The following is a 72,089-nucleotide window of genomic DNA, read 5'->3' on the forward strand; positions in this document are numbered from 1 at the left end:
CGAATTCAAGCCAGAAAACAACGAAAATCGGCGAAAAATAATCGTTTTGCATCGAAATATGCGGTTTTCTGTAAGAATTTTGATGATTTCGTGCAGAATTCTGCTGTTTTCTTGCAATTCAGCCGTTGAATCTTAATAAAAAGTCATGATTTTGTAGATTTCGTGCTCTTCTTTGCGAACTCAAGCCAGAAAACCACGAAAATCGGCGAGAAATCGTCGTTTTGCATCGAAATATGCGGTTTTCTCTAAGAATTTTGAAGATTTCGTGCAGAATTCTGCTGTTTTCTTGCAATTCAGCCGTTGAATCTTGGTAAAAAGTGATGATTTTGTTGATTTCGTGCTCATCTTTGCGAATTCAAGCCAGAAAACAACGAAAATCGGCGAGAAATCGTTGTTTTGCATCGAAATATTTGGTTTTCTGTAAGAATTTTGATGATTTCGTGCAGAATTCTGCTGTTTTCTTGCAATTCTGCCGTAGAATCTTGGTAAAAAGTGATGATTTTGTAGATTTCGTGCTCTTCTTTGCGAATTCAAGCCAGAAAACAACGAAAATCGGCGAGAAATCGTTGTTTTGCATCGAAATATGCGGTTTTCTGTAAGAATTTTTATAATTTCGTGCAGAATTCTGCGGTTTTCTTGCAATTCAGCCGTTGAATCTTGGTAAAAAGTCATGATTTTGTAGATTTCGTGCTCTTCTTTGCGAATACAAGCCAGAAGACAACGAAAATCGGCGAGAAATAATCGTTTTGCATCGAAATATGCGGTTTTCTGTAAGAATTTTGATGATTTCGTGCAGAATTCTGCTGTTTTCTTGCAATTCAGCCGTTGAATCTTAATAAAAAGTCATGATTTTGTAGATTTCGTGCTCTTCTTTGCGAACTCAAGCCAGAAAACCACGAAAATCGGCGAGAAATCGTCGTTTTGCATCGAAATATGCGGTTTTCTCTAAGAATTTTGATGATTTCGTGCAGAATTCTGCTGTTTTCTTGCAATTCAGCCGTTGAATCTTGGTAAAAAGTGATGATTTTGTTGATTTCGTGCTCTTCTTTGCGAATTCAAGCCAGAAAACAACGAAAATCGGCGAGAAATCGTCGTTTTGCATCGAAATATGCGGTTTTCTCTAAGAATTTTGACAATTTCGTACAGAATTCTGCTGTTTTCTTGCAATTCAGCCGTTGAATCTTGGTAAAAAGTCATGATTTTGTAGATTTCGTGCTCTTCTTGGCGAATTCAAGATAGAAAACAACGAAAATCGGCGAGAAATCGTTGTTTTGCATCGAAATATGCAGTTTTCTCTAAGAATTTTGATGATTTTGTGCAGAATTCTGCTGTTTTCTTGCAATTCAGCCGTTGAATCTTGGTAAAAAGTCATGATTTTGTAGATTTCGTGCTCTTCTTTGCGAATTCAAGCCAGAAAACTACAAGAATCGGCGAGAAATCGTCGTTCTGCATCGAAATATGCGGTTTTCTGTAAGAATTTTGATGATTTCGTGCAGAATTCTGCTGTTTTCTTGCAATTCAGCCGTAGAATCTTGGTAAAAAGTGATGATTTTGTAGATTTCGTGCTCTTCTTTGCGAATTCAAGCCAGAAAACAACGAAAGTCGGCGAGAAATCGTTGTTTTGCATCGAAATATGCGGTTTTCTGTAAGAATTTTGATGATTTCGTGCAGAATTCTGCTGTTTTCTTGCAATTCAGCCGTTGAATCTTGGTAAAAAGTGATAATTTTGTAGATTTCGTGCTCTTCTTTGCAAATTCATGCCAGAAAACAACGAAAATCGGCGAGAAATCGTCGTTTTGCATCGAAATATGCGGTTTTCTGTTAGAATTTTGATGATTTCGTGCAGAGTTCTGCTGTTTTCTTGCAATTCAGCCGTTGAATCTTGGTAAAAAGTCATGATTTTGTAGATTTCGTGCTCTTCTTTGCGAATTCAAGCCAGAAAACAACGAAAATCGGCGAGAAATCGTCGTTTTGCATCGAAATATGCGGTTTTCTGTAAGAATTTTGATGATTTCGTGCAGAATTCTGCTGTTTTCTTGCAATTCTGCCGTTGAATCTATGTAAAAAGTCATGATTTTGTAGATTTCGTGCTCTTCTTGGCGAATTCAAGATAGAAAACAACGAAAATCAGCGAGAAATCGTCGTTTTGCATCGAAATATGCGGTTTTCTCTAAGAATTTTGATGATTTCGTGCAGAATTCTGCTGTTTTCTTACAATTCAGCCGTTGAATCTAGGTAAAAAGTCATGATTTTGTAGATTTCGTGCTCTTCTTGGCAAATTCAAGATAGAAAACAACGAAAATCGGCAAGAAATCGTTGTTTTGCATCGAAATATGCAGTTTTCTCTAAGAATTTTGATGATTTCGTGCAGAATTCTGCTGTTTTCTTGCAATTCAGCCGTTGAATCTAGGTAAAAAGTCATGATTTTGTAGATTTCGTGCTCTTCTTTGCGAATTCAAGCCAGAAAACAACGAAAATCGGCGAGAAATCGTCGTTTTGCATCGAAATATGCGGTTTTCTGTAAGAATTTTGATGATTTCGTGCAGAATTCTGCTGTTTTCTTGCAATTCAGCCGTAGAATCTTGGTAAAAAGTGATGATTTTGTAGATTTCGTGCTCTTCTTTGCGAATTCAAGCCAGAAAACACGAAAATCGGCGAGAAATCGTTGTTTTGCATCGAAATATGCTGTTTTCTGTAAGAATTTTGATGATTTCGTGCAGAATTCTGCTGTTTTCTTGCAATTCAGCCGTTGAATCTTGGTATAAAGTCATGATTTTGTAGATTTCGTGCTCTTCTTTGCGAATTCAAGCCAGAAAACAACGAAAATCGGCGAGAAATCGTAGTTTTGCATCGAAAAATGCGGTTTTCTGTAAGAATTTTGATGATTTCGTGCGAGAATTCTGCTCTTTTCTTGCAATTCAGCCGTTGAATCTTGGTAAAAAGTCATGATTTTGTAGATTTCGTGCTCTTCTTTGCGAATTCAAGCCAGAAAACAACGAAAATCGGCGAGAAATCGTCGTTTTGCATCGAAAAATGCGGTTTTCTGTAAGAATTTTGATGATTTCGTGCAGAATTCTGCTGTTTTCTTGCAATTCAGCCGTTGAATCTTGGTAAAAAGTCATGATTTTGTAGATTTCGTGCTCTTCTTTGCGAATTCAAGCCAGAAAACAACGAAAATCGGCGAGAAATCGTCGTTTTGCATCGAAAAATGCGGTTTTCTGTAAGAATTTTGATGATTTCGTGCAGAATTCTGCTGTTTTCTTGCAATTCAGCCGTTGAATCTTGGTAAAAAATCATGATTTTGTAGATTTCGTGCTCTTCTTTGCGAATTCAAGCCACAAAACAACGAAAATCGGCGAGAAATCGTTGTTTTGCATCGAAATATGCTGTTTTCTGTGAGAATTTTGATGATTTCGTGCAGAATTCTGCTGTTTTCTTGCAATTCAGCCGTTGAATCTTGGTAAAAAGTCATGATTTTGTAGATTTCGTGCTCTTCTTTGCGAATTCAAGCCAGAAAACAACGAAAATCGGCGAGAAATCGTCGTTTTGCATCGAAAAATGCGGTTTTCTGTAAGAATTTTGATGATTTCGTGCAGAATTCTGCTGTTTTCTTGCAATTCAGCCGTTGAATCTTGGTAAAAAGTCATGATTTTGTAGATTCCGTGCTCTTCTTTGCGAATTCAAGATAGAAAACAACGAAAATCAGCGAGAAATCGTCGTTTTCCATCGAAATATGCGGTTTTCTCTAAGAATTTTGATGATTTCGTGCAGAATTCTGCTGTTTTCTTGCAATTCAGCCGTTGAATCTTGGTAAAAAGTGATGATTTTGTAGATTTCGTGCTCTTCTTTGCGAATTCAAGCCAGAAAACAACGAAAATCGGCGAGAAATCGTCGTTTTGCATCGAAATATGCGGTTTTCTCTAAGAATTTTGACGATTTCGTGCAGAATTCTGCTGTTTTCTTGCAATTCAGCCGTTGAATCTTGGTAAAAAGTCATGATTTTGTAGATTTCGTGCTCTTCTTTGCGAATTCAAGATAGAAAACAACGAAAATCAGCGAGAAATCGTCGTTTTGCATCGAAATATGCGGTTTTCTCTAAGAATTTTGATGATTTCGTGCAGAATTCTGCTGTTTTCTTACAATTCAGCCGTTGAATCTAGGTAAAAAGTCATGATTTTGTAGATTTCGTGCTCTTCTTGGCAAATTCAAGATAGAAAACAACGAAAATCGGCAAGAAATCGTTGTTTTGCATCGAAATATGCAGTTTTCTCTAAGAATTTTGATGATTTCGTGCAGAATTCTGCTGTTTTCTTGCAATTCAGCCGTTGAATCTTGGTAAAAAGTCATGATTTTGTAGATTTCGTGCTCTTCTTTGCGAATTCAAGCCAGAAAACAACGAAAATCGGCGAGAAATCGTCGTTTTGCATCGAAAAATGCGGTTTTCTGTAAGAATTTTGATGATTTCGTGCAGAATTCTGCTGTTTTCTTGCAATTCAGCCGTTGAATCTTGGTAAAAAATCATGATTTTGTAGATTTCGTGCTCTTCTTTGCGAATTCAAGCCACAAAACAACGAAAATCGGCGAGAAATCGTTGTTTTGCATCGAAATATGCTGTTTTCTGTGAGAATTTTGATGATTTCGTGCAGAATTCTGCTGTTTTCTTGCAATTCAGCCGTTGAATCTTGGTAAAAAGTCATGATTTTGTAGATTTCGTGTTCTTCTTTGCGAATTCAAGCCAGAAAACAACGAAAATCGGCGAGAAATCGTCGTTTTGCATCGAAAAATTCGGTTTTCTGTAAAAATTTTGATGATTTCGTGCAGAATTCTGCTGTTTTCTTGCAATTCAGCCGTTGAATCTTGGTAAAAAGTCATGATTTTGTAGATTCCGTGCTCTTCTTTGCGAATTCAAGATAGAAAACAACGAAAATCAGCGAGAAATCGTCGTTTTCCATCGAAATATGCGGTTTTCTCTAAGAATTTTGATGATTTCGTGCAGAATTCTGCTGTTTTCTTGCAATTCAGCCGTTGAATCTTGGTAAAAAGTGATGATTTTGTAGATTTCGTGCTCTTCTTTGCGAATTCAAGCCAGAAAACAACGAAAATCGGCGAGAAATCGTCGTTTTGCATCGAAATATGCGGTTTTCTCTAAGAATTTTGACGATTTCGTGCAGAATTCTGCTGTTTTCTTGAAATTCAGCCGTTGAATCTTGGTAAAAAGTCATGATTTTGTAGATTTCGTGCTCTTCTTTGCGAATTCAAGATAGAAAACAACGAAAATCAGCGAGAAATCGTCGTTTTGCATCGAAATATGCGGTTTTCTCTAAGAATTTTGATGATTTCGTGCAGAATTCTGCTGTTTTCTTACAATTCAGCCGTTGAATCTAGGTAAAAAGTCATGATTTTGTAGATTTCGTGCTCTTCTTGGCAAATTCAAGATAGAAAACAACGAAAATCGGCAAGAAATCGTTGTTTTGCATCGAAATATGCAGTTTTCTCTAAGAATTTTGATGATTTCGTGCAGAATTCTGCTGTTTTCTTGCAATTCAGCCGTTGAATCTAGGTAAAAAGTCATAATTTTGTAGATTTCGTGCTCTTCTTTGCGAATTCAAGCCAGAAAACAACGAAAATCGGCGAGAAATCGTCGTTTTGCATCGAAATATGCGGTTTTCTGTAAGAATTTTGATGATTTCGTGCAGAATTCTGCTGTTTTCTTGCAATTCAGCCGTAGAATCTTGGTAAAAAGTGATGATTTTGTAGATTTCGTGCTCTTCTTTGCGAATTCAAGCCAGAAAACACGAAAATCGGCGAGAAATCGTTGTTTTGCATCGAAATATGCTGTTTTCTGTAAGAATTTTGATGATTTCGTGCAGAATTCTGCTGTTTTCTTGCAATTCAGCCGTTGAATCTTGGTAAAAAGTCATGATTTTGTAGATTTCGTGCTCTTCTTTGCGAATTCAAGCCAGAAAACAACGAAAATCGGCGAGAAATCGTAGTTTTGCATCGAAAAATGCGGTTTTCTGTAAGAATTTTGATGATTTCGTGCAGAATTCTGCTGTTTTCTTGCAATTCAGCCGTTGAATCTTGGTAAAAAGTCATGATTTTGTAGATTTCATGCTCTTCTTTGCGAATTCAAGCCAGAAAACAACGAAAATCGGCGAGAAATCGTCGTTTTGCATCGAAAAATGCGGTTTTCTGTAAGAATTTTGATGATTTCGTGCAGAATTCTGCTGTTTTCTTGCAATTCAGCCGTTGAATCTTGGTAAAAAGTCATGATTTTGTAGATTTCGTGCTCTTCTTTGCGAATTCAAGCCAGAAAACAACGAAAATCGGCGAGAAATCGTCGTTTTGCATCGAAAAATGCGGTTTTCTGTAAGAATTTTGATGATTTCGTGCAGAATTCTGCTGTTTTCTTGCAATTCAGCCGTTGAATCTTGGTAAAAAATCATGATTTTGTAGATTTCGTGCTCTTCTTTGCGAATTCAAGCCAGAAAACAACGAAAATCGGCGAGAAATCGTTGTTTTGCATCGAAATATGCTGTTTTCTGTAAGAATTTTGATGATTTCGTGCAGAATTCTGCTGTTTTCTTGCAATTCAGCAGTTGAATCTTGGTAAAAAGTCATGATTTTGTAGATTTCGTGCTCTTCTTTGCGAATTCAAGCCAGAAAACAACGAAAATCGGCGAGAAATCGTCGTTTTGCATCGAAAAATGCGGTTTTCTGTAAGAATTTTGATGATTTCGTGCAGAATTCTGCTGTTTTCTTGCAATTCAGCCGTTGAATCTTGGTAAAAAGTCATGATTTTGTAGATTTCGTGCTCTTCTTTGCGAATTCAAGATAGAAAACAACGAAAATCACGGAGAAATCGTCGATTTGCATCGAAATATGCGGTTTTCTCTAAGAATTTTGATGATTTCGTGTAGAATTCTGCTGTTTTCTTGCAATTCAGCCGTTGAATCTTGGTAAAAAGTGATGATTTTGTAGATTTCGTGCTCTTCTTTGCAAATTCATGCCAGAAAACAACGAAAATCGGCGAGAAATCGTCGTTTTGCATAGAAATATGCGGTTTTCTGTAAGAATTTTGATGATTTCGTGCAGAATTCTGCTGTTTTCTTGCAATTCAGCCGTTGAATCTTGGTAAAAAGTCATGATTTTGTAGATTTCGTGCTTTTCTTTGCGAATTCAAGCCAGAAAACAACGAAAATCGGCGAGAAATCGTCGTTTTGCATCGAAATATACGGTTTTCTCTAAGAATTTTGATGATTTCGTGCAGAATTCTGCTGTTTTCTTGCAATTCAGCCGTTGAATCTTGGTAAAAAGTGATGATCTTGTAGATTTCGTGCTCTTCTTTGCGAATTCAAGCCAGAAAACAACGAAAATCGGCGAGAAATCGTCGTTTTGCATCGAAATATGCGGTTTTCTCTAAGAATTTTGACGATTTCGTGCAGAATTCTGCTGTTTTCTTGCAATTCAGCCGTTGAATCTTGGTAAAAAGTCATGATTTTGTAGATTTCGTGCTTTTCTAGGCGAATTCAAGATAGAAAACAACGAAAATCGGCGAGAAATCGTTGTCTTGCATCGAAATATGCAGTTTTCTCTAAGAATTTTGATGATTTCGTGCAGAATTCTGCTGTTTTCTTGCAATTCAGCCGTTGAATCTAGGTAAAAAGTCATGATTTTGTAGATTTCGTGCTCTTCTTTGCGAATTCAAGCCAGAAAACAACGAAAATCGGCGAGAAATCGTCGTTTTGCATCGAAATATGCGGTTTTCTGTAAAAATTTTGATGATTTCGTGCAGAATTCTGCTGTTTTCTTGCAATTCAGCCGTAGAATCTTGGTAAAAAGTGATGATTTTGTAGATTTCGTGCTCTTCTTTGCGAATTCAAGCCAGAAAACACGAAAATCGGCGAGAAATCGTTGTTTTGCTTCGAAATATGCTGTTTTCTGTAAGAATTTTGATGATTTCGTGCAGAATTCTGCTGTTTTCTTGCAATTCAGCCGTTGAATCTTGGTAAAAAGTCATGATTTTGTAGATTTCGTGCTCTTCTTTGCGAATTCAAGCCAGAAAACAACGAAAATCGGCGAGAAATCGTCGTTTTGCATCGAAAAATGCGGTTTTCTGTAAGAATTTTGATGATTTCGTGCAGAATTCTGCTGTTCTCTTGCAATTCAGCCGTTGAATCTTGGTAAAAAGTCATGATTTTGTAGATTTCGTGCTCTTCTTTGCGAATTCAAGCCAGAAAACAACGAAAATCGGCGAGAAATCGTCGCTTTGCATCGAAATATGCGGTTTTCTGTAAGAATTTTGATGATTTCGTGCAGAATTCTGCTGTTTTATTGCAATTCAGCCGTTGAATCTAGGTAAAAAGACATGATTTTGTAGATTTCGTGCTCTTCTTGGCGAATTCAAGATAGAAAACAAAGAAAATCGGCGAGAAATCGTCGTTTTGCATCGAAATATGCGGTTTTCTCTAAGAATTTTGATGATTTCGTGCAGAATTCTGCTGTTTTCTTGCAATTCAGCCGTTGAATCTTGGTAAAAAGTCATGATTTTGTAGATTTCGTGCTCTTCTTTGCAAATTCAAGCCAGAAAACAACGAAAATCGGCGAGAAATCGTCGTTTTGCATCGAAATATGCGGTTTTCTGTAAGAATTTTGATGATTTCGTGCAGAATTCTGCTGTTTTCTTGCAATTCAGCCGTTGAATCTTGGTAAAATGTCATGATTTTGTAGATTTCGTGCTCTTCTTTGCGAATTCAAAATAGAAAACAACGAAAATCACCGAGAAAACGTCGTTTTGCATCGAAATATACGGTTTTCTCTAAGAAATTTGATGATTTCGTGCAGAATTCTGCTGTTTTCTTGCAATTCAGCTGTTGAATCTTGGTAAAAAGTCATGATTTTGTAGATTTCGTGCTCTTCTTTGCGAATTCAAGCCAGAAAACAACGAAAATCGGCGAGAAATCGTCGTTTTGCATCGAAATATGCGGTTTTCTGTAAGAATTTTGATGATTTCGTGCAGAATTCTGCTGTTTTCTTGCAATTCAGCCGTTGAATCTTGGTAAAAAGTCATGATTTTGTAGATTTCGTGCTCTTCTTTGCGAATTCAAGCCAGAAAACAACGAAAATCGGCGAGAAATCGTCGTTTTGCATCGAAATATGCGGTTTTCTCTAAGAATTTTGATGATTTCGTGCAGAATTCTGCTGTTTTCTTGCAATTCAGCCGTTGAATCTTGGTAAAAAGTGATGATTTTGTAGATTTCCTGCTCTTCTTTGCGAATTCAAGCCAGAAAACAACGAAAATCGGCGAAAAATCGTCGTTTTGCATCAAAATATGCGGTTTTCTCTAAGAATTTTGACGATTTCGTGCAGAATTCTGTTGTTTACTTGCAATTCAGCCGTTGAATCTTGGTAAAAAGTCATGATTTTGTAGATTTCGTGCTCTTCTTTGCAAATTCAAGATAGAAAACAACGAAAATCAGCGAGAAATCGTCGTTCTGCATCGAAATATGCGGTTTTCTCTAAGAATTTTAACGATTTCGTGCAGAATTCTGCTGTTTTCTTGCAATTCAGCAGTTGAATCTTGGTAAAAAGTCATGATTTTGTATATTTCGTGCTCTTCTTTGCAAATTCATGCCAGAAAACAACGAAAATCGCCGAGAAATCGTCGTTTTGCATCGAAATATGCGGTTTTCTGTAAGAATTTTGATGATTTCGTGCAGAATTCTGCTGTTTTCTTGCAATTCAGCCGTTGAATCTTGGTAAAAAGTCATGATTTTGTAGATTTCGTGCTCTTCTTTGCGAATTCAAGCCAGAAAACAACGAAAATCGGCGAGAAATAATCGTTTTGCATCGAAATATGCGGTTTTCTGTAAGAATTTTGATGATTTTGTGCAGAATTCTGCTGTTTTCTTGCAATTCAGCCGTTGAATCTTGGTAAAAAGTCATGATTTTGTAGATTTCGTGCTCTTCTTTGCAAATTCAAGATAGAAAACAACGAAAATCACCGAGAAAACGTCGTTTTGCATCGAAATATGCGGTTTTCTGTAAGAATTTTGATGATTTCGTGCAGAATTCTGCTGTTTTCTTGCAATTCAGCCGTTGAATCTTGGTAAAAAGTCATGATTTTGTAGATTTCGTGCTCTTCTTTGCGAATTCAAAATAGAAAACAACGAAAAGCACCGAGAAAACGTCGTTTTGCATCGAAATATGCGGTTTTCTCTAAGAAATTTGATGATTTCGTGCAGAATTCTGCTGTTTTCTTGCAATTCAGCCGTTGAATCTTGGTAAAAAGTCATGATTTTGTAGATTTCGTGCTCTTCTTTGCGAATTCAAGCCAGAAAACAACGAAAATCGGCGAGAAATCGTCGTTTTGCATCGAAATATGCGGTTTTCTGTTAGAATTTTGATGATTTAGTGCAGAATTCTGCTGTTTTCTTGCAATTCAGCCGTTGAATCTTGGTAAAAAGTCATGATTTTGTAGATTTCGTGCTCTTCTTTGCGAATTCAAGCCAGAAAACAACGAAAATCGGCGAGAAATCGTCGTTTTGCATCGAAATATGCGGTTTTCTCTAAGAATTTTGATGATTTCGTGCAGAATTCTGCTGTTTTCTTGCAATTCAGCCGTTGAATCTTGGTAAAAAGTGATGATTTTGTAGATTTCCTGCTCATCTTTGCGAATTCAAGCCAGAAGACAACGAAAATCGGCGAGAAATCGTCGTTTTGCATCGAAATATGCGGTTTTCTCTAAGAATTTTGACGATTTCGTGCAGAATTCTGCTGTTTACTTGCAATTCAGCCGTTGAATCTTGGTAAAAAGTCATGATTTTGTAGATTTCGTGCTCTTCTTTGCAAATTCAAGATAGAAAACAACGAAAATCAGCGAGAAATCGTCGTTTTGCATCGAAATATGCGGTTTTCTCTAAGAATTTTGATGATTTCGTGCAGAATTCTGCTGTTTTCTTGCAATTCAGCAGTTGAATCTTGGTAAAAAGTCATGATTTTGTATATTTCGTGCTCTTCTTTGCAAATTCATGCCAGAAAACAACGAAAATCGCCGAGAAATCGTCGTTTTGCATCGAAATATGCCGTTTTCTGTAAGAATTTTGATGATTTAGTGCAGAATTCTGCTGTTTTCTTGCAATTCAGCCGTTGAATCTTGGTAAAAAGTCATGATTTTGTAGATTTTGTGCTCTTCTTGGCGAATTCAAGATAGAAAACAACGAAAATCGGCGAGAAATCGTCGTTTTGCATCGAAATATGCGATTTTCTGTAAGAATTTTGATGATTTCGTGCAGAATTCTGCTGTTTTCTTGCAATTCAGCCGTTGAATCTAGGTAAAAAGTCATGATTTTATAGATTTCGTGCTCTTCTTGGCGAATTCAAGATAGAAAACAACGAAAATCGGCGAGAAATCGTTGTTTTGCATCGAAATATACGGTTTTCTCTAAGAAATTTGATGATTTCGTGCAGAATTCTGCTGTTTTCTTGCAATTCAGCTGTTGAATCTTGGTAAAAAGTCATGATTTTGTAGATTTCGTGCTCTTCTTTGCGAATTCAAGCCAGAAAACAACGAAAATCGGCGAGAAATCGTCGTTTTGCATCGAAATATGCGGTTTTCTCTAAGAATTTTGATGATTTCGTGCAGAATTCTGCTGTTTTCTTGCAATTCAGCCGTTGAATCTTGGTAAAAAGTCATGATTTTGTAGATTTCGTGCTCTTCTTTGCAAATTCAAGCCAGAAAACAACGAAAATCGGCGAGAAATCGTCGTTTTGCATCGAAATATGCGGTTTTCTGTAAGAATTTTGATGATTTCGTGCAGAATTCTGCTGTTTTCTTGCAATTCAGCCGTTGAATCTTGGTAAAATGTCATGATTTTGTAGATTTCGTGCTCTTCTTTGCGAATTCAAAATAGAAAACAACGAAAATCACCGAGAAAACGTCGTTTTGCATCGAAATATACGGTTTTCTCTAAGAAATTTGATGATTTCGTGCAGAATTCTGCTGTTTTCTTGCAATTCAGCTGTTGAATCTTGGTAAAAAGTCATGATTTTGTAGATTTCGTGCTCTTCTTTGCGAATTCAAGCCAGAAAACAACGAAAATCGGCGAGAAATCGTCGTTTTGCATCGAAATATGCGGTTTTCTGTAAGAATTTTGATGATTTCGTGCAGAATTCTGCTGTTTTCTTGCAATTCAGCCGTTGAATCTTGGTAAAAAGTCATGATTTTGTAGATTTCGTGCTCTTCTTTGCGAATTCAAGCCAGAAAACAACGAAAATCGGCGAGAAATCGTCGTTTTGCATCGAAATATGCGGTTTTCTCTAAGAATTTTGATGATTTCGTGCAGAATTCTGCTGTTTTCTTGCAATTCAGCCGTTGAATCTTGGTAAAAAGTGATGATTTTGTAGATTTCCTGCTCTTCTTTGCGAATTCAAGCCAGAAAACAACGAAAATCGGCGAAAAATCGTCGTTTTGCATCAAAATATGCGGTTTTCTCTAAGAATTTTGACGATTTCGTGCAGAATTCTGTTGTTTACTTGCAATTCAGCCGTTGAATCTTGGTAAAAAGTCATGATTTTGTAGATTTCGTGCTCTTCTTTGCAAATTCAAGATAGAAAACAACGAAAATCAGCGAGAAATCGTCGTTCTGCATCGAAATATGCGGTTTTCTCTAAGAATTTTAACGATTTCGTGCAGAATTCTGCTGTTTTCTTGCAATTCAGCAGTTGAATCTTGGTAAAAAGTCATGATTTTGTATATTTCGTGCTCTTCTTTGCAAATTCATGCCAGAAAACAACGAAAATCGCCGAGAAATCGTCGTTTTGCATCGAAATATGCGGTTTTCTGTAAGAATTTTGATGATTTCGTGCAGAATTCTGCTGTTTTCTTGCAATTCAGCCGTTGAATCTTGGTAAAAAGTCATGATTTTGTAGATTTCGTGCTCTTCTTTGCGAATTCAAGCCAGAAAACAACGAAAATCGGCGAGAAATAATCGTTTTGCATCGAAATATGCGGTTTTCTGTAAGAATTTTGATGATTTTGTGCAGAATTCTGCTGTTTTCTTGCAATTCAGCCGTTGAATCTTGGTAAAAAGTCATGATTTTGTAGATTTCGTGCTCTTCTTTGCAAATTCAAGATAGAAAACAACGAAAATCACCGAGAAAACGTCGTTTTGCATCGAAATATGCGGTTTTCTGTAAGAATTTTGATGATTTCGTGCAGAATTCTGCTGTTTTCTTGCAATTCAGCCGTTGAATCTTGGTAAAAAGTCATGATTTTGTAGATTTCGTGCTCTTCTTTGCGAATTCAAAATAGAAAACAACGAAAAGCACCGAGAAAACGTCGTTTTGCATCGAAATATGCGGTTTTCTCTAAGAAATTTGATGATTTCGTGCAGAATTCTGCTGTTTTCTTGCAATTCAGCCGTTGAATCTTGGTAAAAAGTCATGATTTTGTAGATTTCGTGCTCTTCTTTGCGAATTCAAGCCAGAAAACAACGAAAATCGGCGAGAAATCGTCGTTTTGCATCGAAATATGCGGTTTTCTGTTAGAATTTTGATGATTTAGTGCAGAATTCTGCTGTTTTCTTGCAATTCAGCCGTTGAATCTTGGTAAAAAGTCATGATTTTGTAGATTTCGTGCTCTTCTTTGCGAATTCAAGCCAGAAAACAACGAAAATCGGCGAGAAATCGTCGTTTTGCATCGAAATATGCGGTTTTCTCTAAGAATTTTGATGATTTCGTGCAGAATTCTGCTGTTTTCTTGCAATTCAGCCGTTGAATCTTGGTAAAAAGTGATGATTTTGTAGATTTCCTGCTCATCTTTGCGAATTCAAGCCAGAAGACAACGAAAATCGGCGAGAAATCGTCGTTTTGCATCGAAATATGCGGTTTTCTCTAAGAATTTTGACGATTTCGTGCAGAATTCTGCTGTTTACTTGCAATTCAGCCGTTGAATCTTGGTAAAAAGTCATGATTTTGTAGATTTCGTGCTCTTCTTTGCAAATTCAAGATAGAAAACAACGAAAATCAGCGAGAAATCGTCGTTTTGCATCGAAATATGCGGTTTTCTCTAAGAATTTTGATGATTTCGTGCAGAATTCTGCTGTTTTCTTGCAATTCAGCAGTTGAATCTTGGTAAAAAGTCATGATTTTGTATATTTCGTGCTCTTCTTTGCAAATTCATGCCAGAAAACAACGAAAATCGCCGAGAAATCGTCGTTTTGCATCGAAATATGCCGTTTTCTGTAAGAATTTTGATGATTTAGTGCAGAATTCTGCTGTTTTCTTGCAATTCAGCCGTTGAATCTTGGTAAAAAGTCATGATTTTGTAGATTTTGTGCTCTTCTTGGCGAATTCAAGATAGAAAACAACGAAAATCGGCGAGAAATCGTCGTTTTGCATCGAAATATGCGATTTTCTGTAAGAATTTTGATGATTTCGTGCAGAATTCTGCTGTTTTCTTGCAATTCAGCCGTTGAATCTAGGTAAAAAGTCATGATTTTATAGATTTCGTGCTCTTCTTGGCGAATTCAAGATAGAAAACAACGAAAATCGGCGAGAAATCGTTGTTTTGCATCGAAATATGCGGTTTTCTGTAAGAATTTTGATGATTTCGTGCAGAATTCTGCTGTTTTCTTGCAACTCAGCCGTTGAATCTAGGTAAAAAGTCATGATTTTGTAGATTTCGTGCTCTTCTTGGCGAATTCAAGATAGAAAACAACGAAAATCGGCGAGAAATCGTTGTTTTGCATCGAAATATGCAGTTTTCTCTAAGAATTTTGATGATTTCGTGCAGAATTTTGCTGTTTTCTTGCAATTCAGCCGTTGAATCTTGGTAAAAAGTCATGATTTTGTAGATTTCGTGCTCTTCTTTGCGAATTCAAGCCAGAAAACAACGAAAATCGGCGAGAAATCGTCGTTTTGCATCGAAATATGCGGTTTTCTGTAAGAATTTTGATGATTTCGTGCAGAATTCTGCTGTTTTCTTGCAATTCAGCCGTAGAATCTTGGTAAAAAGTGATGATTTTGTAGATTTCGTGCTCTTCTTTGCGAATTCAAGCCAGAAAACAACGAAAATCGGCGAGAAATCGTTGTTTTGCATCGAAATATGCGGTTTTCTGTAAGAATTTTGATGATTTCGTGCAGAATTCTGCTGTTATCTTGCAATTCAACCGTTGAATCTTGGTAAAAAGTCATGATTTTGTAGATTTCGTGCTCTTCTTTGCGAATTCAAACCAGAAAACAACGAAAATCGGCGAGAAATAATCGTTTTGCATCGAAATATGCGGTTTTCTGTAAGAATTTTGATGATTTCGTGCAGTATTCTGCTGTTTTCTTGCAATTCAGCCGTTGAATCTTGGGAAAAAGTCATGATTTTGTAGATTTCGTGCTCTTCTTTGCGAATTCAAGCCAGAAAACAACGAAAATCGGCGAGAAATCGTCGTTTTGCATCGAAATATGCGGTTTTCTGTAAGAATTTTGATGATTTCGTGCAGAATTCTGCTGTTATCTTGCAATTCAGCCGTTGAATCTTGGTAAAAAGTCATGATTTTGTAGATTTCGTGCTCTTTTTTGCGAATTCAAGCCAGAAAACCACAAAAATCGGCGAGAAATCGTCGTTTTGCATCGAAATATGCGGTTTTCTCTATGAATTTTGACGATTTCGTGCAGAATTCTGCTGTTTTCTTGCAATTCAGCCGTTGAATCTTGGTAAAAAGTCATGATTTTGTAGATTTCGTGCTCTTCTTGGCGAATTCAAAATAGAAAACAACGAAAATTGGCGAGAAATCGTTGTTTTGCATCGAAATATGTAGTTTTCTCTAAGAATTTTGACGATTTCGTGCAGAATTCTGCTGTTTTCTTGCAATTCAGCCGTTGAATCTTGGTAAAAAGTCATGATTTTGTAGATTTTGTGCTCTTCTTTGCGAATTCAAGCCAGAAAACAACGAAAATCGGCGAGAAATCGTCGTTTTGCATCGAAATATGCGGTTTTCTGTAAGAATTTTGATGATTTCGTGCAGAATTCTGCTGTTTTCTTGCAATTCAGCAATAGAATCTTGGTAAAAAGTGATGATTTTGTAGATTTCGTGCTCTTCTTTGCGAATTCAGGGCAGAAAACAACGAAAATCGGCAAGAAATCGTTGTTTTGCATCGAAATATGCGGTTTTCTGTAAGAATTTTGATGATTTCGTGCAGAATTTTGCTGTTTTCTTGCAATTCAGCCGTTGAATCTTGGTAAAAAGTCATGATTTTGTAGATTTCGTGCTCTTCTTTGCGAATTCAAGCCAGAAAACAACGAAAATCGGCGAGAAATCGTCGTTTTGTATCGAAATATGCGGTTTTCTGTAAGAATTTTGATGATTTCGTGCAGAATTCTGCTGTTTTCTTGCAATTCAGCCGTTGAATCTTGGTAAAAATCATGATTTTGTAGATTCCGTGCTCTTCTTTGCGAATTCAAGATAGAAAACAACGAAAATCAGCGAGAAATCGTCGTTTTGCATCGAAATATGCGGTTTTCTCTAAGAATTTTGATGATTTCGTGCAGAATTCTGCTGTTTTCTTGCAATTCAGCCGTTGAATCTTGGTAAAAAGTGATGATTTTGTAGATTTCGTGCTCTTCTTTGCGAATTCAAGCCAGAAAACAACGAAAATCGGCGAGAAATCGTCGTTTTGCATCGAAATATGCGGTTTTCTCTAAGAATTTTGACGATTTCGTGCAGAATTCTGCTGTTTACTTGCAATTCAGCCGTTGAATCTTGGTAAAAAGTCATGATTTTGTAGATTTCGTGCCCTTCTTTGCGAATTCAAGATAGAAAACAACGAAAATCAGCGAGAAATCGTCGTTTTGCATCGAAATATGCGGTTTTCTCTAAGAATTTTGATGATTTCGTGCAGAATTCTGCTGTTTTCTTGCAATTCAGCCGTTGAATCTTGGTAAAAAGTCATGATTTTGTAGATTTCGTGCTCTTCTTTGCGAATTCAAGCCAGAAAACAACGAAAATCGGCGAGAAATCGTCGTTTTGCATCGAAATATGCGGTTTTCTGTAAGAATTTTGATGATTTCGTGCAGAATTCTGCTGTTTTCTTGCAATTCAGCCGTTGAATCTTGGTAAAAAGTCATGATTTTGTAGATTTCGTGCTCTTCTTTGCGAATTCAAGCCAGAAATCAACGAAAATCGGCGAGAAATCGTCGTTTTGCATCGAAATATGCGGTTTTCTGTAAGAATTTTGATGATTTCGTGCAGAATTCTGCTGTTTTCTTGCAATTCAGCTGTTGAATCTTGGTAAAAAGTCATGATTTTGTAGATTTCGTGCTCTTCTTTGCGAATTCAAGCCAGAAAACAACGAAAATCGGCGAGAAATCGTCGTTTTGCATCGAAATATGCGGTTTTCTCTAAGAATTTTGACGATTTCGTGCAGAATTCTGCTGTTTACTTGCAATTCAGCTGTTGAATCTTGGTAAAAAGTCATGATTTTGTAGATTTCGTGCTCTTCTTTGCGAATTCAAGCCAGAAAACAACGAAAATCGGCGAGAAATCGTCGTTTTGCATCGAAATATGCGGTTTTCTGTAAGAATTTTGATGATTTCGTGCAGAATTCTGCTGTTTTCTTGCAATTCAGCCGTTGAATCTTGGTAAAAAGTCATGATTTTGTAGATTTCGTGCTCTTCTTTGCGAATTCAAGCCAGAAAACAACGAAAATCGGCGAGAAATAATCGTTTTGCATCGAAATATGCGGTTTTCTGTAAGAATTTTGATGATTTCGTGCAAAATTCTGCTGTTTTCTTGCAATTCAGCCGTTGAATCTTGGAAAAAAGTCATGATTTTGTAGATTTCGTGCTCTTCTTTGCGAATTCAAGCCAGAAAACCACGAAAATCGGCGAGAAATCGTCGTTTTGCATCGAAATTTGCGGTTTTCTCTAAGAATTTTGATGATTTCGTGCAGAATTCTGCTGTTTTCTTGCAATCCAGCCGTTGAATCTTGGTAAAAAGTCATGATTTTGTAGATTTTGTGCTCTTCTTTGCGAATTCAAGCCAGAAAACAACGAAAATCGGCGAGAAATCGTCGTTTTGCATCGAAATATGCGGTTTTCTGTAAGAATTTTGATGATTTCGTGCAGAATTCTGCTGTTTTCTTGCAATTCAGCAATAGAATCTTGGTAAAAAGTGATGATTTTGTAGATTTCGTGCTCTTCTTTGCGAATTCAAGGCAGAAAACAACGAAAATCGGCAAGAAATCGTTGTTTTGCATCGAAATATGCGGTTTTCTGTAAGAATTTTGATGATTTCGTGCAGAATTTTGCTGTTTTCTTGCAATTCAGCCGTTGAATCTTGGTAAAAAGTCATGATTTTGTAGATTTCGTACTCTTCTTTGCGAATTCAAGCCAGAAAACAACGAAAATCGGCGAGAAATCGTCGTTTTGTATCGAAATATGCGGTTTTCTGTAAGAATTTTGATGATTTCGTGCAGAATTCTGCTGTTTTCTTGCAATTCAGCCGTTGAATCTTGGTAAAAATCATGATTTTGTAGATTCCGTGCTCTTCTTTGCGAATTCAAGATAGAAAACAACGAAAATCAGCGAGAAATCGTCGTTTTGCATCGAAATATGCGGTTTTCTCTAAGAATTTTGATGATTTCGTGCAGAATTCTGCTGTTTTCTTGCAATTCAGCCGTTGAATCTTGGTAAAAAGTGATGATTTTGTAGATTTCGTGCTCTTCTTTGCGAATTCAAGCCAGAAAACAACGAAAATCGGCGAGAAATCGTCGTTTTGCATCGAAATATGCGGTTTTCTCTAAGAATTTTGACGATTTCGTGCAGAATTCTGCTGTTTACTTGCAATTCAGCCGTTGAATCTTGGTAAAAAGTCATGATTTTGTAGATTTCGTGCCCTTCTTTGCGAATTCAAGATAGAAAACAACGAAAATCAGCGAGAAATCGTCGTTTTGCATCGAAATATGCGGTTTTCTCTAAGAATTTTGATGATTTCGTGCAGAATTCTGCTGTTTTCTTGCAATTCAGCCGTTGAATCTTGGTAAAAAGTCATGATTTTGTAGATTTCGTGCTCTTCTTTGCGAATTCAAGCCAGAAAACAACGAAAATCGGCGAGAAATCGTCGTTTTGCATCGAAATATGCGGTTTTCTGTAAGAATTTTGATGATTTCGTGCAGAATTCTGCTGTTTTCTTGCAATTCAGCCGTTGAATCTTGGTAAAAAGTCATGATTTTGTAGATTTCGTGCTCTTCTTTGCGAATTCAAACCAGAAATCAACGAAAATCGGCGAGAAATCGTCGTTTTGCATCGAAATATGCGGTTTTCTGTAAGAATTTTGATGATTTCGTGCAGAATTCTGCTGTTTTCTTGCAATTCAGCTGTTGAATCTTGGTAAAAAGTCATGATTTTGTAGATTTCGTGCTCTTCTTTGCGAATTCAAGCCAGAAAACAACGAAAATCGGCGAGAAATCGTCGTTTTGCATCGAAATATGCGGTTTTCTCTAAGAATTTTGACGATTTCGTGCAGAATTCTGCTGTTTACTTGCAATTCAGCTGTTGAATCTTGGTAAAAAGTCATGATTTTGTAGATTTCGTGCTCTTCTTTGCGAATTCAAGCCAGAAAACAACGAAAATCGGCGAGAAATCGTCGTTTTGCATCGAAATATGCGGTTTTCTGTAAGAATTTTGATGATTTCGTGCAGAATTCTGCTGTTTTCTTGCAATTCAGCCGTTGAATCTTGGTAAAAAGTCATGATTTTGTAGATTTCGTGCTCTTCTTTGCGAATTCAAGCCAGAAAACAACGAAAATCGGCGAGAAATAATCGTTTTGCATCGAAATATGCGGTTTTCTGTAAGAATTTTGATGATTTCGTGCAAAATTCTGCTGTTTTCTTGCAATTCAGCCGTTGAATCTTGGAAAAAAGTCATGATTTTGTAGATTTCGTGCTCTTCTTTGCGAATTCAAGCCAGAAAACCACGAAAATCGGCGAGAAATCGTCGTTTTGCATCGAAATTTGCGGTTTTCTCTAAGAATTTTGATGATTTCGTGCAGAATTCTGCTGTTTTCTTGCAATCCAGCCGTTGAATCTTGGTAAAAAGTGATGATTTTGTAGATTTCGTGCTCTTCTTTGCGAATTCAAGCCAGAAAACAACGAAAATCGGCGAGAAATCGTCGTTTTGCATCGAAATATGCGGTTTTCTCTAAGAATTTTGACGATTTCGTGCAGAATTCTGCTGTTTTCTTGCAATTCAGCCGTTGAATCTTGGTAAAAAGTCATGATTTTGTAGATTTCGTGCTCTTCTTGGCGAATTCAAGATAGAAAACAACGAAAATCGGCGAGAAATCGTTGTTTTGCATCGAAATATGCAGTTTTCTCTAAGAATTTTGACGATTTCGTGCAGAATTCTGCTGTTTTCTTGCAATTCAGCCGTTGAATCTTGGTAAAAAGTCATGATTTTGTAGATTTCGTGCTCTTCTTTGCGAATTCAAGCCAGAAAACAACGAAAATCGGCGAGAAATCGTCGTTTTGCATCGAAATATGCGGTTTTCTGTAAGAATTTTGATGATTTCGTGCAGAATTCTGCTGTTTTCTTGCAATTCAGCCGTTGAATCTTGGTAAAAATCATGATTTTGTAGATTCCGTGCTCTTCTTTGCAAATTCAAGATAGAAAACAACGAAAATCAGCGAGAAATCGTCGTTTTGCATCGAAATATGCGGTTTTCTGTAAGAATTTTGATGATTTCGTGCAGAATTCTGCTGTTTTCTTGCAATTCAGCCGTTGAATCTTGGTAAAAAGTCATGATTTTGTAGATTTCGTGCTCTTCTTTGCGAATTCAAGATAGAAAACAACGAAAATCAGCAAGAAATCGTCGTTTTGCATCGAAATATGCGGTTTTCTCTAAGAATTTTGATGATTTCGTGCAGAATTCTGCTGTTTTCTTGCAATTCAGCCGTTGAATCTTGGTAAAAAGTCATGATTTTGTAGATTTCGTGCTCTTCTTTGCGAATTCAAGCCAGAAAACAACGAAAATCGGCGAGAAATCGTCGTTTTGCATCGAAATATGCGGTTTTCTGTAAGAATTTTGATGATTTTGTGCAGAATTCTGCTGTTTTCTTGCAATTCAGCCGTTGAATCTTGGTAAAAAGTTATGATTTTGTAGATTTCGTGCTCTTCTATGCGAATCCAAGCCAGAAATCAACGAAAATCGGCGAGAAATCGTCGTTTTGCATCGAAATATGCGGTTTTCTGTAAGAATTTTGATGATTTCGTGCAGAATTCTCCTGTTTTCTTGCAATTCAGCCGTTGAATCTAGGTAAAAAGTCATGATTTTGTAGATTTCGTGCTCTTCTTTGCAAATTCAAGCCAGAAAACAACGAAAATCGGCGAGAAATCGTCGTTTTGCATCGAAATATGCGGTTTTCTCTAAGAATTTTGACGATTTCGTGCAGAATTCTGCTGTTTACTTGCAGTTCAGCTGTTGAATCTTGGTAAAAAGTCATGATTTTGTAGATTTCGTGCTCTTCTTTGCGAATTCAAGCCAGAAAACAACGAAAATCGGCGAGAAATCGTCGTTTTGCATCGAAATATGCGGTTTTCTGTAAGAATTTTGATGATTTCGTGCAGAATTCTGCTGTTTTCTTGCAATTCAGCCGTTGAATCTTGGTAAAAAGTCATGATTTTGTAGATTTCGTGCTCTTCTTTGCGAATTCAAGCCAGAAAACAACGAAAATCGGCGAGAAATAATCGTTTTGCATCGAAATATGCGGTTTTCTGTAAGAATTTTGATGATTTCGTGCAAAATTCTGCTGTTTTCTTGCAATTCAGCTGTTGAATCTTGGAAAAAAGTCATGATTTTGTAGATTTCGTGCTCTTCTTTGCGAATTCAAGCCAGAAAACAACGAAAATCGGCGAGAAATAATCGTTTTGCATCGAAATATGCGGTTTTCTGTAAGAATTTTGATGATTTCGTGCAAAATTCTGCTGTTTTCTTGCAATTCAGCCGTTGAATCTTGGAAAAAAGTCATGATTTTGTAGATTTCGTGCTCTTCTTTGCAAATTCAAGCCAGAAAACCACGAAAATCGGCGAGAAATCGTCGTTTTGCATCGAAATATGCGGTTTTCTCTAAGAATTTTGATGATTTCGTGCAGAATTCTGCTGTTTTCTTGCAATTCAGCCGTTGAATCTTGGTAAAAAGTGATGATTTTGTAGATTTCGTGCTCTTCTTTGCGAATTCAAGCCAGAAAACAACGAAAATCGGCGAGAAATCGTCGTTTTGCATCGAAATATGCGGTTTTCTGTAAGAATTTTGATGATTTCGTGCAGAATTCTGCTGTTTTCTTGCATTCAGCCGTTGAATCTTGGTAAAAAGTCATGATTTTGTAGATTTCGTGCTCTTCTTTGCGAATTCAAGCCAGAAAACAACGAAAATCGGCGAAAAATCGTTGTTTTGCATCGAAATATGCGGTTTTCTGTAAGAATTTTGATGATTTCGTGCAGAATTCTGCTGTTTTCTTGCAATTCAGCCGTTGAATCTTGGTAAAAAGTGATGATTTTGTAGATTTCGTGCTCTTCTTTGCGAATTCAAGCCAGAAAACAACGAAAATCGGCGAGAAATCGTCGTTTTGCATCGAAATATGCGGTTTTCTCTAAGAATTTTGACGATTTCGTGCAGAATTCTGCTGTTTTCTTGCAATTCAGCCGTTGAATCTTGGTAAAAAGTGATGATTTTGTAGATTTCGTGCTCTTCTTTGCGAATTCAAGCCGGAAAACAACGAATATCGGCGAGAAAACGTTGTTATGCGTCGAAATATGCGGTTTTCTGTAAGAATTTTGACGATTTCGTGCAGAATTCTGCTGTTTTCTTGCAATTCAGCCGTTGAATCTTGGTAAAAAGTCATGATTTTGTAGATTTCGTGCTCTTCTTTGCGAATTCAAGCCAGAAAACAACGAAAATCGGCGAGAAATCGTCGTTTTGCATCGAAATATGCGGTTTTCTGTAAGAATTTTGATGATTTCGTGCAGAATTCTGCTGTTTTCTTGCAATTCAGCCGTTGAATCTTGGTAAAAATCATGATTTTGTAGATTCCGTGCTCTTCTTTGCGAATTCAAGATAGAAAACAACGAAAATCAGCGAGAAATCGTCGTTTTGCATCGAAATATGCGGTTTTCTCTAAGAATTTTGATGATTTCGTGCAGAATTCTGCTGTTTTCTTGCAATTCAGCCGTTGAATCTTGGTAAAAAGTGATGATTTTGTAGATTTCGTGCTCTTCTTTGCGAATTCAAGCCAGAAAACAACGAAAATCGGCGAGAAATCGTCGTTTTGCATCGAAATATGCGGTTTTCTCTAAGAATTTTGACGATTTCGTGCAGAATTCTGCTGTTTACTTGCAATTCAGCCGTTGAATCTTGGTAAAAAGTCATGATTTTGTAGATTTCGTGCCCTTCTTTGCGAATTCAAGATAGAAAACAACGAAAATCAGCGAGAAATCGTCGTTTTGCATCGAAATATGCGGTTTTCTCTAAGAATTTTGATGATTTCGTGCAGAATTCTGCTGTTTTCTTGCAATTCAGCCGTTGAATCTTGGTAAAAAGTCATGATTTTGTAGATTTCGTGCTCTTCTTTGCGAATTCAAGCCAGAAAACAACGAAAATCGGCGAGAAATCGTCGTTTTGCATCGAAATATGCGGTTTTCTGTAAGAATTTTGATGATTTCGTGCAGAATTCTGCTGTTTTCTTGCAATTCAGCCGTTGAATCTTGGTAAAAAGTCATGATTTTGTAGATTTCGTGCTCTTCTTTGCGAATTCAAGCCAGAAATCAACGAAAATCGGCGAGAAATCGTCGTTTTGCATCGAAATATGCGGTTTTCTGTAAGAATTTTGATGATTTCGTGCAGAATTCTGCTGTTTTCTTGCAATTCAGCTGTTGAATCTTGGTAAAAAGTCATGATTTTGTAGATTTCGTGCTCTTCTTTGCGAATTCAAGCCAGAAAACAACGAAAATCGGCGAGAAATCGTCGTTTTGCATCGAAATATGCGGTTTTCTCTAAGAATTTTGACGATTTCGTGCAGAATTCTGCTGTTTACTTGCAATTCAGCTGTTGAATCTTGGTAAAAAGTCATGATTTTGTAGATTTCGTGCTCTTCTTTGCGAATTCAAGCCAGAAAACAACGAAAATCGGCGAGAAATCGTCGTTTTGCATCGAAATATGCGGTTTTCTGTAAGAATTTTGATGATTTCGTGCAGAATTCTGCTGTTTTCTTGCAATTCAGCCGTTGAATCTTGGTAAAAAGTCATGATTTTGTAGATTTCGTGCTCTTCTTTGCGAATTCAAGCCAGAAAACAACGAAAATCGGCGAGAAATAATCGTTTTGCATCGAAATATGCGGTTTTCTGTAAGAATTTTGATGATTTCGTGCAAAATTCTGCTGTTTTCTTGCAATTCAGCCGTTGAATCTTGGAAAAAAGTCATGATTTTGTAGATTTCGTGCTCTTCTTTGCGAATTCAAGCCAGAAAACCACGAAAATCGGCGAGAAATCGTCGTTTTGCATCGAAATTTGCGGTTTTCTCTAAGAATTTTGATGATTTCGTGCAGAATTCTGCTGTTTTCTTGCAATCCAGCCGTTGAATCTTGGTAAAAAGTGATGATTTTGTAGATTTCGTGCTCTTCTTTGCGAATTCAAGCCAGAAAACAACGAAAATCGGCGAGAAATCGTCGTTTTGCATCGAAATATTCGGTTTTCTCTAAGAATTTTGACGATTTCGTGCAGAATTCTGCTGTTTTCTTGCAATTCAGCCGTTGAATCTTGGTAAAAAGTCATGATTTTGTAGATTTCGTGCTCTTCTTGGCGAATTCAAGATAGAAAACAACGAAAATCGGCGAGAAATCGTTGTTTTGCATCGAAATATGCAGTTTTCTCTAAGAATTTTGACGATTTCGTGCAGAATTCTGCTGTTTTCTTGCAATTCAGCCGTTGAATCTTGGTAAAAAGTCATGATTTTGTAGATTTCGTGCTCTTCTTTGCGAATTCAAGCCAGAAAACAACGAAAATCGGCGAGAAATCGTCGTTTTGCATCGAAATATGCGGTTTTCTGTAAGAATTTTGATGATTTCGTGCAGAATTCTGCTGTTTTCTTGCAATTCAGCCGTTGAATCTTGGTAAAAATCATGATTTTGTAGATTCCGTGCTCTTCTTTGCAAATTCAAGATAGAAAACAACGAAAATCAGCGAGAAATCGTCGTTTTGCATCGAAATATGCGGTTTTCTGTAAGAATTTTGATGATTTCGTGCAGAATTCTGCTGTTTTCTTGCAATTCAGCCGTTGAATCTTGGTAAAAAGTCATGATTTTGTAGATTTCGTGCTCTTCTTTGCGAATTCAAGATAGAAAACAACGAAAATCAGCGAGAAATCGTCGTTTTGCATCGAAATATGCGGTTTTCTCTAAGAATTTTGATGATTTCGTGCAGAATTCTCCTGTTTTCTTGCAATTCAGCCGTTGAATCTAGGTAAAAAGTCATGATTTTGTAGATTTCGTGCTCTTCTTTGCAAATTCAAGCCAGAAAACAACGAAAATCGGCGAGAAATCGTCGTTTTGCATCGAAATATGCGGTTTTCTCTAAGAATTTTGACGATTTCGTGCAGAATTCTGCTGTTTACTTGCAGTTCAGCTGTTGAATCTTGGTAAAAAGTCATGATTTTGTAGATTTCGTGCTCTTCTTTGCGAATTCAAGCCAGAAAACAACGAAAATCGGCGAGAAATCGTCGTTTTGCATCGAAATATGCGGTTTTCTGTAAGAATTTTGATGATTTCGTGCAGAATTCTGCTGTTTTCTTGCAATTCAGCCGTTGAATCTTGGTAAAAAGTCATGATTTTGTAGATTTCGTGCTCTTCTTTGCGAATTCAAGCCAGAAAACAACGAAAATCGGCGAGAAATAATCGTTTTGCATCGAAATATGCGGTTTTCTGTAAGAATTTTGATGATTTCGTGCAAAATTCTGCTGTTTTCTTGCAATTCAGCCGTTGAATCTTGGAAAAAAGTCATGATTTTGTAGATTTCGTGCTCTTCTTTGCGAATTCAAGCCAGAAAACAACGAAAATCGGCGAGAAATAATCGTTTTGCATCGAAATATGCGGTTTTCTGTAAGAATTTTGATGATTTCGTGCAAAATTCTGCTGTTTTCTTGCAATTCAGCCGTTGAATCTTGGAAAAAAGTCATGATTTTGTAGATTTCGTGCTCTTCTTTGCAAATTCAAGCCAGAAAACAACGAAAATCGGCGAGAAATCGTCGTTTTGCATCGAAATATGCGGTTTTCTCTAAGAATTTTGACGATTTCGTGCAGAATTCTGCTGTTTACTTGCAGTTCAGCTGTTGAATCTTGGTAAAAAGTCATGATTTTGTAGATTTCGTGCTCTTCTTTGCGAATTCAAGCCAGAAAACAACGAAAATCGGCGAGAAATCGTCGTTTTGCATCGAAATATGCGGTTTTCTGTAAGAATTTTGATGATTTCGTGCAAAATTCTGCTGTTTTCTTGCAATTCAGCCGTTGAATCTCGGTAAAAAGTCATGATTTTGTAGATTTCGTGCTCTTCTTTGCGAATTCAAGCCAGAAAACAACGAAAATCGCCGAGAAATAATCGTTTTGCATCGAAATATGCGGTTTTCTGTAAGAATTTTGATGATTTCGTGCAAAATTCTGCTGTTTTCTTGCAATTCAGCCGTTGAATCTTGGAAAAAAGTCATGATTTTGTAGATTTCGTGCTCTTCTTTGCGAATTCAAGCCAGAAAACCACGAAAATCGGCGAGAAATCGTCGTTTTGCATCGAAATATGCGGTTTTCTCTAAGAATTTTGATGATTTCGTGCAGAATTCTGCTGTTTTCTTGCAATTCAGCCGTTGAATCTTGGTAAAAAGTGATGATTTTGTAGATTTCGTGCTCTTCTTTGCGAATTCAAGCCAGAAAACAACGAAAATCGGCGAGAAATCGTCGTTTTGCATCGAAATATGCGGTTTTCTGTAAGAATTTTGATGATTTCGTGCAGAATTCTGCTGTTTTCTTGCAATTCAGCCGTAGAATCTTGGTAAAAAGTGATGATTTTGTAGATTTCGTGCTCTTCTTTGCAAATTCAAGCCAGAAAACAACGAAAATCGGCGAAAAATCGTTGTTTTGCATCGAAATATGCGGTTTTCTGTAAGAATTTTGATGATTTTGTGCAGAATTCTGCTGTTTTCTTGCAATTCAGTTGTTGATTCTTGGTAAAAAGTTATGATTTTGTAGATTTCGTGCTCTTCTTTGCGAATTCAAGCCAGAAAACAACGAAAATCGGCGAGAAATCGTCGTTTTGCATCGAAATATGCGGTTTTCTGTAAGAATTTTGATGATTTCGTGCAGAATTCTGCTGTTTTCTTGCAATTCAGCCGTAGAATCTTGGTAAAAAGTGATGATTTTGTAGATTTCGTGCTCTTCTTTGCAAATTCAAGCCAGAAAACAACGAAAATCGGCGAAAAATCGTTGTTTTGCATCGAAATATGCGGTTTTCTGTAAGAATTTTGATGATTTTGTGCAGAATTCTGCTGTTTTCTTGCAATTCAGTTGTTGATTCTTGGTAAAAAGTTATGATTTTGTAGATTTCGTGCTCTTCTTTGCGAATTCAAGCCAGAAAACAACGAAAATCGGCGAGAAATCGTCGTTTTGCATCGAAAAATGCGGTTTTCTGTAAGAATTTTGATGATTTCGTGCAGAATTCTGCTGTTTTCTTGCATTCAGCCGTTGAATCTTGGTAAAAAGTCATGATTTTGTAGATTTCGTGCTCTTCTTTGCGAATTCAAGCCAGAAAACAACGAAAATCGGCGAGAAATCGTCGTTTTGCATCGAAATATGCGGTTTTCTCTAAGAATTTTGATGATTTCGTGCAGAATTCTGCTGTTTTCTTGCAATTCAGCCGTTGAATCTTGGTAAAAATTGATGATTTTGTAGATTTCGTGCTCTTCTTTGCGAATTCAAGCCGGAAAACAACGAAAATCGGCGAGAAATCGTTGTTTTGCATCGAAAGATGCAGTTTTCTCTAAGAATTTTGATGATTTCGTGCAGAATTCTGCTGTTTTCTTGCAATTCAGCCGTTGAATCTTGGTAAAAAGTGATGATTTTGTAGATTTCGTGCTCTTCTTTGCGAATTCAAGCCAGAAAACAACGAAAATCGGCGAGAAATCGTCGTTTTGCATCGAAATATGCGGTTTTCTCTAAGAATTTTGACGATTTCGTGCAGAATTCTGCTGTTTACTTGCAGTTCAGCTGTTGAATCTTGGTAAAAAGTCATGATTTTGTAGATTTCGTGCTCTTCTTTGCGAATTCAAGCCAGAAAACAACGAAAATCGGCGAGAAATCGTCGTTTTGCATCGAAATATGCGGTTTTCTGTAAGAATTTTGATGATTTCGTGCAAAATTCTGCTGTTTTCTTGCAATTCAGCCGTTGAATCTTGGTAAAAAGTCATGATTTTGTAGATTTCGTGCTCTTCTTTGCGAATTCAAGCCAGAAAACAACGAAAATCGCCGAGAAATAATCGTTTTGCATCGAAATATGCGGTTTTCTGTAAGAATTTTGATGATTTCGTGCAAAATTCTGCTGTTTTCTTGCAATTCAGCCGTTGAATCTTGGAAAAAAGTCATGATTTTGTAGATTTCGTGCTCTTCTTTGCGAATTCAAGCCAGAAAACCACGAAAATCGGCGAGAAATCGTCGTTTTGCATCGAAATATGCGGTTTTCTCTAAGAATTTTGATGATTTCGTGCAGAATTCTGCTGTTTTCTTGCAATTCAGCCGTTGAATCTTGGTAAAAAGTGATGATTTTGTAGATTTCGTGCTCTTCTTTGCGAATTCAAGCCAGAAAACAACGAAAATCGGCGAGAAATCGTCGTTTTGCATCGAAATATGCGGTTTTCTGTAAGAATTTTGATGATTTCGTGCAGAATTCTGCTGTTTTCTTGCAATTCAGCCGTAGAATCTTGGTAAAAAGTGATGATTTTGTAGATTTCGTGCTCTTCTTTGCAAATTCAAGCCAGAAAACAACGAAAATCGGCGAAAAATCGTTGTTTTGCATCGAAATATGCGGTTTTCTGTAAGAATTTTGATGATTTTGTGCAGAATTCTGCTGTTTTCTTGCAATTCAGTTGTTGATTCTTGGTAAAAAGTTATGATTTTGTAGATTTCGTGCTCTTCTTTGCGAATTCAAGCCAGAAAACAACGAAAATCGGCGAGAAATCGTCGTTTTGCATCGAAAAATGCGGTTTTCTGTAAGAATTTTGATGATTTCGTGCAGAATTCTGCTGTTTTCTTGCATTCAGCCGTTGAATCTTGGTAAAAAGTCATGATTTTGTAGATTTCGTGCTCTTCTTTGCGAATTCAAGCCAGAAAACAACGAAAATCGGCGAGAAATCGTCGTTTTGCATCGAAATATGCGGTTTTCTCTAAGAATTTTGATGATTTCGTGCAGAATTCTGCTGTTTTCTTGCAATTCAGCCGTTGAATCTTGGTAAAAATTGATGATTTTGTAGATTTCGTGCTCTTCTTTGCGAATTCAAGTCGGAAAACAACGAAAATCGGCGAGAAATCGTTGTTTTGCATCGAAAGATGCAGTTTTCTCTAAGAATTTTGATGATTTCGTGCAGAATTCTGCTGTTTTCTTGCAATTCAGCCGTTGAATCTTGGTAAAAAGTGATGATTTTGTAGATTTCGTGCTCTTCTTTGCGAATTCAAGCCAGAAAACAACGAAAATCGGCGAGAAATCGTCGTTTTGCATCGAAATATGCGGTTTTCTCTAAGAATTTTGACGATTTCGTGCAGAATTCTGCTGTTTTCTTGCAATTCAGCCGTTGAATCTTGGTAAAAAGTGATGATTTTGTAGATTTCGTGCTCTTCTTTGCGAATTCAAGCCAGAAAACAACGAATATCGGCGAGAAAACGTTGTTATGCGTCGAAATATGCGGTTTTCTGTAAGAATTTTGACGATTTCGTGCAGAATTCTGCTGTTTTCTTGCAATTCAGCCGTTGAATCTTGGTAAAAAGTCATGATTTTGTAGATTTCGTGCTCTTCTTTGCGAATTCAAGCCAGAAAACAACGAAAATCGGCGAGAAATCGTCGTTTTGCATCGAAATATGCGGTTTTCTGTAAGAATTTTGATGATTTCGTGCAGAATTCTGCTGTTTTCTTGCAATTCAGCCGTTGAATCTTGGTAAAAATCATGATTTTGTAGATTCCGTGCTCTTCTTTGCGAATTCAAGATAGAAAACAACGAAAATCAGCGAGAAATCGTCGTTTTGCATCGAAATATGCGGTTTTCTCTAAGAATTTTGATGATTTCGTGCAGAATTCTGCTGTTTTCTTGCAATTCAGCCGTTGAATCTTGGTAAAAAGTGATGATTTTGTAGATTTCGTGCTCTTCTTTGCGAATTCAAGCCAGAAAACAACGAAAATCGGCGAGAAATCGTCGTTTTGCATCGAAATATGCGGTTTTCTCTAAGAATTTTGACGATTTCGTGCAGAATTCTGCTGTTTACTTGCAATTCAGCCGTTGAATCTTGGTAAAAAGTCATGACTTTGTAGATTTCGTGCTCTTCTTTGCGAATTCAAGATAGAAAACAACGAAAATCAGCGAGAAATCGTCGTTTTGCATCGAAATATGCGGTTTTCTCTAAGAATTTTGATGATTTCGTGCAGAATTCTGCTGTTTTCTTGCATTCAGCCGTTGAATCTTGGTAAAAAGTCATGATTTTGTAGATTTCGTGCTCTTCTTTGCGAATTCAAGCCAGAAAACAACGAAAATCGGCGAGAAATCGTCGTTTTGCATCGAAATATGCGGTTTTCTCTAAGAATTTTGATGATTTCGTGCAGAATTCTGCTGTTTTCTTGCAATTCAGCCGTTGAATCTTGGTAAAAATTGATGATTTTGTAGATTTCGTGCTCTTCTTTGCGAATTCAAGCCGGAAAACAACGAAAATCGGCGAGAAATCGTTGTTTTGCATCGAAAGATGCAGTTTTCTCTAAGAATTTTGATGATTTCGTGCAGAATTCTGCTGTTTTCTTGCAATTCAGCCGTTGAATCTTGGTAAAAAGTGATGATTTTGTAGATTTCGTGCTCTTCTTTGCGAATTCAAGCCAGAAAACAACGAAAATCGGCGAGAAATCGTCGTTTTGCATCGAAATATGCGGTTTTCTCTAAGAATTTTGACGATTTCGTGCAGAATTCTGCTGTTTTCTTGCAATTCAGCCGTTGAATCTTGGTAAAAAGTGATGATTTTGTAGATTTCGTGCTCTTCTTTGCGAATTCAAGCCGGAAAACAACGAATATCGGCGAGAAAACGTTGTTATGCGTCGAAATATGCGGTTTTCTGTAAGAATTTTGACGATTTCGTGCAGAATTCTGCTGTTTTCTTGCAATTCAGCCGTTGAATCTTGGTAAAAAGTCATGATTTTGTAGATTTCGTGCTCTTCTTTGCGAATTCAAGCCAGAAAACAACGAAAATCGGCGAGAAATCGTCGTTTTGCATCGAAATATGCGGTTTTCTGTAAGAATTTTGATGATTTCGTGCAGAATTCTGCTGTTTTCTTGCAATTCAGCCGTTGAATCTTGGTAAAAATCATGATTTTGTAGATTCCGTGCTCTTCTTTGCGAATTCAAGATAGAAAACAACGAAAATCAGCGAGAAATCGTCGTTTTGCATCGAAATATGCGGTTTTCTCTAAGAATTTTGATGATTTCGTGCAGAATTCTGCTGTTTTCTTGCAATTCAGCCGTTGAATCTTGGTAAAAAGTGATGATTTTGTAGATTTCGTGCTCTTCTTTGCGAATTCAAGCCAGAAAACAACGAAAATCGGCGAGAAATCGTCGTTTTGCATCGAAATATGCGGTTTTCTCTAAGAATTTTGACGATTTCGTGCAGAATTCTGCTGTTTACTTGCAGTTCAGCTGTTGAATCTTGGTAAAAAGTCATGATTTTGTAGATTTCGTGCTCTTCTTTGCGAATTCAAGCCAGAAAACAACGAAAATCGGCGAGAAATCGTCGTTTTGCATCGAAATATGCGGTTTTCTGTAAGAATTTTGATGATTTCGTGCAAAATTCTGCTGTTTTCTTGCAATTCAGCCGTTGAATCTTGGTAAAAAGTCATGATTTTGTAGATTTCGTGCTCTTCTTTGCGAATTCAAGCCAGAAAACAACGAAAATCGCCGAGAAATAATCGTTTTGCATCGAAATATGCGGTTTTCTGTAAGAATTTTGATGATTTCGTGCAAAATTCTGCTGTTTTCTTGCAATTCAGCCGTTGAATCTTGGAAAAAAGTCATGATTTTGTAGATTTCGTGCTCTTCTTTGCGAATTCAAGCCAGAAAACCACGAAAATCGGCGAGAAATCGTCGTTTTGCATCGAAATATGCGGTTTTCTCTAAGAATTTTGATGATTTCGTGCAGAATTCTGCTGTTTTCTTGCAATTCAGCCGTTGAATCTTGGTAAAAAGTGATGATTTTGTAGATTTCGTGCTCTTCTTTGCGAATTCAAGCCAGAAAACAACGAAAATCGGCGAGAAATCGTCGTTTTGCATCGAAATATGCGGTTTTCTGTAAGAATTTTGATGATTTCGTGCAGAATTCTGCTGTTTTCTTGCAATTCAGCCGTAGAATCTTGGTAAAAAGTGATGATTTTGTAGATTTCGTGCTCTTCTTTGCAAATTCAAGCCAGAAAACAACGAAAATCGGCGAAAAATCGTTGTTTTGCATCGAAATATGCGGTTTTCTGTAAGAATTTTGATGATTTTGTGCAGAATTCTGCTGTTTTCTTGCAATTCAGTTGTTGATTCTTGGTAAAAAGTTATGATTTTGTAGATTTCGTGCTCTTCTTTGCGAATTCAAGCCAGAAAACAACGAAAATCGGCGAGAAATCGTCGTTTTGCATCGAAAAATGCGGTTTTCTGTAAGAATTTTGATGATTTCGTGCAGAATTCTGCTGTTTTCTTGCATTCAGCCGTTGAATCTTGGTAAAAAGTCATGATTTTGTAGATTTCGTGCTCTTCTTTGCGAATTCAAGCCAGAAAACAACGAAAATCGGCGAGAAATCGTCGTTTTGCATCGAAATATGCGGTTTTCTCTAAGAATTTTGATGATTTCGTGCAGAATTCTGCTGTTTTCTTGCAATTCAGCCGTTGAATCTTGGTAAAAATTGATGATTTTGTAGATTTCGTGCTCTTCTTTGCGAATTCAAGTCGGAAAACAACGAAAATCGGCGAGAAATCGTTGTTTTGCATCGAAAGATGCAGTTTTCTCTAAGAATTTTGATGATTTCGTGCAGAATTCTGCTGTTTTCTTGCAATTCAGCCGTTGAATCTTGGTAAAAAGTGATGATTTTGTAGATTTCGTGCTCTTCTTTGCGAATTCAAGCCAGAAAACAACGAAAATCGGCGAGAAATCGTCGTTTTGCATCGAAATATGCGGTTTTCTCTAAGAATTTTGACGATTTCGTGCAGAATTCTGCTGTTTTCTTGCAATTCAGCCGTTGAATCTTGGTAAAAAGTGATGATTTTGTAGATTTCGTGCTCTTCTTTGCGAATTCAAGCCAGAAAACAACGAATATCGGCGAGAAAACGTTGTTATGCGTCGAAATATGCGGTTTTCTGTAAGAATTTTGACGATTTCGTGCAGAATTCTGCTGTTTTCTTGCAATTCAGCCGTTGAATCTTGGTAAAAAGTCATGATTTTGTAGATTTCGTGCTCTTCTTTGCGAATTCAAGCCAGAAAACAACGAAAATCGGCGAGAAATCGTCGTTTTGCATCGAAATATGCGGTTTTCTGTAAGAATTTTGATGATTTCGTGCAGAATTCTGCTGTTTTCTTGCAATTCAGCCGTTGAATCTTGGTAAAAATCATGATTTTGTAGATTCCGTGCTCTTCTTTGCGAATTCAAGATAGAAAACAACGAAAATCAGCGAGAAATCGTCGTTTTGCATCGAAATATGCGGTTTTCTCTAAGAATTTTGATGATTTCGTGCAGAATTCTGCTGTTTTCTTGCAATTCAGCCGTTGAATCTTGGTAAAAAGTGATGATTTTGTAGATTTCGTGCTCTTCTTTGCGAATTCAAGCCAGAAAACAACGAAAATCGGCGAGAAATCGTCGTTTTGCATCGAAATATGCGGTTTTCTCTAAGAATTTTGACGATTTCGTGCAGAATTCTGCTGTTTACTTGCAATTCAGCCGTTGAATCTTGGTAAAAAGTCATGACTTTGTAGATTTCGTGCTCTTCTTTGCGAATTCAAGATAGAAAACAACGAAAATCAGCGAGAAATCGTCGTTTTGCATCGAAATATGCGGTTTTCTCTAAGAATTTTGATGATTTCGTGCAGAATTCTGCTGTTTTCTTGCAATTCAGCCGTTGAATCTTGGTAAAAAGTCATGATTTTGTAGATTTCGTGCTCCTCTTTGCAAATTCAAGCCAGAAAACAACGAAAATCGGCGAGAAATCGTCGTTTTGCATCGAAATATGCGGTTTTCTCTAAGAATTTTGACGATTTCGTGCAGAATTCTGCTGTTTTCTTGCAATTCAGCTGTTGAATCTTGGTAAAAAGTCATGATTTTGTAGATTTCGTGCTCTTCTTTGCAAATTCAAGCCAGAAAACAACGAAAATCGGCGAGAAATCGTCGTTTTGCATCGAAATATGCGGTTTTCTCTAAGAATTTTGACGATTTCGTGCAGAATTCTGCTGTTTACTTGCAGTTCAGCTGTTGAATCTTGGTAAAAAGTCATGATTTTGTAGATTTCGTGCTCTTCTTTGCGAATTCAAGCCAGAAAACAACGAAAATCGGCGAGAAATCGTCGTTTTGCATCGAAATATGCGGTTTTCTGTAAGAATTTTGATGATTTCGTGCAGAATTCTGCTGTTTTCTTGCAATTCAGCCGTTGAATCTTGGTAAAAAGTCATGATTTTGTAGATTTCGTGCTCTTCTTTGCGAATTCAAGCCAGAAAACCACGAAAATCGGCGAGAAATCGTCGTTTTGCATCGAAATATGCGGTTTCCTCTAAGAATTTTGATGATTTCGTGCAGAATTCTGCTGTTTTCTTGCAATTCAGCCGTTGAATCTTGGTAAAAAGTGATGATTTTGTAGATTTCGTGCTCTTCTTTGCGAATTCAAGCCAGAAAACAACGAAAATCGGCGAGAAATCGTCGTTTTGCATCGAAATATGCGGTTTTCTCTAAGAATTTTGACGATTTCGTGCAGAATTCTGCTGTTTTCTTGCAATTCAGCCGTTGAATCTTGGTAAAAAGTCATGATTTTGTAGATTTCGTGCTCTTCTTGGCGAATTCAAGATAGAAAACAACGAAAATCGGCGAGAAATCGTTGTTTTGCATCGAAATATGCAGTTTTCTCTAAGAATTTTGATGATTTCGTGCAGAATTCTGCTGTTTTCTTGCAATTCAGCCGTTGAATCTTGGTAAAAAGTCATGATTTTGTAGATTTCGTGCTCTTCTTTGCGAATTCAAGCCAGAAAACAACGAAAATCGGCGAGAAATCGTCGTTTTGCATCGAAATATGCGGTTTTCTGTAAGAATTTTGATGATTTCGTGCAGAATTCTGCTGTTTTCTTGCAATTCAGCCGTAGAATCTTGGTAAAAAGTGATGATTTTGTAGATTTTGTGCTCTTTTTTGCGAATTCAAGCCAGAAAACAACGAAAATCGGCGAGAAATCGTTGTTATGCGTCGAAATATGCGGTTTTCTGTAAGAATCTTGACGATTTCGTGCAGAATTCTGCTGTTTTCTTGCAATTCAGCCGTAGAATCTTGGTAAAAAGTGATGATTTTGTAGATTTCGTGCTCTTCTTTGCGAATTCAAGCCAGAAAACAACGAAAATCGGCGAGAAATCGTCGTTTTGCATCGAAATATGCGGTTTTCTGTAAGAATTTTGATGATTTCGTGCAGAATTCTGCTGTTTTCTTGCAATTCAGCCGTAGAATCTTGGTAAAAAGTGATGATTTTGTAGATTTCGTGCTCTTCTTTGCAAATTCAAGCCAGAAAACAACGAAAATCGGCGAAAAATCGTTGTTTTGCATCGAAATATGCGGTTTTCTGTAAGAATTTTGATGATTTTGTGCAGAATTCTGCTGTTTTCTTGCAATTCAGTTGTTGAATCTTGGTAAAATTTATGATTTTGTAGATTTCGTGCTCTTCTTTGCGAATTCAAGCCAGAAAACAACGAAAATCGGCGAGAAATCGTCGTTTTGCATCGAAAAATGCGGTTTTCTGTAAGAATTTTGATGATTTCGTGCAGAATTCTGCTGTTTTCTTGCATTCAGCCGTTGAATCTTGGTAAAAAGTCATGATTTTGTAGATTTCGTGCTCTTCTTTGCGAATTCAAGCCAGAAAACAACGAAAATCGGCGAGAAATCGTCGTTTTGCATCGAAATATGCGGTTTTCTCTAAGAATTTTGATGATTTCGTGCAGAATTCTGCTGTTTTCTTGCAATTCAGCCGTTGAATCTTGGTAAAAATTGATGATTTTGTAGATTTCGTGCTCTTCTTTGCGAATTCAAGCCGGAAAACAACGAAAATCGGCGAGAAATCGTTGTTTTGCATCGAAATATGCAGTTTTCTCTAAGAATTTTGATGATTTTGTGCAGAATTCTGCTGTTTTCTTGCAATTCAGCCGTTGAATCTTGGTAAAAAGTGATGATTTTGTAGATTTCGTGCTCTTCTTTGCGAATTCAAGCCAGAAAACAACGAAAATCGGCGAGAAATCGTCGATTGGCATCGAAATATGCGGTTTTCTCTAAGAATTTTGACGATTTCGTGCAGAATTCTGCTGTTTTCTTGCAATTCAGCCGTTGAATCTTGGTAAAAAGTGATGATTTTGTAGATTTCGTGCTCTTCTTTGCGAATTCAAGCCAGAAAACAACGAAAATCGGCGAGAAATCGTTGTTATGCGTCGAAATATGCGGTTTTCTGTAAGAATTTTGACGATTTCGTGCAGAATTCTGCTGTTTTCTTGCAATTCAGCCGTTGAATCTTGGTAAAAAGTCATGATTTTGTAGATTTCGTGCTTTTCTTTGCGAATTCAAGCCAGAAAACAACGAAAATCTACGAGAAATCGTCGTTTTGCATCGAAATATGCGGTTTTCTGTAAGAATTTTGATGATTTCGTGCAGAATTCTGCTGTTTTCTTGCAATTCAGCCGTTGAATCTTGGTAAAAATCATGATTTTGTAGATTCCGTGCTCTTCTTTGCGAATTCAAGATAGAAAACAACGAAAATCAGCGAGAAATCGTCGTTTTGCATCGAAATATGCGGTTTTCTCTAAGAATTTTGATGATTTCGTGCAGAATTCTGCTGTTTTCTTGCAATTCAGCCGTTGAATCTTGGTAAAAAGTGATGATTTTGTAGATTTCGTGCTCTTCTTTGCGAATTCAAGCCAGAAAACAACGAAAATCGGCGAGAAATCGTCGTTTTGCATCGAAATATGCGGTTTTCTCTAAGAATTTTGACGATTTCGTGCAGAATTCTGCTGTTTTCTTGCAATTCAGCCGTTGAATCTTGGTAAAAAGTGATGATTTTGTAGATTTCGTGCTCTTCTTTGCGAATTCAAGCCAGAAAACAACGAAAATCGGCGAGAAATCGTTGTTTTGCATCGAAATATGCAGTTTTCTCTAAGAATTTTGATGATTTTGTGCAGAATTCTGCTGTTTTCTTGCAATTCAGCCGTTGAATCTTGGTAAAAAGTGATGATTTTGTAGATTTCGTGCTCTTCTTTGCGAATTCAAGCCAGAAAACAACGAAAATCGGCGAGAAATCGTCGATTGGCATCGAAATATGCGGTTTTCTCTAAGAATTTTGACGATTTCGTGCAGAATTCTGCTGTTTTCTTGCAATTCAGCCGTTGAATCTTGGTAAAAAGTGATGATTTTGTAGATTTCGTGCTCTTCTTTGCGAATTCAAGCCAGAAAACAACGAAAATCGGCGAGAAATCGTTGTTATGCGTCGAAATATGCGGTTTTCTGTAAGAATTTTGACGATTTCGTGCAGAATTCTGCTGTTTTCTTGCAATTCAGCCGTTGAATCTTGGTAAAAAGTCATGATTTTGTAGATTTCGTGCTTTTCTTTGCGAATTCAAGCCAGAAAACAACGAAAATCTACGAGAAATCGTCGTTTTGCATCGAAATATGCGGTTTTCTGTAAGAATTTTGATGATTTCGTGCAGAATTCTGCTGTTTTCTTGCAATTCAGCCGTTGAATCTTGGTAAAAATCATGATTTTGTAGATTCCGTGCTCTTCTTTGCGAATTCAAGATAGAAAACAACGAAAATCAGCGAGAAATCGTCGTTTTGCATCGAAATATGCGGTTTTCTCTAAGAATTTTGATGATTTTGTGCAGAATTCTGCTGTTTTCTTGCAATTCAGCCGTTGAATCTTGGTAAAAAGTGATGATTTTGTAGATTTCGTGCTCTTCTTTGCGAATTCAAGCCAGAAAACAACGAAAATCGGCGAGAAATCGTCGATTGGCATCGAAATATGCGGTTTTCTCTAAGAATTTTGACGATTTCGTGCAGAATTCTGCTGTTTTCTTGCAATTCAGCCGTTGAATCTTGGTAAAAAGTGATGATTTTGTAGATTTCGTGCTCTTCTTTGCGAATTCAAGCCAGAAAACAACGAAAATCGGCGAGAAATCGTTGTTATGCGTCGAAATATGCGGTTTTCTGTAAGAATTTTGACGATTTCGTGCAGAATTCTGCTGTTTTCTTGCAATTCAGCCGTTGAATCTTGGTAAAAAGTCATGATTTTGTAGATTTCGTGCTTTTCTTTGCGAATTCAAGCCAGAAAACAACGAAAATCTACGAGAAATCGTCGTTTTGCATCGAAATATGCGGTTTTCTGTAAGAATTTTGATGATTTCGTGCAGAATTCTGCTGTTTTCTTGCAATTCAGCCGTTGAATCTTGGTAAAAATCATGATTTTGTAGATTCCGTGCTCTTCTTTGCGAATTCAAGATAGAAAACAACGAAAATCAGCGAGAAATCGTCGTTTTGCATCGAAATATGCGGTTTTCTCTAAGAATTTTGATGATTTCGTGCAGAATTCTGCTGTTTTCTTGCAATTCAGCCGTTGAATCTTGGTAAAAAGTGATGATTTTGTAGATTTCGTGCTCTTCTTTGCGAATTCAAGCCAGAAAACAACGAAAATCGGCGAGAAATCGTCGTTTTGCATCGAAATATGCGGTTTTCTCTAAGAATTTTGACGATTTCGTGCAGAATTCTGCTGTTTACTTGCAATTCAGCCGTTGAATCTTGGTAAAAAGTCATGATTTTGTAGATTTCGTGCTCTTCTTTGCGAATTCATGATAGAAAACAACGAAAATCAGCGAGAAATCGTCGTTTTGCATCGAAATATGCGGTTTTCTCTAAGAATTTTGATGATTTCGTGCAGAATTCTGCTGTTTTCTTGCAATTCAGCCGTTGAATCTTGGTAAAAAGTCATGATTTTGTAGATTTCGTGCTCTTCTTTGCGAATTCAAGCCAGAAAACAACGAAAATCGGCGAGAAATCGTCGTTTTGCATCGAAATATGCGGTTTTCTGTAAGAATTTTGATGATTTCGTGCAGAATTCTGCTGTTTTCTTGCAATTCAGCCGTTGAATCTTGGTAAAAAGTTATGATTTTGTAGATTTCGTGCTCTTCTTTGCGAATTCAAACCAGAAATCAACGAAAATCGGCGAGAAATCGTCGTTTTGCATCGAAATATGCGGTTTTCTGTAAGAATTTTGATGATTTCGTGCAGAATTCTGCTGTTTTCTTGCAATTCAGCCGTTGAATCTTGGTAAAAAGTCATGATTTTGTAGATTTCGTGCTCTTCTTTGCGAATTCAAGCCAGAAAACAACGAAAATCGGCGAGAAATCGTCGTTTTGCATCGAAATATGCGGTTTTCTCTAAGAATTTTGACGATTTCGTGCAGAATTCTGCTGTTTACTTGCAATTCAGCTGTTGAATCTTGGTAAAAAGTCATGATTTTGTAGATTTCGTGCTCTTCTTGGCGAATTCAAGCCAGAAAACAACGAAAATCGGCGAGAAATCGTCGTTTTGCATCGAAATATGCGGTTTTCTGTAAGAATTTTGATGATTTCGTGCAGAATTCTGCTGTTTTCTTGCAATTTAGCCGTTGAATCTTGGTAAAAAGTCATGATTTTGTAGATTTCGTGCTCAACTTTGCGAATTCAAGCCAGAAAACAACGAAAATCGGCGAGAAATAATCGTTTTGCATCGAAATATGCGGTTTTCTGTAAGAATTTTGATGATTTCGTGCAAAATTCTGCTGTTTTCTTGCAATTCAGCCGTTGAATCTTGGAAAAAAGTCATGATTTTGTAGATTTCGTGCTCTTCTTTGCGAATTCAAGCCAGAAAACCACGAAAATCGGCGAGAAATCGTCGTTTTGCATCGGAATATGCGGTTTTCTCTAAGAATTTTGATGATTTCGTGCAGAATTCTGCTGTTTTCATGCAATTCAGCCGTTGAATCTTGGTAAAAAGTGATGATTTTGTAGATTTCGTGCTCTTCTTTGCGAATTCAAGCCAGAAAACAACGAAAATCGGCGAGAAATCGTCGTTTTGCAACGAAATATGCGGTTTTCTCTAAGAATTTTGACGATTTCGTGCAGAATTCTGCTGTTTTCTTGCAATTCAGCCGTTGAATCTTGGTAAAAAGTCATGATTTTGTAGATTTCGTGCTCTTCTTGGCGAATTCAAGATAGAAAACAACGAAAATCGGCGAGAAATCGTTGTTTTGCATCGAAATATGCAGTTTTCTCTAAGAATTTTGATGATTTCGTGCAGAATTCTGCTGTTTTCTTGCAATTCAGCCGTTGAATCTTGGTAAAAAGTCATGATTTTGTAGATTTCGTGCTCTTCTTTGCGAATTCAAGCCAGAAAACAACGAAAATCGGCGAGAAATCGTCGTTTTGCATCGAAATATGCGGTTTTCTGTAAGAATTTTGATGATTTCGTGCAGAATTCTGCTGTTTTCTTGCAATTCAGCCGTGGAATCTTGGTAAAAAGTGATGATTTTGTAGATTTTGTGCTCTTCTTTGCGAATTCAAGCCAGAAAACAACGAAAATCGGCGAGAAATCGTTGTTATGCGTCGAAATATGCGGTTTTCTGTAAGAATCTTGACGATTTCGTGCAGAATTCTGCTGTTTTCTTGCAATTCAGCCGTAGAATCTTGGTAAAAAGTGATGATTTTGTAGATTTCGTGCTCTCCTTTGCGAATTCAAGCCAGAAAACAACGAAAATCGGCGAGAAATCGTCGTTTTGCATCGAAATATGCGGTTTTCTGTAAAAATTTTGATGATTTCGTGCAGAATTCTGCTGTTTTCTTGCAATTCAGCCGTAGAATCTTGGTAAAATGTGATGATTTTGTAGATTTCGTGCTCTTCTTTGCAAATTCAAGCCAGAAAACAACGAAAATCGGCGAAAAATCGTTGTTTTGCATCGAAATATGCGGTTTTCTGTAAGAATTTTGATGATTTTGTGCAGAATTCTGCTGTTTTCTTGCAATTCAGCCGTTGAATCTTGGTAAAAAGTTATGATTTTGTAGATTTCGTGCTCTTCTTTGCGAATTCAAGCCGGAAAACAACGAAAATCGGCGAGAAATCGTCGTTTTGCATCGAAATATGCGGTTTTCTCTAAGAATTTTGATGATTTCGTGCAGAATTCTGCTGTTTTCTTCCAATTCAGCCGTTGAATCTTGGTAAAAAGTCATGATTTTGTAGATTTCGTGCTCTTCTTTGCAAATTCATGCCAGAAAACAACGAAAATCGGCGAGAAATCGTCGTTTTGCATCGAAAAATGCGGTTTTCTGTAAGAATTTTGATGATTTCGTGCAGAATTCTGCTGTTTTCTTGCAATTCAGCCGTAGAATCTTGGTAAAAAGTGATGATTTTGTAGATTTCGTGCTCTTCTTTGCAAATTCAAGCCAGAAAACAACGAAAATCGGCGAGAAATCGTTGTTATGCGTCGAAATATGCGGTTTTCTGTAAAAATTTTGATGATTTCGTGCAGAATTCTGCTGTTTTCTTGCAATTCAGCCGTAAAATCTTGGTAAAAAGTGATGATTTTGTAGATTTCGTGCTCTTCTTTGCGAATTCAAGCCAGAAAACCACGAAAATCGGCGAGAAATCGTCGTTTTGCATCGAAAAATGCGGTTTTCTGTAAGAATTTTGATGATTTCGTGCAGAATTCTGCTGTCTTCTTGCAATTTAGCCGTTGAATCTTGGTAAAAAGTGACGATTTTGTAGATTTCGTGCAGAATTCTGCTGTTTTCTTGCAATTCAGCCGTTGAATCTTGGTAAAAAGTGACGATTTTGTAGATTTCGTGCTCTTCTTTGCGAATTCAAGCCAGAAAACAACGAAAATCGGCGAAAAATCGTCGTTTTGCATCGAAATATGCGGTTTTCTCTAAGAATTTTGACGATTTCGTGCAGAATTCTGCTGTTTTCTTGCAATTCAGCCGTTGAATCTTGGTAAAAAGTCATGATTTTGTAGATTTCGTGCTCTTCTTGGCGAATTCAAGATAGAAAACAACGAAAACCGGCGAGAAATCGTTGTTTTGCATCGAAATATGCAGTTTTCTCTAAGAATTTTGATGATTTCGTGCAGAATTCTGCTGTTTCCTTGCAATTCAGCCGTTGAATCTTGGTAAAAAGTCATGATATTGTAGATTTCGTGCTCTTCTTTGCGAATTCAAGCCAGAAAACAACGAAAATCGGCGAGAAATCGTTGTTTTGCATCGAAATATGCGGTTTTCTGTAAGAATTTTGATGATTTCGTGCAGAATTCTGCTGTTTTCTTGTAATTCAGCCGTAGAATCTTAGTAAAAAGTGATGATTTTGTAGATTTCGTGCTCTTCTTTGCAAATTCAAGCCAGAAAACAACGAAAATCGGCGAGAAATCGTCGTTTTGCATCAAAATATGCGGTTTTCTGTAAGAATTTTGATGATTTCGTGCAGAATTCTGCTGTTTTCTTGCAATTCAGCCGTAGAATCTGGGTAAAAAGTGATGATTTTGTAGATTTCGTGCTCTTCTTTGCGAATTCAAGCCAGAAAACAACGAAAATCGGCGAAAAATCGTTGTTTTGCATCGAAATATGCGGTTTTCTGTTTTTCTGAATTTTGATGATTTCGTGCAGAATTCTGCTGTTTTCTTGCAATTCAGCCGTTGAATCTTGGTAAAAAGTGACGATTTTGTAGATTTCGTGCTCTTCTTTGCGAATTCAAGCCAGAAAACAACGAAAATCGGCGAGAAATCGTCGTTTTGCATCGAAATATGCGGTTTTCTCTAAGAATTTTGACGATTTCGTGCAGAATTCTGCTGTTTTCTTGCAATTCAGCCGTTGAATCTTGGTAAAAAGTCATGATTTTGTAGATTTCGTGCTCTTCTTGGCGAATTCAAGATAGAAAACAACGAAAACCGGCGAGAAATCGTTGTTTTGCATCGAAATATGCAGTTTTCTCTAAGAATTTTGATGATTTCGTGCAGAATTCTGCTGTTTTCTTGCAATTCAGCCGTTGAATCTTGGTAAAAAGTCATGATTTTGTAGATTTCGTGCTCTTCTTTGCGAATTCAAGCCAGAAAACAACGAAAATCGGCGCGAAATCGTTGTTTTGCATCGAAATATGCGGTTTTCTGTAAGAATTTTGATGATTTCGTGCAGAATTCTGCTGTTCTCTTGCAATTCAGCCGTAGAATCTTGGTAAAAAATGATGATTTTGTAGATTTCGTGCTCTTCTTTGCGAATTCAAGCCAGAAAACAACGAAAATCGGCGAGAAATCGTTGTTATGCGTCGAAATATGCCGTTTTCTGTAAGAATTTTGACGATTTCGTGCAGAATTCTGCTGTTTTCTTGCAATTCAGCCGTAGAATCTTAGTAAAAAGTGATGATTTTGTAGATTTCGTGCTCTTCTTTGCAAATTCAAGCCAGAAAACAACGAAAATCGGCGAAAAATCGTCGTTTTGCATCAAAATATGCGGTTTTCTGTAAGAATTTTGATGATTTCGTGCAGAATTCTGCTGTTTTCTTGCAATTCAGCCGTAGAATCTTGGTAAAAAGTGATGATTTTGTAGATTTCGTGCTCTTCTTTGCGAATTCAAGCCAGAAAACAACGAAAATCGGCGAAAAATCGTTGTTTTGCATCGAAATATGCGGTTTTCTGTAAGAATTTTGATGATTTCGTGCAGAATTCTGCTGTTTTCTTGCAATTCAGCCGTTGAATCTTGGTAAAAAGTGACGATTTTGTAGATCTCGTGCTCTTCTTTGCGAATTCAAGCCAGAAAACAACGAAAATCGGCGAGAAATCGTCGTTTTGCATCGAAATATGTGGTTTTCTCTAAGAATTTTGACGATTTCGTGCAGAATTCTGCTGTTTTCTTGCAATTCAGCCGTTGAATCTTGGTAAAAAGTCATGATTTTGTAGATTTCGTGCTCTTCTTGGCGAATTCAAGATAGAAAACAACGAAAACCGGCGAGAAATCGTTGTTTTGCATCGAAATATGCAGTTTTCTCTAAGAATTTTGATGATTTCGTGCAGAATTCTGCTGTTTTCTTGCAATTCAGCCGTTGAATCTTGGTAAAAAGTCATGATTTTGTAGATTTCGTGCTCTTCTTTGCGAATTCAAGCCAGAAAACAACGAAAATCGGCGAAAAATCGTTGTTTTGCATCGAAATATGCGGTTTTCTGTAAGAATTTTGATGATTTCGTGCAGAATTCTGCTGTTCTCTTGCAATTCAGCCGTAGAATCTTGGTAAAAAGTGATAATTTTGTAGATTTCGTGCTCTTCTTTGCGAATTCAAGCCAGAAAACAACGAAAATCGGCGAGAAATCGTTGTTATGCGTCGAAATATGCCGTTTTCTGTAAGAATTTTGACGATTTCGTGCAGAATTCTGCTGTTTTCTTGCAATTCAGCCGTAGAATCTTAGTAAAAAGTGATGATTTTGTAGATTTCGTGCTCATCTTTGCAAATTCAAGCCAGAAAACAACGAAAATCGGCGAGAAATCGTCGTTTTGCATCAAAATATGCGGTTTTCTGTAAGAATTTTGATGATTTCGTGCAGAATTCTGCTGTTTTCTTGCAATTCAGCCGTAGAATCTTGGTAAAAAGTGATGATTTTGTAGATTTCGTGCTCTTCTTTGCGAATTCAAGCCAGAAAACAACGAAAATCGGCGAAAAATCGTTGTTTTGCATCGAAATATGCGGTTTTCTGTAAGAATTTTGATGATTTCGTGCAGAATTCTGCTGTTTTCTTGCAATTCAGCCGTTGAATCTTGGTAAAAAGTTATGATTTTGTAGATTTCGTGCTCTTCTTTGCGAATTCAAGCCAGAAAACAACGAAAATCGGCGAGAAATCGTCGTTTTGCATCGAAAAATGCGGTTTTCTGTAAGAATTTTGATGATTTCGTGCAGAATTCTGCTGTTTTCTTGCATTCAGCCGTTGAATCTTGGTAAAAAGTCATGATTTTGTAGATTTCGTGCTCTTCTTTGCGAATTCAAGCCAGAAAACAACGAAAATCGGCAAGAAATCGTCGTTTTGCATCGAAATATGCGGTTTTCTCTAAGAATTTTGATGATTTCGTGCAGAATTCTGCTGTTTTCTTGCAATTCAGCCGTTGAATCTTGGTAAAAATTGATGATTTTGTAGATTTCGTGCTCTTCTTTGCGAATTCAAGCCAGAAAACAACGAAAATCGGCGAGAAATCGTCGTTTTGCATCGAAATATGCGGTTTTCTCTAAGAATTTTGATGATTTCGTGCAGAATTCTGCTGTTTTCTTGCAATTCAGCCGTTGAATCTTGGTAAAAAGTCATGATTTTGTAGATTTCGTGCTCTTCTTTGCAAATTCATGCCAGAAAACAACGAAAATCGGCGAGAAATCGTCGTTTTGCATCGAAAAATGCGGTTTTCTGTATGAATTTTGATGATTTCGTGCAGAATTCTGCTGTTTTCTTGCAATTCAGCCGTAGAATCTTGGTAAAAAGTGATGATTTTGTAGATTTCGTGCTCTTCTTTGCGAATTCAAGCCAGAAAACAACGAAAATCGGCGAGAAATCGTTGTTATGCGTCGAAATATGCGGTTTTCTGTAAAAATTTTAATGATTTCGTGCAGAATTCTGCTGTTTTCTTGCAATTCAGCCGTAAAATCTTGGTAAAAAGTGATGATTTTGTAGATTTCGTGCTCTTCTTTGCGAATTCAAGCCAGAAAACAACGAAAATCGGCGAGAAATCGTTGTTTTGCATCGAAATATGCGGTTTCTGTAAGAATTTTGATGATTTCGTGCAGAATTCTGCTGTTTTCTTGCAATTCAGCCGTTGAATCTTGGTAAAAAGTGATGATTTTGTAGATTTCGTGCTCTTCTTTGCGAATTCAAGCCAGAAAACAACGAAAATCGGCGAGAAATCGTCGTTTTGCATCGAAATATGCGGTTTTCTCTAAGAATTTTGATGATTTCGTGCAGAATTCTGCAGTTTTCTTGCAATTCAGCCGTTGAATCTTGGTAAAAAGTGATGATTTTGTAGATTTCGTGCTCTTCTTTGCGAATTCAAGCCAGAATACAACGAAAATCGTCGAGAAATCGTCGTTTTGCATCGAAATATGCGGTTTTCTGTAAGAATTTTGACAATTTCGTGCAGAATTCTGCTGTTTTCTTGCAATTCAGCCGTTGAATCTTGGTAAAAAGTCATGATTTTGTAGATTTCGTGCTCTTCTTTGCAAATTCATGCCAGAAAACAACGAAAATCGGCGAGAAATCGTCGTTTTGCATCGAAAAATGCGGTTTTCTGTAAGAATTTTGATGATTTCGTGCAGAATTCTGCTGTTTTCTTGCAATTCAGCCGTAGAATCTTGGTAAAAAGTGATGATTTTGTAGATTTCGTGCTCTTCTTTGCAAATTCAAGCCAGAAAACAACGAAAATCGGCGAGAAATCGTTGTTATGCGTCGAAATATGCGGTTTTCTGTAAGAATTTTGATGATTTCGTGCAGAATTTTGCTGTTTTCTTGCAATTCAGCCGTAGAATCTTGGTAAAAAGTGATGATTTTGTAGATTTCGTGCTCTTCTTTGCGAATTCAAGCCAGAAACAACGAAAATCGTCGAGAAATCGTCGTTTTGCATCGAAATATGCGGTTTTCTGTAAGAATTTTGATGATTTCGTGCAGAATTCTGCTGTTTTCTTGCAATTCAGCCGTAGAATCTTGGTAAAAAGTGATGATTTTGTAGATTTCGTGCTCTTCTTTGCGAATTCAAGCCAGAAAACAACGAAAATCGGCGAGAAATCGTTTATTTTGCATCGAAATATGCGGTTTTCTGTAAGAATTTTGATGATTTCGTGCAGAATTCTGCTGTTTTCTTGCAATTCAGCCGTTGAATCTTGGTAAAAAGTTATGATTTTGTAGATTTCGTGCTCTTCTTTGCGAATTGAAGCCAGAAAACAACGAAAATCGGCGAGAAATCGTCGTTTTGCATCGAAATATGCGGTTTTCTCTAAGAATTTTGATGATTTCGTGCAGAATTCTGCTGTTTACTTGCAATTCAGCCGTTGAGTCTTAGTAAAAAGTCATGATTTTGTAGATTTCGTGCCCTTCTTTGCGAATTCAAGATAGAAAACAACGAAAATCAGCGAGAAATCGTCGTTTTGCATCGAAATATGCGGTTTTCTCTAAGAATTTTGATGATTTCGTGCAGAATTCTGCTGTTTTCTTGCAATTCAGCCGTTGAATCTTGGTAACAAGTCATGATTTTGTAGACTTCGTGCTCTTCTTTGCGAATTCAAGCGAGAAAACAACGAGGATCGGCGAGAAATCGTCGTTTTGCATCGAAATATGCGGTTTTCTGTAAGAATTTTGATGATTTCGTGCAGAATTCTGCTGTTTTCTTGCAATTCAGATGTTGAATCTTGGTAAAAAGTGATGATTTTGTAGATTTCGTGCTCTTCTTTGCGAATTCAAGCCAGAAAACAACGAAAATCGGCGAGAAATCGTCGTTTTGCATCGAAATATGCGGTTTTCTCTAAGAATTTTGATAATTTCGTGCAGAATTCTGCTGTTTTCTTGCAATTCAGCCGTTGAATCTTGGTAAAAAGTGATGATTTTGTAGATTTCGTGCTCTTCTTTGCGAATTCAAGCCAGAAAACAACGAAAATCGGCGAGAAATCGTCGTTTTGCATCGAAATATGCGGTTTTCTCTTAGAATTTTGATGATTTCGTGCAGAATTCTGCTGTTTTCTTGCAATTCAGCCGTTGAATCTTGGTAAAAAGTGATGATTTTGTAGATTTCGTGCTTTTCTTTGCGAATTCAAGCCAGAAAACAACGAAAGTCGGCGAGAAATCGTCGTTTTGCATCGAAATATGCGGTTTTCTCTAAGAATTTTGACGATTTCGTGCAGAATTCTGCTGTTTACTTGCAATTCAGCCGTTGAATCTTGGTAAAAAGTCATGATTTTGTAGATTTCGTGCTCTTCTTTGCAAATTCAAGATAGAAAACAACGAAAATCAGCGAGAAATCGTCGTTTTGCATCGAAATATGCGGTTTTCTCTAAGAATTTTTATGATTTCGTGCAGAATTCTGCTGTTTTCTTGCAATTCAGCCGTTGAATCTTGGTAAAAAGTTATGATTTTGTAGATTTCGTGCTCTTCTTTGCAAATTCATGCCAGAAAACAACGAAAATCGGCGAGAAATCGTCGTTTTGCATCGAAATATGCGGTTTTCTGTAAGAATTTTGATGATTTCGTGCAGAATTCTGCTGTTTTCTTGCAATTCAGAGGTTGAATTTTGGTAAAAAGTCATGATTTTGTAGATTTCGTGCTCTTCTTTGCGAATTCAAGCGAGAAAACAACGAAAATCGGCGAGAAATCGTCGTTTTGCATCGAAATATGCGGTTTTCTGTAAGAATTTTGATGATTTCGTGCAGAATTCTGCTGTTTTCTTGCAATTCAGCCGTTGAATCTAGGTAAAAAGTCATGATTTTATAGATTTCGTGCTCTTCTTGGCGAATTCAAGATAGAAAACAACGAAAATCGGCGAGAAATCGTTGTTTTGCATCGAAATATGCGGTTTTCTGTAAGAATTTTGATAATTTCGTGCAGAATTCTGCTGTTTTCTTGCAATTCAGCCGTTGAATCTAGGTAAAAAGTCATGATTTTGTAGATTTCGTGCTCTTCTTGGCGAATTCAAGATAGAAAACAACGAAAATCGTCGAGAAATCGTTGTTTTGCATCGAAATATGCAGTTTTCTCTGAGAATTTTGATGATTTCGTGCAGAATTCTGCTGTTTTCTTGCAATTCAGCCGTTGAATCTTGGTAAAAAGTCATGATTTTGTAGATTTCGTGCTCTTCTTTGCGAATTCAAGCCAGAAAACAACAAAAATCGGCGAGAAATCGTTGTTTTGCATCGAAATATGCGGTTTTCTGTAAGAATTTTGATGACTTCGTTCAGAATTCTGCTGTTTTCTTGCAATTCAGCCGTAAAACCGCATATTTCGATGCAAAACGACGATTTTCGTTGTTTTCTGGCTTGAATTCGCAAAGAAGAGCACGAAATCTACAAAATCATGACTTTTTACCAAGATTCAACGGCTGAATTGCAAGAAAACAGCAGAATTCTGCACGAAATCATCAAAATTCTTACAGAAAACCGCATATTTCGTTGCAAAACGACGATTTCTCGCCGATTTTCGTTGTTTTCTGGCATGAATTTGCAAAGAAGGGCACGAAATCTACAAAATCATGACTTTTTACCAAGATTCAACGGCTGAATTGCAAGAAAACAGCAGAATTCTGCACGAAATCATCAAAATTCTTACAGAAAACCGCATATTTCGTTGCAAAACGACGATTTCTCGCCGATTTTCGTTGTTTTCTGGCATGAATTTGCAAAGAAGAGCACGAAATCTACAAAATCATGACTTTTTACCAAGATTCAACGGCTGAATTGCAAGAAAACAGCAGAATTCTGCACGAAATCATCAAAATTCTTAGAGAAAACCGCATATTTCGATGCAAAACGACGATTTCTCGCTGATTTTCGTTGTTTTCTATCTTGAATTCGCAAAGGAGAGCACGAAATCTACAAAATCATGACTTTTTACCAAGATTCAACGGCTGAATTGCAAGAAAACAGCAGAATTCTGCACGGAATCGTCAAAATTCTTAGAGAATACCGCATATTTCGATGCAAAACGACGATTTCTCGCCGATTTTCGTTGTTTTCTGGCTTGAATTCGCAAAGAAGAGCACGAAATCTACAAAATCATCACTTTTTACCAAGATTCAACGGCTGAATTGCAAGAAAACAGCAGAATTCTGCACGAAATCATCAAAATTCTTACAGAAAACCGCATATTTCGATGCAAAACGACGATTTCTCGCCCATTTTCGTTGTTTTCTGGCTTGAATTCGCAAAGAAGAGCACGAAATCTACAAAATCATGACTTTTTACCAAGATTCAACGGCTGAATTGCAAGAAAACAGCAGAATTCTGCACGAAATCATCAAAATTTTTACAGAAAACTGCATTTTTCGATGCAAAACGACGATTTCTCGCCGATTTTCGTTGTTTTCTGGCTTGAATTCGCAAAGAAGAGCACGAAATCTACAAAATCATGACTTTTTACAAAGATTCAACGGCTGAATTGCAAGAAAACAGCAGAATTCTGCAGGAAATCATCAAAATTCTTACAGAAAACCGCATATTTCGATGTAAAACGACGATTTTTCGCCGATTTTCGTTGTTTTCTGGCTTGAATTCGCAAAGAAGAGCACGAAATCTACAAAATCATGACTTTTTACCAAGATTCAACGGCTGAATTGCAAGAAAACAGCAGAATTCTGCACAAAATCATCAAAATTCTTAGAGAAAACTGCATATTTCGATGCAAAACAACGATTTCTCGCCGATTTTCGTTGTTTTCTATCTTGAATTCGCCAAAAAGAGCACGAAATCTACAAAATCATGACTTTTTACCTAGATTCAACGGCTGAATTGCAAGAAAACAGCAGAATTCTGCACGAAATCATCAAAATTCTTACAGAAAACCGCATATTTCGATGCAAAACAACGATTTCTCGCCGATTTTCGTTGTTTTCTATCTTGAATTCGCCAAGAAGAGCATGAAATCTACAAAATCATGACTTTTTACCAAGATTCAACGGCTGAATTGCAAGAAAACAGCAGAATTCTGCACGAAATCATCAAAATTCTTACAGAAAACCGCATATTTCGTTGCAAAACGACGATTTCTCGCTGATTTTCGTTGTTTTCTATCTTGAATTCGCAAAGGAGAGCACGAAATCATGACTTTTACCAAGATTCAACGGCTGAATTGCAAGAAAACAGCAGAATTCTGCACGAAATCATCAAAATTCTTACAGAAAACCGCATATTTCGTTGCAAAACGACGATTTCTCGCCGATTTTCGTTGTTTTCTGGCTTGAGTTCGCAAAGAAGAGCACGAAATCTACAAAATCATGACTTTTTACCAAGATTCAACGGCTGAATTGCAAGAAAACAGCAGAATTCTGCACAAAATCATCAAAATTCTTACAGAAAACCGCATATTTCGATGCAAAACAACGATTTCTCGCCGATTTTCGTTGTTTTCTATCTTGAATTCGCCAAGAAGAGCACGAAATCTACAAAATCATGACATTTTACCTAGATTCAACGGCTGAATTGCAAGAAAACAGCAGAATTCTGCACGAAATCATCAAAATTCTTACAGAAAACAGCATATTTCGATGCAAAACGACGATTTCTCGCCGATTTTCGTTGTTTTCTGGCTTGAGTTCGCAAAGAAGAGCACGAAATCTACAAAATCATGACTTTTTACCAAGATTCAACGGCTGAATTGCAAGAAAACAGCAGAATTCTGCACGAAATCATCAAAATTCTTAGAGAAAACTGCATATTTCGATGCAAAACAACGATTTCTCGCCGATTTTCGTTGTTTTCTATCTTGAATTCGCCAAAAAGAGCACGAAATCTACAAAATCATGACTTTTTACCTAGATTCAACGGCTGAATTGCAAGAAAACAGCAGAATTCTGCACGAAATCATCAAAATTCTTACAGAAAACCGCATATTTCGATGCAAAACAACGATTTCTCGCCGATTTTCGTTGTTTTCTATCTTGAGTTCGCTAAGAAGAGCACGAAATCTACAAAATCATGACTTTTTACCAAGATTCAACGGCTGAATTGCAAGAAAACAGCAGAATTCTGCACGAAATCATCAAAATTCTTACAGAAAACCGCATATTTCGTTGCAAAACGACGATTTCTCGCTGATTTTCGTTGTATTCTATCTTGAATTCGCAAAGGAGAGCCCGAAATCTACAAAATCATGACTTTTTATCAAGATTCAACGGCTGAATTGCAAGAAAACAGCAGAATTCTGCACGAAATCATCAAAATTCTTAGAGAAAACCGCATATTTCGATGCAAAACGACGATTTCTCGCCGATTTTCGTGGTTTTCTGGCTTGAATTCGCAAAGAAGAGCACGAAATCTACAAAATCATGACTTTTTACCAAGATTCAACGGCTGAATTGCAAGAAAACAGCAGAATTCTGCACGAAATCATCAAAATTCTTAGAGAAAACCGCATATTTCGATGCAAAACGACGATTTCTCGCTGATTTTCGTTGTTTTCTATCTTGAATTTGCAAAGAAGAGCACGGAATCTACAAAATCATGACTTTTTACCAAGGTTCAACGGCTGAATTGCAAGAAAACAGCAGAAATCTGCACGAAATCATCAAAATTCTTACAGAAAACCGCATATTTCGATGCAAAACGACGATTTCTCGCCGATTTTCGTTGTTTTCTGGCTTGAATTCGCAAAGAAGAGCACAAAATCTACAAAATCATGACTTTTTACCAAGATTCAACGGCTGAATTGCAAGAAAACAGCAGAATTCTGCACGAAATCATCAAAATTCTTACAGAAAACCGCATATTTCGATGCAAAACGACGATTTCTCGCCGATTTTTGTTGTTTTCTGGCTTGAATTCGCAAAGAAGAGCACGAAATCTAGAAAATCATGACTTTATACCAAGATTCAACGGCTGAATTGCAAGAAAACAGCAGAATTCTGCACGAAATCATCAAAATTCTCACAGAAAACCGCATATTTCGATGCAAAACGACGATTTCTCGCCGATTTTCGTTGTTTTCTGGCTTGAATTCGCAAAGAAGAGCACGAAATCTACAAAATTATCACTTTTTACCAAGATTCAACGGCTGAATTGGAAGAAAACAGCAGAATTCTGCACGAAATCATCAAAATTCTTAGAGAAAACCGCACATTTCGATGCAAAACGACGATTTCTCGCCGATTTTCGTGGTTTTCTGGCTTGAATTCGCAAAGAGGAGCACGAAATCTACAAAACCATGACTTTTTACCAAGATTCAACGGCTGAATTGCAAGAAAACAGCAGAATTCTGCACGAAATCATCAAAATTCTTACAGAAAACCGCATATTTCGATGCAAAACGACGATTTCTCGCCGATTTTCGTTGTTTTCTGGCTTGAATTCGCAAAGAAGAGCACGAAATCTACAAAATCATAACTTTTTACCTAGATTCAACAGCTGAATTGCAAGAAAACAGCAGAATTCTGCACGAAATCGTCAAAATTCTTAGAGAAAACCGCATATTTCGATGCAAAACGGCGATTTCTCGCCGATTTTCGTTGTTTTCTGGCTTGAATTCGCAAAGAAGAGCACGAAATCTACAAAATTATCACTTTTTACCAAGATTCAACGGCTGAATTGCAAGAAAACAGCAGAATTCTGCACGAAATCATCAAAATTCTTAGAGAAAATCGCACATTTCGATGCAAAACGACGATTTCACGCCGATTTTCGTGGTTTTCTGGCTTGAATTCGCAAAGAGGAGCACGAAATCTACAAAACCATGACTTTTTACCAAGATTCAACGGCTGAATTGCAAGAAAACAGCAGAATTCTGCACGAAATCATCAAAATTCTTACAGAAAACCGCATATTTCGATGCAAAACGACGATTTCTCGCCGATTTTCGTTGTTTTCTGGCTTGAAGTCGCAAAGAAGAGCACGAAATCTACAAAATCATGACTTTTTACCTAGATTCAACAGCTGAATTGCAAGAAAACAGCAGAATTCTGCACGAAATCATCAAAATTCTTACAGAAAACCGCATATTTCGATGCAAAACGACGATTTCTCGCCGATTTTCGTTGTTTTCTGGCTTGAATTCGCAAAGAAGAGCACGAAATCTAGAAAATCATGACTTTATACCAAGATTCAACGGCTGAATTGCAAGAAAACAGCAGAATTCTGCTCGAAATCATCAAAATTCTTAGAGAAAACCGCATATTTCGATGCAAAATGACGATTTCTCGCTGATTTTCGTTGTTTTCTATCTTGAATTTGCAAAGAAGAGCACGGAATCTACAAAATCATGACTTTTTACCAAGGTTCAACGGCTGAATTGCAAGAAATCAGCAGAATTCTGCACGAAATCATCAAAATTCTTACAGAAAACCGCATATTTCGATGCAAAACGACGATTTCTCGCCGATTTTCGTTGTTTTCTGGCTTGAATTTGCAAAGAAGAGCACGAAATCTAGAAAATCATGACTTTATACCAAGATTCAACGGCTGAATTGCAAGAAAACAGCAGAATTCTGCACGAAATCATCAAAATTCTCACAGAAAACCGCATATTTCGATGCAAAACGACGATTTCTCGCCGATTTTCGTTGTTTTCTGGCTTGAATTCGCAAAGAAGAGCACGAAATCTACAAAATTATCACTTTTTACCAAGATTCAACGGCTGAATTGGAAGATAACAGCAGAATTCTGCACGAAATCATCAAAATTCTTAGAGAAAACCGCACATTTCGATGCAAAACGACGATTTCTCGCCGATTTTCGTGGTTTTCTGGCTTGAATTCGCAAAGAGGAGCACGAAATCTACAAAACCATGACTTTTTACCAAGATTCAACGGCTGAATTGCAAGAAAACAGCAGAATTCTGCACGAAATCATCAAAATTCTTACAGAAAACCGCATATTTCGATGCAAAACGACGATTTCTCGCCGATTTTCGTTGTTTTCTGGCTTGAATTCGCAAAGAAGAGCACGAAATCTACAAAATCATGACTTTTTACCTAGATTCAACAGCTGAATTGCATGAAAACAGCAGAATTCTGCACGAAATCGTCAAAATTCTTAGAGAAAACCGCATATTTCGATGCAAAACGGCGATTTCTCGCCGATTTTCGTTGTTTTCTGGCTTGAATTCGCAAAGAAGAGCACGAAATCTACAAAATTATCACTTTTTACCAAGATTCAACGGCTGAATTGCAAGAAAACAGCAGAATTCTGCACGAAATCATCAAAATTCTTACAGAAAACCGCATATTTCGATGCAAAACGATTATTTCTCGCCGATTTTCGTTGTTTTCTGGCTTGAATTCGCAAAGAAGAGCACGAAATCTACGAAATCATGACTTTTTACCAAGATTCAACGGCTGAATTGCAAGAAAACAGCAGAATTCTGCACGAAATCATCAAAATTCTTACAGAAAACCGCATATTTCGATGCAAAACGACGATTTCTCGCCGATTTTCGTTGTTTTCTGGCTTGAATTCGCAAAGAAGAGCACGAAATCTACAAAATCATGACTTTTTACCAAGATTCAACGGCTGAATTGCAAGAAAACAGCAGAATTTTGCAGGAAATCATCAAAATTCTTACAGAAAACCGCATATTTCGATGCAAAACGACGATTTCTCACCGATTTTCGTTGTTTTCTGGCTTGAATTCGCAAAGAAGAGCACGAAATCTACAAAATCATGACTTTTTACCAAGATTCAACGGCTGAATTGCAAGAAAACAGCAGAATTCTGCACGAAATCATCAAAATTCTTAGAGAAAACTGCATATTTCGATGCAAAACAACGATTTCTCGCCGATTTTTGTTGTTTTCTATCTTGAATTCGCCAAGAAGAGCACGAAATCTACAAAATCATGACTTTTTACCTAGATTCAACGGCTGAATTGCAAGAAAACAGCAGAATTCTGCACGAAATCATCAAAATTCTTACTGAAAACCGCATATTTCGATGCAAAACGACGATTTCTCGCCGATTTTCGTTGTTTTCTGGCTTGAATTCGCAAAGAGGAGCACGAAATCTACAAAATCATGACTTTTTACCAAGATTCAACGGCTGAATTGCAAGAAAACAGCAGAATTCTGCACGAAATCATCAAAATTCTTACAGAAAACCGCATATTTCGTTGCAAAACGACGATTTTTCGCTGATTTTCGTTGTTTTCTATCTTGAATTCGCAAAGGAGAGCACGAAATCTACAAAATCATGACTTTTTACCTAGATTCAACGGCTGAATTGCAAGAAAACAGCAGAATTCTGCACGAAATCATCAAAATTCTTACAGAAAACCGCATATTTCGATGCAAAACAACGATTTCTCGCCGATTTTCGTTGTTTTCTATCTTGAGTTCGCTAAGAAGAGCACGAAATCTACAAAATCATGACTTTTTACCTAGATTCAACGGCTGAATTGCAAGAAAACAGCAGAATTCTGCACGAAATCATCAAAATTCTTAGAGAAAACCGCATATTTCGATGCAAAACGACGATTTCTCGCCGATTTTCGTGGTTTTCTGGCTTGAATTCGCAAAGAAGAGCACGAAATCTACAAAATCATGACTTTTTACCAAGATTCAACGGCTGAATTGCAAGAAAACAGCAGAATTCTGCACGAAATCATCAAAATTCTTAGAGAAAACCGCATATTTCGATGCAAAACGACGATTTCTCGCTGATTTTGGTTGTTTTCTATCTTGAATTTGCAAAGAAGAGCACGGAATCTACAAAATCATGACTTTTTACCAAGGTTCAACGGCTGAATTGCAAGAAAACAGCAGAAATCTGCACGAAATCATCAAAATTCTTACAGAAAACCGCATATTTCGATGCAAAACGACGATTTCTCGCCGATTTTCGTTGTTTTCTGGCTTGAATTCGCAAAGAAGAGCACGAAATCTACAAAATCATGACTTTTTACCAAGATTCAACGGCTGAATTGCAAGAAAACAGCAGAATTCTGCACGAAATCATCAAAATTCTTACAGAAAACCGCATATTTCGATGCAAAACGACGATTTCTCGCCGATTTTCGTTGTTTTCTGGCTTGAATTCGCAAAGAAGAGCACGAAATCTAGAAAATCATGACTTTATACCAAGATTCAACGGCTGAATTGCAAGAAAACAGCAGAATTCTGCACGAAATCATCAAAATTCTCACAGAAAACCGCATATTTCGATGCAAAACGACGATTTCTCGCCGATTTTCGTTGTTTTCTGGCTTGAATTCGCAAAGAAGAGCACGAAATCTACAAAATTATCACTTTTTACCAAGATTCAACGGCTGAATTGGAAGAAAACAGCAGAATTCTGCACGAAATCATCAAAATTCTTAGAGAAAACCGCACATTTCGATGCAAAACGACGATTTCTCGCCGATTTTCGTGGTTTTCTGGCTTGAATTCGCAAAGAGGAGCACGAAATCTACAAAACCATGACTTTTTACCAAGATTCAACGGCTGAATTGCAAGAAAACAGCAGAATTCTGCACGAAATCATCAAAATTCTTACAGAAAACCACATATTTCGATGCAAAACGACGATTTCTCGCCGATTTTCGTTGTTTTCTGGCTTGAATTCACAAAGAAGAGCACGAAATCTACAAAATCATAACTTTTTACCTAGATTCAACAGCTGAATTGCAAGAAAACAGCAGAATTCTGCACGAAATCGTCAAAATTCTTAGAGAAAACCGCATATTTCGATGCAAAACGGCGATTTCTCGCCGATTTTCGTTGTTTTCTGGCTTGAATTCGCAAAGAAGAGCACGAAATCTACAAAATTATCACTTTTTACCAAGATTCAACGGCTGAATTGCAAGAAAACAGCAGAATTCTGCACGAAATCATCAAAATTCTTAGAGAAAACCGCACATTTCGATGCAAAACGACGATTTCACGCCGATTTTCGTGGTTTTCTGGCTTGAATTCGCAAAGAGGAGCACGAAATCTACAAAACCATGACTTTTTACCAAGATTCAACGGCTGAATTGCAAGAAAACAGCAGAATTCTGCACGAAATCATCAAAATTCTTACAGAAAACCGCATATTTCGATGCAAAACGACGATTTCTCGCCGATTTTCGTTGTTTTCTGGCTTGAATTCGCAATGAAGAGTACGAAATCTACAAAATCATGACTTTTTACCTAGATTCAACAGCTGAATTGCAAGAAAACAGCAGAATTCTGCACGAAATCATCAAAATTCTTACAGAAAACCGCATATTTCGATGCAAAACGACGATTTCTCGCCGATTTTCGTTGTTTTCTGGCTTGAATTCGCAAAGAAGAGCACGAAATCTAGAAAATCATGACTTTATACCAAGATTCAACGGCTGAATTGCAAGAAAACAGCAGAATTCTGCTCGAAATCATCAAAATTCTTAGAGAAAACCGCATATTTCGAGGCAAAACGACGATTTCTCGCTGATTTTCGTTGTTTTCTATCTTGAATTTGCAAAGAAGAGCACGGAATCTACAAAATCATGACTTTTTACCTAGATTCAACAGCTGAATTGCAAGAAAACAGCAGAATTCTGCACGAAATCATCAAAATTCTTACAGAAAACCGCATATTTCGATGCAAAACAACGATTTCTCGCCGATTTTCGTTGTTTTCTATCTTGAGTTCGCAAAGGAGAGCCCAAAATCTACAAAATCATGACTTTTTATCAAGATTCAACGGCTGAATTGCAAGAAAACAGCAGAATTCTGCACGAAATCATCAAAATTCTTACAGAAAACCGCATATTTCGATGCAAAACGACGATTTCTCGCCGATTTTCGTTGTTTTCTGGCTTGAATTCGCAAAGAAGAGCACGAAATCTAGAAAATCATGACTTTATACCAAGATTCAACGGCTGAATTGCAAGAAAACCGCAGAATTCTGCACGAAATCATCAAAATTCTCACAGAAAACCGCATATTTCGATGCAAAACGACGATTTCTCGCCGATTTTCGTTGTTTTCTGGCTTGAATTCGCAAAGAAGAGCACGAAATCTACAAAATTATCACTTTTTACCCAGATTCAACGGCTGAATTGGAAGAAAACAGCAGAATTCTGCACGAAATCATCAAAATTCTTAGAGAAAACCGCACATTTCGATGCAAAACGACGATTTCTCGCCGATTTTCGTGGTTTTCTGGCTTGAATTCGCAAAGAGGAGCACGAAATCTACAAAACCATGACTTTTTACCAAGATTCAACGGCTGAATTGCAAGAAAACAGCAGAATTCTGCACGAAATCATCAAAATTCTTACAGAAAACCGCATATTTCGATGCAAAACGACTATTTCTCGCCGATTTTCGTTGTTTTCTGGCTTGAATTCGCAAAGAAGAGCACGAAATCTACAAAATAATGACTTTTTACCTAGATTCAACAGCTGAATTGCAAGAAAACAGCAGAATTCTGCACGAAATCGTCAAAATTCTTAGAGAAAACCGCATATTTCGATGCAAAACGGCGATTTCTCGCCGATTTTCGTTGTTTTCTGGCTTGAATTCGCAAAGAAGAGCACGAAATCTACAAAATTATCACTTTTTACCAAGATTCAACGGCTGAATTGCAAGAAAACAGCAGAATTCTGCACGAAATCATCAAAATTCTTAGAGGAAACCGCACATTTCGATGCAAAACGACGATTTCTCGCCGATTTTCGTGGTTTTCTGGCTTGAATTCGCAAAGAGGAGCACGAAATCTACAAAATCATGACTTTTTACAAAGATTCAACGGCTGAATTGCAAGAAAACAGCAGAATTCTGCACGAAATCATCAAAATTCTTACAGAAAACCGCATATTTCGATGCAAAACGATTATTTCTCGCCGATTTTCGTTGTTTTCTGGCTTGAATTCGCAAAGAAGAGCACGAAATCTACGAAATCATGACTTTTTACCAAGATTCAACGGCTGAATTGCAAGAAAACAGCAGAATTCTGCACGAAATCATCAAAATTCTTACAGAAAACCGCATATTTCGATGCAAAACGACGATTTCTCGCCGATTTTCGTTGTTTTCTGGCTTGAATTCGCAAAGAAGAGCACGAAATCTACAAAATCATGACTTTTTACCAAGATTCAACGGCTGAATTGCAAGAAAACAGCAGAATTTTGCAGGAAATCATCAAAATTCTTACAGAAAACCGCATATTTCGATGCAAAACGACGATTTCTCACCGATTTTCGTTGTTTTCTGGCTTGAATTCGCAAAGAAGAGCACGAAATCTACAAAATCATGACTTTTTACCAAGATTCAACGGCTGAATTGCAAGAAAACAGCAGAATTCTGCACGAAATCATCAAAATTCTTAGAGAAAACTGCATATTTCGATGCAAAACAACGATTTCTCGCCGATTTTTGTTGTTTTCTATCTTGAATTCGCCAAGAAGAGCACGAAATCTACAAAATCATGACTTTTTACCTAGATTCAACGGCTGAATTGCAAGAAAACAGCAGAATTCTGCACGAAATCATCAAAATTCTTACTGAAAACCGCATATTTCGATGCAAAACGACGATTTCTCGCCGATTTTCGTTGTTTTCTGGCTTGAATTCGCAAAGAGGAGCACGAAATCTACAAAATCATGACTTTTTACCAAGATTCAACGGCTGAATTGCAAGAAAACAGCAGAATTCTGCACGAAATCATCAAAATTCTTACAGAAAACCGCATATTTCGTTGCAAAACGACGATTTCTCGCTGATTTTCGTTGTTTTATATCTTGAATTCGCAAAGGAGAGCACGAAATCTACAAAATCATGACTTTTTACCAAGATTCAACGGCTGAATTGCAAGAAAACAGCAGAATTCTGCACGAAATCGTCAAAATTCTTAGAGAAAACCGCATATTTCGATGCAAAACGACAATTTCTCGCCGATTTTCGTTGTTTTCTGGCTTGAATTCGCAAAGAAGAGCACGAAATCTACAAAATCATCACTTTTTACCAAGATTCAACGGCTGAATTGCAAGAAAACAGCAGAATTCTCCACGAAATCATCAAAATTCTTACAGAAAACTGCAAATTTCGATGCAAAACGACGATTTCTCGCCGATTTTCGTTGTTTTCTGGCTTGAATTCGCATAGAAGAGCACGAAATCTACAAAATCATGACTTTTTACCAAGATTCAACGGCTGAATTGCAAGAAAACAGCAGAATTCTGCACGAAATCATCAAAATTCTTACAGAAAACCGCATATTTCGATGCAAAACGACGATTTCTCGCCGATTTTCGTTGTTTTCTGGCTTGAATTCGCAGAGAAGAGCACGAAATCTACAAAATCATGACTTTTTACCAAGATTCAAAGGCTGAATTGCAAGAAAACAGCAGAATTCTGCACGAAATCATCAAAATTCTTAGAGAAAACTGCATATTTCGATGCAAAACAACGATTTCTCGCCGATTTTCGATGTTTTCTATCTTGAATTCGCCAATAAGAGCACGAAATCTACAAAATCATGACTTTTTACCTAGATTCAACGGCTGAATTGCAAGATAACAGCAGAATTCTGCACGAAATCATCAAAATTCTTACAGAAAACCGCATATTTCGATGCAAAACAACGATTTCTCGCCGATTTTCGTTGTTTTCTATCTTGAATTCGCCATAAAGAGCACGAAATCTACAAAATCATGACTTTTTACCTAGATTCAACGGCTGAATTGCAAGATAACAGCAGAATTCTGCACGAAATCATCAAAATTCTTACAGAAAACCGCATATTTCGATGCAAAACAACGATTTCTCGCCGATTTTCGTTGTTTTCTATCTTGAATTCGCCAAGAAGAGCACGAAATCTACAAAATCATGACTTTTTACCAAGATTCAACGGCTGAATTGCAAGAAAACAGCAGAATTCTGCACGAAATCATCAAAATTCTTACAGAAAACCGCATATTTCGTTGCAAAACGACGATTTCTCGCTGATTTTCGTTGTTTTCTATCTTGAATTCGCAAAGGAGAGCACGAAATCTACAAAATCATGACTTTTTACCAAGATTCAACGGCTGAATTGCAAGAAAACAGCAGAATTCTGCTCGAAATCGTCAAAATTCTTAGAGAAAACCGCATATTTCGATGCAAAACGACAATTTCTCGCCGATTTTCGTTGTTTTCTGGCTTGAATTCGCAAAGACGAGCACGAAATCTACAAAATCATCACTTTTTACCAAGATTCAACGGCTGAATTGCAAGAAAACAGCAGAATTCTGCACGAAATCATCAAAATTCTTACAGAAAACCGCATATTTCGATGCAAAACGACGATTTCTCGCCGATTTTCGTTGTTTTCTGGCTTGAATTCGCAAAGAAGAGCACGAAATCTACAAAATCATGACTTTTTACCAAGATTCAACGGCTGAATTGCAAGAAAACAGCAGAATTCTGCACGAAATCATCAAAATTCTTAGAGAAAACTGCATATTTCGATGCAAAACAACGATTTCTCGCCGATTTTCGTTGTTTTCTATCTTGAATTCGCCAAGAAGAGCACGAAATCTACAAAATCATGACTTTTTACCTAGATTCAACGGCTGAATTGCAAGAAAACAGCAGAATTCTGCACGAAATCATCAAAATTCTTACAGAAAACCGCATATTTCGATGCAAAACGACGATTTCTCGCCGATTTTCGTTGTTTTCTGGCTTGAATTCGCAAAGAAGAGCACGAAATCTACAAAATCATGACTTTTTACCAAGATTCAACGGCTGAATTGCAAGAAAACAGCAGAATTCTGCACGAAATCATCAAAATTCTTACAGAAAACCGCATATTTCGATGCAAAACGACGATTTCTCGCCGATTTTCGTTGTTTTCTGGCTTGAATTCGCAAAGAAGAGCACGAAATCTACAAAATCATGACTTTTTACCAAGATTCAACGGCTGAATTGCAAGAAAACAGCAGAATTCTGCACGAAATCATCAAAATTCTTACAGAAAACTGCGTTTTTCGATGCAAAACGACGATTTCTCGCCGATTTTCGTTGTTTTCTGGCTTGAATTCGCAAAGAAGAGCACGAAATCTACAAAATCATCACTTTTTACCAAGATTCAACGGCTGAATTGCAAGAAAACAGCAGAATTCTGCACGAAATCATCAAAATTCTTAGAGAAAACCGCATATTTCGATGCAAAACGACGATTTCTCGCCGATTTTCGTTGTTTTCTGGCTTGAATTCGCAAAGGAGAGCACGAAATCTACAAAATCATCACATTTTACCAAGATTCAACAGCTGAATTGCAAGAAAACAGCAGAATTCTGCACGAAATCATCAAAATTCTTAGAGAAAACCGCATATTTCGATGCAAAACGACGATTTCTCGCTGATTTTCGTTGTTTTCTATCATGAATTCGCAAAGAAGAGCACGGAATCTACAAAATCATGACTTTTTACCAAGATTCAACGGCTGAATTGCAAGAAAACAGCAGAATTCTGCACGAAATCATCAAAATTCTTACAGAAAACCGCATATTTCGATGCAAAACGACGATTTCTCGCCGATTTTCGTTGTTTTCTGGCTTGAATTCGCAAAGAAGAGCACGAAATCTACAAAATCATGACTTTTTACCTAGATTCAACGGCTGAATTGCAAGAAAACAGCAGAATTCTGCACGAAATCATCAAAATTCTTACAGAAAACCGCATATTTCGATGCAAAACGACGATTTCTCGCCGATTTTCGTTGTTTTCTGGCTTGAATTCGCAAAGGAGAGCACGAAATCTACAAAATCATGACTTTTTACCAAAATTCAACGGCTGAATTGCAAGAAAACAGCAGAATTCTGCACGAAATCATCAAAATTCTTACAGAAAACTGCATTTTTCGATGCAAAACGACGATTTCTCTCCGATTTTCGTTGTTTTCTGGCTTGAATTCGCCAAGAAGAGCACGAAATCTACAAAATCATGACTTTTTACCTAGATTCAACGGCTGAATTGCAAGAAAACAGCAGAATTCTGCACGAAATCATCAAAATTCTTACAGAAAACCGCATATTTCGATGCAAAACAACGATTTCTCGCCGATTTTCGTTGTTTTCTATCTTGAATTCGCCAAGAAGAGCACAAAATCTACAAAATCATGACTTTTTGCCTAGATTCAACGGCTGAATTGCAAGAAAACAGCAGAATTCTGCACGAAATCATCAAAATTCTTACAGAAAACCGCATATTTCGATGCAAAACGACGATTTCTCGCCGATTTTCGTTGTTTTCTGGCTTGAATTCGCAAAGGAGAGCACGAAATCTACAAAATCATGACTTTTTACCAAGATTCAACGGCTGAATTGCAAGAAAACAGCAGAATTCTGCACGAAATCATCAAAATTCTTACAGAAAACTGCATTTTTCGATGCAAAACGACGATTTCTCGCCGATTTTCGTTGTTTTCTGGCTTGAATTCGCAAAGAAGAGCACGAAATCTACAAAATGATGACTTTTTACCAAGATTCAACGGCTGAATTGCAAGAAAACAGCAGAATTCTGCACGAAATCATCAAAATTCTTAGAGAAAACTGCATATTTTGATGCAAAACAACGATTTCTCGCCGATTTTCGTTGTTTTCTATCTTGAATTCGCCAAGAAGAGCACGAAATCTACAAAATCATGACTTTTTACCTAGATTCAACGGCTGAATTGCAAGAAAACAGCAGAATTCTGCACGAAATCATCAAAATTCTTACAGAAAACCGCATATTTCGATGCAAAACAACGATTTCTCGCCGATTTTCGTTGTTTTTTATCTTGAATTCGCCAAGAAGAGAACGAAATTTACAAAATCATGACTTTTTACCTAGATTCAACGGCTGAATTGCAAGAAAACAGCAGAATTCTGCACGAAATCATCAAAATTCTTACAGAAAACAGCATATTTCGATGCAAAACGACGATTTTTCGCCGATTTTGGTTGTTTTCTGGCTTGAATTCGCAAAGAAGAGCACGAAATACACAAAATCATGACTTTTTACCAAGATTAAACGGCTGAATTGCAAGAAAACAGCAGAATTCTGCACGAAATCATCAAAATTCTTACAGAAAACTGCGTTTTTCGATGCAAAACGACGATTTCTCGCCGATTTTCGTTGTTTTCTATCTTGAATTCGCCAAGAAGAGCACAAAATCTACAAAATCATGACTTTTTGCCTAGATTCAACGGCTGAATTGCAAGAAAACAGCAGAATTCTGCACGAAATCATCAAAATTCTTACAGAAAACCGCATATTTCGATGCAAAACAACGATTTCTCGCCGATTTTCGTTGTTTTCTATCTTGAATTCGCCAAGAAGAGCACGAAATCTACAAAATCATGACTTTTTACCTAGATTCAACGGCTGAATTGCAAGAAAACAGCAGAATTCTGCACGAAATCATCAAAATTCTTACAGAAAACCGCATATTTCGATGCAAAACGACGATTTCTCGCCGATTTTCGTTGTTTTCTTTTTACCAAGATTCAACGGCTGAATTGCAAGAAAACAGCAGAATTCTGCACGAAATCATCAAAATTCTTACAGAAAACCGCATATTTCGATGCAAAACGACGATTTCTCGCCGATTTTCGTTGTTTTCTGGCTTGAATTCGCAAAGAAGAGCACGAAATCTACAAAATCATGACTTTTTACCAAGATTCAACGGCTGAATTGCAAGAAAACAGCAGAATTCTGCACGAAATCATCAAAATTCTTACAGAAAACTGCGTTTTTCGATGCAAAACGACGATTTCTCGCCGATTTTCGTTGTTTTCTGGCTTGAATTCGCAAAGAAGAGCACGAAATCTACAAAATCATCACTTTTTACCAAGATTCAACGGCTGAATTGCAAGAAAACAGCAGAATTCTGCACGAAATCATCAAAATTCTTACAGAAAACAGCATATTTCGATGCAAAACGACGATTTTTCGCCGATTTTGGTTGTTTTCTGGCTTGAATTCGCAAAGAAGAGCACGAAATACACAAAATCATGACTTTTTACCAAGATTAAACGGCTGAATTGCAAGAAAACAGCAGAATTCTGCACGAAATCATCAAAATTCTTACAGAAAACTGCGTTTTTCGATGCAAAACGACGATTTCTCGCCGATTTTCGTTGTTTTCTATCTTGAATTCGCCAAGAAGAGCACAAAATCTACAAAATCATGACTTTTTGCCTAGATTCAACGGCTGAATTGCAAGAAAACAGCAGAATTCTGCACGAAATCATCAAAATTCTTACAGAAAACCGCATATTTCGATGCAAAACAACGATTTCTCGCCGATTTTCGTTGTTTTCTATCTTGAATTCGCCAAGAAGAGCACGAAATCTACAAAATCATGACTTTTTACCTAGATTCAACGGCTGAATTGCAAGAAAACAGCAGAATTCTGCACGAAATCATCAAAATTCTTACAGAAAACCGCATATTTCGATGCAAAACGACGATTTCTCGCCGATTTTCGTTGTTTTCTTTTTACCAAGATTCAACGGCTGAATTGCAAGAAAACAGCAGAATTCTGCACGAAATCATCAAAATTCTTACAGAAAACCGCATATTTCGATGCAAAACGACGATTTCTCGCCGATTTTCGTTGTTTTCTGGCTTGAATTCGCAAAGAAGAGCACGAAATCTACAAAATCATGACTTTTTACCAAGATTCAACGGCTGAATTGCAAGAAAACAGCAGAATTCTGCACGAAATCATCAAAATTCTTACAGAAAACTGCGTTTTTCGATGCAAAACGACGATTTCTCGCCGATTTTCGTTGTTTTCTGGCTTGAATTCGCAAAGAAGAGCACGAAATCTACAAAATCATCACTTTTTACCAAGATTCAACGGCTGAATTGCAAGAAAACAGCAGAATTCTGCACGAAATCATCAAAATTCTTAGAGAAAACCGCATATTTCGATGCAAAACGACGATTTCTCGCCGATTTTCGTTGTTTTCTGGCTTGAATTCGCAAAGGAGAGCACGAAATCTACAAAATCATCACATTTTACCAAGATTCAACAGCTGAATTGCAAGAAAACAGCAGAATTCTGCACGAAATCATCAAAATTCTTAGAGAAAACCGCATATTTCGATGCAAAACGACGATTTCTCGCTGATTTTCGTTGTTTTCTATCATGAATTCGCAAAGAAGAGCACGGAATCTACAAAATCATGACTTTTTACCAAGATTCAACGGCTGAATTGCAAGAAAACAGCAGAATTCTGCACGAAATCATCAAAATTCTTACAGAAAACCGCATATTTCGATGCAAAACGACGATTTCTCTCCGATTTTCGTTGTTTTCTGGCTTGAATTCGCAAAGAAGAGCACGAAATCTACAAAATCATGACTTTTTACCAAGATTCAACGGCTGAATTGCAAGAAAACAGCAGAATTCTGCACGAGATCATCAAAATTCTTACAGAAAACCGCATATTTCGATGCAAAACGACGATTTCTCGCCGATTTTCGTTGTTTTCTGGCTTGAATTCGCAAAGAAGAGCACGAAATCTACAAAATCATGACTTTTTACCAAGATTCAACGGCTGAATTGCAAGAAAACAGCAGAATTCTGCACGAAATCATCAAAATTCTTAGAGAAAACTGCATATTTCGATGCAAAACAACGATTTCTCGCCGATTTTCGTTGTTTTCTATCTTGAATTCGCCAAGAAGAGCACGAAATCTACAAAATCATGACTTTTTACCTAGATTCAACGGCTGAATTGCAAGAAAACAGCAGAATTCTGCACGAAATCATCAAAATTCTTACAAAAAAACCGCATATTTCGATGCAAAACAACGATTTCTCGCCGATTTTCGTTGTTTTCTGGCTTGAATTCGCAAAGGAGAGCACGAAATCTACAAAATCATCACATTTTACCAAGATTCAACAGCTGAATTGCAAGAAAACAGCAGAATTCTGCACGAAATCATCAAAATTCTTAGAGAAAACCGCATATTTCGATGCAAAACGACGATTTCTCGCTGATTTTCGTTGTTTTCTATCATGAATTCGCAAAGAAGAGCACGGAATCTACAAAATCATGACTTTTTACCAAGATTCAACGGCTGAATTGCAAGAAAACAGCAGAATTCTGCACGAAATCATCAAAATTCTTACAGAAAACCGCATATTTCGATGCAAAACGACGATTTCTCTCCGATTTTCGTTGTTTTCTGGCTTGAATTCGCAAAGAAGAGCACGAAATCTACAAAATCATGACTTTTTACCAAGATTCAACGGCTGAATTGCAAGAAAACAGCAGAATTCTGCACGAGATCATCAAAATTCTTACAGAAAACCGCATATTTCGATGCAAAACGACGATTTCTCGCCGATTTTCGTTGTTTTCTGGCTTGAATTCGCAAAGAAGAGCACGAAATCTACAAAATCATGACTTTTTACCAAGATTCAACGGCTGAATTGCAAGAAAACAGCAGAATTCTGCACGAAATCATCAAAATTCTTAGAGGAATTGCAAGATAACAGCAGAATTCTGCACGAAATCATCAAAATTCTTAGAGAAAACCGCATATTTCGATGCAAAACGATTATTTCTCGCCGATTTTCGTTGTTTTCTGGCTTGAATTCGCAAAGAAGAGCACGAAATCTACAAAATCATGACTTTTTACCAAGATTCAACGGCTGAATTGCAAGATAACAGCAGAATTCTGCATGAAATCATCAAAATTCTTACAGAAAACCGCATATTTCGATGCAAAACGACGATTTCTCGCCGATTTTCGTTGTTTTCTGGCTTGAATTCGCAAAGAGGGGCACGAAATCTACAAAATCATGACTTTTTACCAAGATTCAACGGCTGAATGCAAGAAAACAGCAGAATTCTGCACGAAATCATCAAAATTCTTACAGAAAACCGCATATTTCGATGCAAAACAACGATTTCTCGCCGATTTTCGTTGTTTTCTGGCTTGAATTCGCAAAGAAGAGCACGAAATCTACAAAATCATCACTTTTTACCAAGATTCTACGGCTGAATTGCAAGAAAACAGCAGAGAATTTTGATGATTTCGTGCAGAATTCTGCTGTTTTCTTGCAATTCAGCCGTTGCATCTTGGTAAAAAGTCATGATTTTGTAGATTCCGTGCTCTTCTTTGCGAATTCAAGATAGAAAACAATGAAAATCAGCGAGAAATCGTCGTTTTGCATCGAAATATGCGGTTTTCTCTAAGAATTTTGATGATTTCGTGCAGAATTTATTGTTTTCTTGCAATTCAGCCGTTGAATTTTGGTAAAAAGTGATGATTTTGTAGATTTCGTGCTCTTCTTTGCGAATTCAAGCCAGAAAACAACGAAAATCGGCGAGAAATCGTCGTTTTGCATCGAAATATGCGGTTTTCTGTAAGAATTTTGATGATTTCGTGCAGAATTCTGCTGTTTTCTTGCAATTCAGCCGTTGAATCTAGGTAAAAAGTCATGATTTTGTAGATTTCGTGCTCTTCTTGGCGAATTCAAGATAGAAAACAACGAAAATCGGCGAGAAATCGTTGTTTTGCATCGAAATATGCAGTTTTCTCTAAGAATTTTGATGATTTCGTGCAGAATTCTGCTGTTTTCTTGCAATTCAGCCGTTGAATCTTGGTAAAAAGTCATGATTTTGTAGATTTCGTGCTCTTCTTTGCGAATTCAAGCCAGAAAACAACGAAAATCGGCGAGAAATCGTCGTTTTGCATCGAAAAATGCGGTTTTCTGTAAGAATTTTGATTATTTCGTGCAGAAAGTCATGATTTTGTAGATTTCGTGCTCTTCTTTGCGAATTCAAGCCAAAAAACCACGAAAATCGACGAGAAATCGTCGTTTTGCATCGAAATATGCGGTTTTCTCTAAGAATTTTGATGATTTCGTGCAGAATTCTGCTGTTTTCTTGCAATTCACCCGTTGAATCTTGGTAAAAAGTGATGATTTTGTAGATTTCGTGCTCTTCTTTGCGAATTCAAGCCAGAAAACAACGAAAATCGGCGAAAAATCGTCGTTTTGCATCGAAATATGCGGTTTTCTCTAAGAATTTTGACAATTTCTTGCAGAATTCTGCTGTTTTCTTGCAATTCAGCCGTTGAATCTTGGTAAAAAGTGATGATTTTGTAGATTTCGTGCTCTTCTTTGCGAATTCAAGATAGAAAACAACGAAAATCAGCGAGAAATCGTCGTTTTGCATCGAAATATGCGGTTTTCTCTAAGAATATTGATGATTTCGTGCAGAATTCTGCTGTTTTCTTGCAATTCAGCCGTTGAATCTTGGTAAAAAGTCATGATTTTGTAGATCTCGTGCTCTTCTTTGCGAATTCATGCCAGAAAACAACGAAAATCGGCGAGAAATTGTCGTTTTGCATCGAAATATGCGGTTTTCTCTAAGAATTTTGATGATTTCGTGCAGAATTCTGCTGTTTTCTTGCAATTCAGCCGTTGAATCTAGGTAAAAAGTCACGATTTTGTAGATTTTGTGCTCTTCTTGGCGAATTCAAGATAGAAAACAACGAAAATCGGCGAGAAATCGTTGTTTTGCATCGAGATATGCAGTTTTCTCTAAGAATTTTGATGATTTCGTGCAGAATTCTGCTGTTTTCTTGCAATTCAGCTGTTGAATCTTGGTAAAAAGTCATGATTTTGTAGATTTCGTGCTCTTCTTTGCGAATTCATGCCAGAAAACAACGAAAATTGGCGAGAAATCGTCGTTTTGCATCGAAATAGGCGGTTTTCTGTAAGAATTTTGATGATTTCGTGCAGAATTCTGCTGTTTTCTTGCAATTCAGCAGTTGAATCTTGGTAAAAAGTCATGATTTTGTAGATTTCGTGCTCTTCTTTGCGAATTCATGCCAGAAAACAACGAAAATTAGCGAGAAATCGTCGTTTTGCATCGAAATATGCGATTTTCTGTAAGAATTTTGATGATTTCGTGCAGAATTCTGCTGTTTTCTTGCAATTCAGCCGTAGAATCTTGGTAAAAAGTGATGATTTTGTAGATTTCGTGCTCTTCTTTGTGAATTCAAGCCAGAAAACAACGAAAATCGGCGAGAAATCGTTGTTTTGCATCGAAATATGCGGTTTTCTGTAAGAATTTTGATGATTTCGTGCAGAATTCTACTGTTTTCTTGCAATTCAGCCGTTGAGTCTTGGTAAAAAGTCATGATTTTGTAGATTTCGTGCTCTTCTTTGCGAATTCAAGCCAGAAAACAACGAAAATCGGCGAGAAATCGTCGTTTTGCATCGAAAAATGCGGTTTTCTGTAAGAGTTTTGATGATTTCGTGCAGAATTCTGCTGTTTTCTTGCAATTCAGCCGTTGAATCTTGGTAAAAAGTCATGATTTTGTAGATTTCGTGCTCTTCTTTGCGAATTCAAGTCAGAAAACAACGAAAATCGGCGAGAAATCGTCGTTTTGCATCGAAATATGCTGTTTTCTGTAAGAATTTTGATGATTTCGTGCAGAATTCTGCTGTTTTCTTGCAATTCAGCCGTTGAATCTTGGTAAAAAGTTATGATTTTGTAGATTCTGTGCTCTTCTTTGCGAATTCAAGATAGAAAACAACGAAAATCAGCGAGAAATCGTCGTTTTGCATCGAAATATGCGGTTTTCTCTAAGAATTTTGATGATTTCGTGCAGAATTCTGCTGTTTTCTTGCAATTCAGCCGTTGAATCTTGGTAAAAAGTGATGATTTTGTAGATTTCGTGCTCTTCTTTGCGAATTCAAGCCAGAAAACAACAAAAATCGGCGATAAATCGTCGTTTTGCATCGAAATATGCGGTTTTCTCTAAGAATTTTGATGATTTCTTGCAGAATTCTGCTGTTTTCTTGCAATTCAGCTGTTGAATCTTGGTAAAAAGTGAGGATTTTGTAGATTTCGTGCTCTTCTTTGCGAATTCAAGCCAGAAAAC

This window comes from Gnatocerus cornutus, chromosome 1, assembly GCF_029298725.1.
Source record: "Gnatocerus cornutus isolate USDA-ARS CGAHR chromosome 1, icGnaCorn1.1, whole genome shotgun sequence".
Taxonomy (NCBI): domain Eukaryota; kingdom Metazoa; phylum Arthropoda; class Insecta; order Coleoptera; family Tenebrionidae; genus Gnatocerus; species Gnatocerus cornutus.